We start from the raw sequence: 72089 nt of genomic DNA, 5'->3' as shown, positions 1-72089 counted from the left end.
AGGAAAGTCAAATAGGTGAGTCGTGCACATGAGTAAATAATGCCAAAATGTATCATTTATGCACTGTAAAAAATTATTTTTTGGTGAAGTAAATACTAGTGAAAAAACTCAATGTAATTTACTTGAAAAAGTTAGTTCAGGCAAGAATTTAAAAAAACTAAGTAAATTCCATATCAGTACTTAATTCAAGCGAGTATAAATGAAAGTGTAAATATCAACTCAATAAAATTAAGTAAAAATTACTCAACTTTTCTGATACTGGGGTTCCCATCATGCACTGGACCTTGAATAATTAATGAGGTTCATTTTTCACTGGTTTCCAGCTGTATTTACACTGTTTTATCATTGATTTTTGTTGTCAGTATTAGTAAATTGCCATTTTGTGACATTTCTAGTAAATTTTTTGCTCAAAACGACACATTCAAACACAAAAACGATCCATCAAATGTTACCGCCATTGTGTATTGTCTACCAAGTATTGAGGTGTTTGCGTTCACATAAGGCTTAATGTCTGACATGATGTATATATAAATTACTTAGATGTTCTAAGTAAAGCACATACTATAAATGACTAATAAAATTCAAGATTATTGTTTTAGTGAAATGTAATACAAAGGCAAAGGAAATCGGTATTAATCAACCTTTTACAAGCCGAGTTAAAATTGCTTATTTTTTGTAAAGTTTACTTAATTCCATATTCCAAGTAAATTTAACTTAAAGGTTTCTAATTAAAGCTACTGATAAATATGTTTAGGTTTTTACTTGGCAAATCTTTGTAAATTTACTAGCATTTTCTGAGTGAGATCGTTTAGCAAGGTTTTTTCAAGTAAATCCTACTCCAAATTTGTGTGGGTGAACTGTTCCTTTGAAACAGAAGTTGCGATAAGCCTTTCTTCTCTGTTGTGACATCCGATTGAAACAGCTTCTTGAACAAAAAAAATGTAGGTAGGAACTTGATTTTGGTTGTGGTTTGCTATTGGTTGATCTCATGTGAGTGATAGGTTGTCCCGCCCTCGCGCCATGTGAGCACGTCAAAAGAGAGGAGATTTTGGGGTGTTTGATTAAAGACAAAAATACAAAGGCAAAACATATATTATTATATATATATTTCTCTATAAAGGATCATAAAGACATGTCTAGTAAGCTCTAATACTTTGGGTTGGCGCCTGCTCCCCATTTCCCAGCATGCTTTGAATCGTGTAAGATCTTCTCAACCGCTTTTCAGCCCAGCGTTGATATTAGCTGTGCTTTGGCGACACAATGAGTGAGCGAGACGGTCATGGGAGAGATCAGCGTTTTTCCACCCAAATAAAAGCGACGGAAAACAAAGCATCATCGCTATATTTAACCAAATCTGCAGCTTACTGCGACAAGCACATGATAATGATATCCTCTTAACAAGCATCGGCACTGAATGACAGCCAATGGCACTGAGGCAGCCAGCACAAGATGGTGTAAGAAAAACAGCTTCAACCACAGCGATGCTACAGTAACAACATACAGGAATGGAGAAATTACAGACTATAACGCTTGCTGTGAAGAATTCTACTATTTGTATAGTTTACAGTTACATTTACAGACATTTTTTACTTTGAATGAAGGACAAATGTGAGTTTTACACTCTCAGAAAAATTAGCAAAATTAGCACAAATTGTACCAGTTAGCTATTCTGTATCTCAGTTAAAAATTACAGATATGTATACATTAACAGAAATAGATCTACAATTAATCTAAAATCAAATGGACTATTGTAGGCTAGCCAATGTTTGTTTGTGTTTGTGGTGCTTAGATCATCACATCATTAGCTTAGCATCATGCTAATGGAAAATCAATTGTAAATCAAATCTCTTGTGCAGTTTTTCTATGAATTGCTATTCGAGCAAATCAGCATGAATGATTTCTGAAGGATCGTGTGACACTGAAGACTGGAGTAATGATGCTGAAAATTCAGCTTTACCATCAGAGGAATAAATTGCATATCAAAATATATTCAAACAGTAAAGCCTATATTAAAAAGATTTAATTTCCAAAACATTTTTTAAAAAAATCTCACTTTTGAACTGTAATTTATGTACATGAATTCAGGCCTAGTCCTCATTTCTGCGGCTGTCGTAACAAACTTCCAACAAACTTTACTGAACATTACCTGAGACCCTTTTCTTCGTCTCTAAAAATAGACTCCTCTGTCATAAGTGTCTTTTTGTTGTTCTGCCAAATCTTAATTAGCGATTAGTCAGAATTATTCTCAAACTGCTCGATTCTTGTGCAGAGCTGTAGATAGTGTGGTGTTTTAATTAAGCAGAGGTCAGATGTCTTAAGTCAGCGGGAGACGGGCAGTGTGACGCCATGGTTGGCGGGAACGCGCTCCAGGAAGGGTGTGACTTCACCGTCCCACATCAGTGCCCACGATCTGTTATTCCAAATAGTGTTTGGGAAGGAAAGGATAAAAGAATATATATATATATATATATATATATATATTAACATATACCCAGATAGCAAACTGACATTGAATCAACGTGGAAACATGACATCGAAACAACGTTGCTCTGACATTGTTTTGCTCATCGAATTAACGTTGAACCAACGTCAGACGCGCCATTCTTTCAAACTAATGGAAAATCAACTTGAAATCAATGTTGTTTGACGTTATGAAAGCAAACCAATTTTTGATTTTCATTTAGCTTTGAAGAATGCCGCGTCTGACGTTGGTTCAACATTAATTCGATGAGCAAAATATTGCCAGATCAACGTTGTTTCGATGTCATGAGAGACGTCGTTTCCACGTTGATTCAATGTCAGTTTGCTGTCTGGGTATATATATATATATATATATATATTCAGTTTTTGTAATTTTAGTACTTTTTCAGTTACCTGCCATGGTGACATTTCTCATTTTTGTTTTAAGTTTTTCATCTAATACTTATGTTTTATTTCATCTTCAGATCAATTACTGAAAACTATTTTTTGTAGGTTTGGTTTTAGTTAACAATACAACCGCTGGAAAAGCATAGACATGCTGCTACCTGCTTAAAAAGACCAAGTTAGTCTGCTGGTTAATCTCATGTCATGGACCAGTCTCCAAAATATAATCTATAGTGACCAGAGTAGTTAGAAAGTAAATAAGCCACTACATTTCTTTCAGATAAAATCGACCAATTGGCCAAACTGTTCAGATCGGATCAACCTTAAGGGTTAGTTCATCCCAAAAAATGATGTAACTCACCGTCATGTCGTTCCAAACGCTTTCGTTCATCTTTGGGACACAAATGAAGATATTTTAAAGCTACACTGTGTGATTTTTACCCCCATCTAGTGGTGAAAAGGTATATGGCCATCCAGTGAATATTAGTTTCTGTTCCTCCCAATTCCGATTTCGTTTTAACTCTACGGTGGCCAATGTAGTCCAAGATTAACATGGCTTCCAGTTCGGCCTCGTCCATGAGTGTTAACTCAAACGTAAACGCGAAAGGCGAAGCTTGAATTAACGGGTATGTCCCTCTTTGGCTAATGTACTTTCAAGATGGAGGGGCAACATGGCGACCGACATTAGAACCCCTTACCCGTATGTATTTTCAATGGCATATATTATACACTCACGAGAATACTTTATTACTTGAACGAAGTAAATATACATTAATGAGCACATATATTTTTAAAAGAACTAAGTGTTTTTAGCTAAGAATAAACTAAAAGAGTTACACAGTGTAGCTTTAATGAAATCTGAAACATTTCTTTCCCTCTATTGAAAGTGTATTCTCCCAAAACTCTCTGTAGCCTACTCAAAAACACAAACACTTTATATGATGAACCAATTTAATTTAGGCGTTTATTCACATATAAACATTGATCTGCCAACATATACAGCTCTCAAATTGGGAAAACGGAAGCTCAAGCATAAAGCATGGTTTGAACCATCGGGTGAATAGACTTTCAATGGAGGGATCGAAATCTCACTTATGGGTTTGGAACGACATGGGGTTGAGCAACTGATGACAGAATTTTTTGGGTGAACTATCCATTCGATAATAAAACTGCTTGCTTGGATTCATATCATAGCAGGTCATCGTAACCAACAGGTCTCAAATGACATTTTACTCTGGATTGGATTTACACGCATGATTTGAGTCCATCAGCCAGGCTTCAATCTCTAACTTGGATGAAAAACCGTTTCTTTCTTCAAAGTGCAATAATAAGGTTCATACGTCTGTAGCACCTGCTCTCCTCGAACTGTCTCGAAAGAATGCGCTTCAAATTCACGTTCACTTGTATACCATCAATGTCACAGATTCCCTCTCTGCTTTACACGATCATAATCGTAAAATCGCAAACCAGTCCCCCCGGATGCTGAAAGACAAGAGCGGTCTGATATTAAAACGGCTCGTCTGGCAGGCCTCAACGCTGACTGACACCCTCCCAATGATAGCGAAATCTAGCAGGTGCGTTCACGCGCTCTCCTCTGATCTGTACACCGACCCACTTGTCTTCTTAGTGTACTCTGTAATAAGCTGCTTCAAAGATCACTATGTATGCTAGCGACCGATAAGATCTGCAGTATGGAGTTCTCCTGTCGTCTCTCTCTGTGCTCGTGCTCTCCTAGTCGATCTCTCACTCGCTCACTCTTTTGGTTTTCTTAAGAAAATGTCAGTCTAATCATATCCTAATGCTTTGATAACAGACTCTTTTTTTCAATGTGAGAAGAACAGATACTCCAGTGTCTTAAAGGCCGAGGGATGGGATTGGAAATGAAAGAAAACACCCTTGAAATTCAATTTTTCTCCAGCGTGGGTGTAGCCGCGGTGGCTTTTGACCTTATGCGCAATTACTTAATTGTTTCATTTAAAGACGTAGAAAGATCACACAAACTCGCTCTACACGTGATAAACTGAAGAAATGCGTGCTGTGAAGTGTAAATGTGACATTGTAGTGGACTTTTGAAGTCTGCAGACGTGTTAAGGAAAACAAACTAGCATGTCACAACCGCGCGATTCAATTAGTGTGATATTTCATTTATGGACGTTCAAAGGACGTTCGTTGTGATTGATGGCTGCTTATCGGCAACAGTGAATAGATACAGTGAGATATATTTTTTTTAGGGAGGAACTGTGTAAAACAGCGTTATAGGTACATAAAGACAATGTATAGAAATTGTTCTTCCCTTTATCTTTATAATCCCGAGACACTTCATATACTTTCCACAATCCCTATATAGGCTCTTTGTAGTTAAACTTGGTGCAGTGTTGCAAGTTTAAAGTGAACCAGAGAGTGCACTTTCCGTTCCTTTTATTTCTTTTCTTTTCGTTTAATTTATTTTACATTGCTACGAGGTTAGGCGAGGTTAAAGGCTTGTGTGACCCCAACTTTCTGATATCTGATAAGATATTCACTAATGATCGCGCGCGTGCGTGCGTGAGATCCACAATCGACTACTGTGGGCTTTGACCGAAAACAGGATGCAAATAGAGGTATGTGCGCTGGCTGAATTAACATCATTTTTATTAATATCTTTCATATCTACTGCAGTCAGACTCTTAATAACACCACTCACATGGCTGTGCACTCGTAATGACAAATCAAGGATGTTAAGAGGCTAAAAGCAGGTTTAGAACATGCCCCATTGAAGTCAACAGTAGAGCCAGGCCGATATATCGGCAGGCCGATATTATCGGCCGATATTACGCATTTTCCAAACTATCGGTATCGGCAGTTATAATGGCCGATAAATGAATATTTAAAAAATAAAATAAAAACGCACGAAACACGCTTGAACCAATAAAAGATCATCCCCATCAGTTCTCTTAACTCAAATAAGCATGACAAAATTTGTGACTATCATGTCCAGTTTTGCTGCTGTTAAATAAGCCGAGAGTGAAGCGGAATTAGCTAGTAATATTTACGTTACGTTGTTACAGTGTAGTTGACTGACTGACCTTTTATTTTTTGACAATGTGACTGAAGTATTTGTTTAATAGCACGTGACAGGTATAGCAATGAGACATATCATCTCTCCTTGGCGTGTTATATGAAAATGTACAATTTACAATTTGCAGTATGACATTATCCATTGCTAAATTATGGCTCATCATAAACTAGCTAACCATAAAGCTAGCTAATGCTACTATCATCAGTCTGTTCTGTTGTGACAATAAATGAAACACGTTTCTTTTTAAAATGCATTATCATATTATTTTAGTTAAAACTCATAAATGAATACAAATAACTCATGTTAGGGAAATCTGTTCATGTTTTGTTGCGAGTTTCTGAAAAATATATATATATATCGGCCGCTATATCGGAATATCAGATTTTAAAACCCAAAAATATTTGTATCGGTATTGGCCTTCAAAATCCTTTATCGGTCGGGCTTTAGTCAACAGGGTGCGAATTTTAAAAATACGATAGCACGGTGTTGGCAGCAGCGATTTTTGTAGTTTTTGTCTGTACTGACAGCACTCCAAATGTACAAAAAAAATGAGCTCAATGTTAAAATTGACCGGAGTTCTCCTTTAAGTTATGTTGTGTAGCTGAATATTTAGGGTTCAACTGCTTAAGATTAAGGAAACGCAGCAAAAATAGCAATACATTCTTTCTGCAAAGCTCATATCTGTGCTTTGTTTGGCCCAGTTTAAAGTGAACAAGTGCTTCTGTAGGTACAGGCCTCTGTCTAGAGATTGCAGGTGCACATGCAGCTGCCAGACCTTTGGGAGGAGTTTTATTTTTTTTGCCCTCTTCTCAGCTGTCACTCAAAATGATGGGCAGCTGCGGCTGGAGATGCACAGAGGCTGCTGTCATCCGCCATCACCATCACCCTCTTTAACGATGGAGGTGTGTGCGTCTGACACTCACCAGGGAAAGCATACAGCGAAGATTCAGTAAAATGCTATACAGAAACTTTGGGGCAGTAATGAGGAGATTTGACATATCTGTAATATTAACCAATGTGAAGCTCTGTTTCTGGTTTGGGACACGGTAAAGCAGTGAGAGAGGTGCAGGCCGGCAGCCTGCGGGGTTTTACTGTAACAACAAGAGCACAATCAGTATCCTGACACGAACTCAAGGCACCATGAAGCCATATGACAGGGACATGTCTGTCAAACCTAATGGAGCATATACTAGAAATATCAACCCCCCCTTTATTCATCAGGTAGGATTGCACCAGCCGTCCATAAATGGGGTTGTAAAGTTTACACTAATAACTGTTGTACTGTGATTTTTTTTTTTAATTCTTTTTTTAAGGATTCTTTGATAAATAGAAAACAGAAACTTTTTTCACGGATTTTTGAGGTTCTGCTGCTCAACCAAGACTCTACGGGTCACGTTGCTGTAAGGTTTAAAGAATTAGTTCACTTCAGAGTTTAAATTTCCTGATAATTTACCCACGCCATCAAAGATATTCATGTCAGTTGAAAAGAAATGAAGGTTTTTGAGGAAAACATTCCAGGATTTTTCTCCATATAGTGGACTTCAATGGTTAAATGGTTATCAACGGGTTGAAGGTCCAAATTACTATTTTTGTCACTGCTATGACCTACGTCTATTGACTAGCCAATAAAAATGCGTGTCAGGAACACAGGGTTAGGAGCAGTGTGAAAACTTGTACACAGTCAAAAGGGTGAACCCAAATGCAGAAAACCAGATTACAGTCTATAACTTTTATAACCGTGACATTTCGGCCGTTGACGCTGAATTTTTGAAAACCCCTTCCAGGGTGAGGATTTTCAGAAACGCCGGTTACAGTGTTGTCGCGTAGACAGTTTTTGCCTTGCGACTTCAGAGTGTGCGTCCGTGCTGCGCCGTTATCTGCTATGGTTATGGTTATCCACCTACCGGAACCTGTAATAACTTTTTGTTAGGCTTCTGATTGGTCAACTTGACATTACTGCTAATGCTCTTGACAGCGCTTCATAGCGTGTTTTTGCGTTTTCAAAAAAACTCTGGTTATAAAAATATCCGCGTCCATTTGGACAAGGCCTTAAAGGGATAGTTCACTTTGAAATTAATTTTTGATATGTTTTAGCTTACCTCAAGGGGATCCAAGATGTAGGTGTCTTTGTTTCCACAGCATTTTCAATTTTGACATTTTTTGGTCAAACCGTTGTTGTCTGTCAGTCATACACTGGAGGTGAAGGGGGTCCTCAATCGGTTCAGCATGCACAGAGAAGTCCAAATTAAACATGATTTAATGACTCGTACATGCAAGTACACATTGATGGCCTAAGACATGAAACGAGCGGTTTGTGTGAGAAAACGAACAGTATTTATATCGTTTTACCTCTTGTAATCATAGCCATGACAAAATGATCTGACGGCACGGGCGCTTCGGTCTGCGCATGCGCTTGAAGTGATTGCTTGCGCCCCTACGTCACTCTTTGTTTATACAGAGATTTCGGAAGTTTTACCTTTCACTAAACATATTTAGATATACGGGAAACCGCAATGGAAGACGATTTCGTTATAACTAAATATGTTTAGTAAAAGGTAAAACTTCCGAAATCTCCGCGTAAATATTGAGTGACGTCACACGCAAGCGATCACTTCCGGCGTAACATTGAACTGATTCACTTCGGTTCAGTTGGACATTGAACAACTGATTCAGATCACTTGGATTACACGAGGTAAAAACGATATAAATACTGTTCGTTTTCTCACAAAAACCGCTCGTTTCGTGTCTTAGGCCATCAATGTGTACTTCGAGTCATTAAATCATGTTTAATTTTGACTTCTCTGTGCATGCTTTTTGGTGGACCCCCTTTGCCTCCAGTGTATGACTGATAGACAACAACGGTTTGACTGAAAAATCTCAAAATTGAAAATACTGTGGAAACAAAGACACCTACATCTTGGATGCCCTTGAGGTATCTAAAACGTATCAAAAATTAATTTCAAAGTGAACTATCCCTTTAAATACACAAACAAAGAACAAGGCACAGGTGACAACAATAAGACATAATTACAGAGACTAAAAACCAACAAAAGGCCTCTAGTGGCCAAACATAAGCCTAAAACCATGACAATATGAAATGGCAAATTGAGCAATACGACATGGCGCTAAACCTTAAAACTACTTACCTCAACCTCACTTTGCTAAATTTGCATGCCTAGTTGGCCTCTTTTCCCTAGCCATGACCGTGTACGTGACCATGTCCATATTCTTCTCTTTCGATTCCTCATCTTTTTTTCATCGCACATAACTGTAAAAAAAACACAATTGCTAAAGTGCGATTTAATCTTGCTCATGCTGATGACATCTTCTATACTTTCTTGTGTCTTAGTTCACGATTCAATAGGTGTCATTATCGTACAGTCTACAACAAGTTTATTAGATCCATGTCGTAGTGTGATTTTTAATGGACTGCTAAAATCGCAGGCATTATGCATGTGAAAAGAAGAGTGCTCTGAGGACTCCAGCTTACAGCTCCTTCCAGTAGCTTGTTTTACACTCTTAATTTCACTTGCATAATGTCAAATTGCTTGGGAGGATGCTGTCGGCTTCATCTTTTAATGAGTTGGTTTGCATGGTCTGTGGAAAGCACAGTACGCAGCGGATTTTGGTCGTCTTTTGTGAGACACAGCTAGCCGTGGTATTGTTTAACTGTGTCTGCATCCACTTTGATGTGGGATAATGGAACCCCAGCAAGATATACAATTAGAGGGTTGAATGTGTTAGGATCTAATTCCGTCTCATCTGAAAGAGGCATGCACACACTGCGAGAGAAGTGGACATATCATCACTCCAAAGAAGCCTAATGAAACCGTTAGTAGTTGATCACAAACCCAGAGCATATTCTGAATCAATGGTTTTGTGGCTTATTGACCATCTTGACAAACTATTTGCAAAGCAAAACCTCGTACAAAAATTAATTCCTCTGTTTGATTGGGAAATTAGAAAATAGGACTGCTTTCTGCATTTCCTTTGTTCTGCAGTTTGTAAACAGCTTGGATTGAGTTGAGAGGAAAGCAATAAACTGCAACAATAGAAACAACAGATGCGTGCTGGCTCGTAAAGAATTTATCATGCCTATTACAGAATCAGGTCAGCTCAGTTTTAATTCATCTGTGCATTAATATATACAATTGTAATTAAAAACAAATTTGAGAGCGAGAGAGAGTGGTGCAACAATTTATTTTCATTGCGTGAATATGTATTCTGGCCTATATGGAAGTAACAGCTCTATCAATTACACATTCTGTGTGTTTGTTGCTAAAGTCACATACAGTATAATGAAGTCAAATGGTCTTGTGACCAATACAAATGGCCAATGGACAGTTTGCCTTCATTATATGGGTATTGAATGTTTACACAAAATTAATTTACTAGGCTAAATATACAAGACGAACTGCAAGGAATTGTGGGGGAGATCTCACACAGTGAAGAGTTATAATTCACTGAAAGGTTTTGAGTCCTCTCACACAAATGCATGTTTTGTCAAGCATTGGATGTGTTATAATGGTTTGCAAACCACTTAAATTCTAAGTTTTGTAAATTCTGTCTTCTAATCTACACTAAAATTACGATATCACATTTTTGTAATGCCTGTGATTCTCAGGACTGAGTTGTTGGGGAAAATTGTGACATGTATATTATGTCAATTAATTTGCAGTTTATTTATTACAACATTTTTGGCCCAAATGAATGAAACTGCATAAAAAGAATTAGTTTTTTTTAGTTAAGGAATGTAGAATTTGAATTTGAATTGAAATGACAGGATTATACTGCATTGCAATTCAAATTTGACTAACACATTTCACTAATACAGTATACTGTACAATATTTAGATTTAAGATATAATATTTATTAAGATCAGTACTGTTAAAATGATCATCATTTTATTTTTAAAATTAAATATCTACTACTAATGATTATATATGATACTGATTTTGGTGCTATTAAAGTTAAGAAAAAAGTGTTCCTCCACCAAGGTCCATAAGATGAAAGGGCATTTTAGACATACCCAATTTTAATATAAGATATTTAAAAATTGTATACCTTATTCCATCCATCCATCCAGTTTTAATTCTTCTTGAAGAATTCTACATCCAATTTTCTACTGTTTTCCAAATGATTAAATTCTGAATTCATTTCTGACTAGCAATCAACCCTGCTGTCAGTGCCATCATATGATGGCCGAGGGTCAAAGGAATGCCTGAAATATTTCTGAGATTGGACAGTGTGTTATTTTTAGAGTTGTGGAATGAGAGGGGAAAAAGTTGAGAGCTTTACAAGTAGGTCAGCTGCAACATTGCTTCATATCGCTTTCAGTATTATTACCGTCCTGCAGCCCAACTTTTTAATCCAGCTTGAGCTGCACCAATTGCACTTTCACGGACATCTTTTATTGTTGTCAAAACTGCTTACAGAACCAAAACTGAGCTTCGCCAAATACCTGAAAGACTTTCAGAAGGGAACGATGGCCAATGATGGTCAGATTTGTTGTGCAGATTTGGTCGTCGGTGTTGGGGGACATTCGTTTTTGAAGTAATGTGTTATTGTCAGTTGGTTCCCCTCTACAACTGTACAGTAGAACTATGTTTGGCTTGCAGATTTTTTTTACATGTATTGTGGTATTTGTTCCTCTGTAATCAAGTGTTTGCCCCCCCTTGCATGTGATAACTACTACACCTCCTTTATTTTTATTTTTTTGCCTTGTGCTGGTTGCTTAAAGCTCTATGCATAAATAACTATAATTGGGAAAAGTTTACAGTCTAACTGTAAATAAAATACTGCACATATATATATATATATATATATATATATATATATATATCACAATTTACTAAAATGGGGGCACTAATTAAGTCATGGGAACGAATTAGTAAATCGTGGCTACGTTTTATATATATATATATATATACAGTATATCAACCAATCACATAACATGGCTGTTGCTTCAATGCATTTAGGGGTGTGGTCCTGGTCAAGACAATCTCCTGAACTCCAAACTGAACGTCAGAATGGGAAAGAAAAGTGATTTAAGCAATTTTGAGCGTGGCATGGTTGTTGGTGCCAGACAGGCCGGTCTGAGTATTTCACAATCTGCTCAGTTACTGGGATTTTCACGCACAACCATTTCTAGGGTTTACAAAGAATATTGTGAAAAAGGGGTGTCAGTCCCGAGGGCGAAAATGACTTGTTGATGCTAGAGGTCAGAGGAGAATGGGCCGACTGATTCAAGCTGATAGAAGAGCAACTTTGACTGAAATAACCACTCGTTACAACCGAGGTATTCAGCAAAGCATTTGTGAAGCCACAACACACACAACCTTAAGGCGGATGGGCTACAACAGCAGAAGACCCCACCGGGTACCACTCATCTCCACTACAAATAGGAAAAAGAGGCTACAATTTGTAAGAGCTCACCAAAATTGGACCGTTGAAGACTGGAAAAATGTTGCCTGGTCTGATGAGTCTCAATTTCTGTTGAGACATTCAGATGGTAGAGTCAGAATTTGGCGTAAACAGAATGAGAACATGGATCCATCATGCCTTGTTACCACTGTGCAGGCTGGTGGTGGTGGTGTAATGGTGTGGGGGATGTTTTCGTGGCACACTTTAGTCCCCGTAATACCAATTGGGCATCGTTTAAATGCCACGGCCTACCTGAGCATTGTTTCTGACCATGTTCATCCCTTTATGGCCACCATGTACCCATCCTCTGATGGCTACTTCCAGCAGGATAATGCACCATGTCACAAATCTCGAATCATTTCAAATTGGTTTCTTGAACCTGACAATGAGTTCAACGTGCTAAAATGGCCCCCACAGTCACCAGATCTCAACCCAATAGAGCATCTTTGGGATGTGGTAGAACTCCAAGATGATATCCTATTACTATGGGCCAACATTTCTAAAGAATGCTTTCAGCACCTTGTTGAATCAATGCCACGTATAATTAAGGCAGTTCTGAAGGCTAAAGGGGGTCAAACACCGCATTATTATGGTGTTCCTAATAATCCTTTAGATGAATGTATGTCTTCTCACATCATGTGCGGGTCTCCATATAAAATAAAACTGTAACATTTTACTTTCTGTAGCCTATTTACTCCCAGAAAAAGTCACATGTGTTGTTAAGGACCAAAACAGCTAAATCATTCACAATACGCCTCGAGAACGATAATGTTTGGAGTTGATGTTTTCGGCTCTAAAAAAGTCTTGCGTTTATTTCTTTTGTTTCAGTTAACGGGGTGAAACTGTCTGGTGCGTTCATTTTGAATCTGATCTTCAGGATGCGTTTGAGCTGCGGTGTGCAGAAACACACCAGGTGTCCCAGCAATTAGCTGCTGTGAGATTGATGAGATCTGGCTGGGCTGATGGAATCACTCTTATTACATTACATCTGGACCGATGTCCATTTATTTACGAAGCACTGGAGGAGCAGGTGACTGCGTCGTGATGGAAATGATGAGGTTTATAGTAGCGTGGCCCTCGTTTGAACTGTGACAGGTAAACAAACTAATTGATTTTAGAGGCCCCAAGGAAACAGGAGCTGCCACATTTCCCACTTTTCTGTTTACCGAACAGACGAAGCTGTCATCCGCAGCGGTGAGAACACGTCAAACGCGGAGCCGGTAATTTGTGCTGATGAATGACAAGCCGAGACTCTTGTTAGGTAGACGGCTCGCTCATTAGAAAACACATTTTCAGATGTCAGTGTGCTCCCGTCTTCCGTTTTCCTTCGTTCTCGGGATGGAGGAAAGCGCAGTGTGAATATTGCAATGTCATAGAATCAAGCAGAAGGAACTCAAACCTCAATTGACATGTCTGGTGTATCCGAGCGTGTTTTGAACACTGACAGCCATCTGCGAGGGGTTCCTTTCACTCCTGCTAATGAGCGGCGTGTCACCGCGGCCCGATCTCCTCTGGACCGTCCCGGGAGATGCGCTACAGCTGTCGGGACTCGCGGCTCCATCCTGCGGCTTGCAGCGAAGAGCCTCAAACGACACCGACTTCCGCCGTGAGAAGAAACACAAAGGCTCCGCTGACTCGCTTTCATGTGCGCATGAAGGGTTTGTCAGAATGAGTTGTAACGTAAACTAGCGCGTTGAATGCTGCTCCTGAACCTGCCGTTGTGTTTAAGTTCTGTGAGGACTAATGCAGTTTAGAAGTCCTCTGGAAGACTGCTTGAATTATTAATTCACCTTCTGTGTGTTTGTTGCTAAAGTCGCATATAATGAAGTCAAATCGTCTAGTGACCAATACCAATGGTCACTGGATAATTTGCCTTCATTATATGTGAAGTTGGGTGCTAAATAAGAAGAACTGCAAGGAATTTTGGGGAAGAACAGGGCCACTTGTCACACAGAGAAGAGTTACATTTCACTAAAACGTTTTGAGGCCTCTCACACGGATGTTTCGTCTAGGATTGGGTGTGTTGTAATGGTTTGCAAAAAGTTGTTACTAAAATTATGATATCATATTTTTGTAATGCCCGTGATTTTCAGAACTGTTTTCTCAGGACTGAAATGTTAGGACAAATTGTGACCATATATGAAGAGTTCAGATGCAAAAGCCTCTAAATGCCATTTGAAATTTTCTTCTTTAATGATGATTTTTTATCAAACTTGTATATTTATGTTCAGTAATTTCACTTAAATAACAATTAATAGGTAATTATCATTGCCATTTAAGTGAAATTACTGAACTTAAATATACAAGTTCGATAAAAATCATCATTAAAGAAGAAAATTTCAAATGGCATTTAGAGGCTTTTGCATCTGAACTCTTCATATATACATATATATATATGTGTGTGTTTGTGTGTGTGTGTCTGTGTGTAAATTTGCAGTTTATTTATTATAACATTTTTGGCCTAAATGATAGATTGATGTTTATATGTATTTGGCGTTGTATGCAATCTATTGCATGTTTTTGCTGTTTAATGAAATGCTTTGCTTCATAATTAGTTTCCTAAATTACATGAACTATAATAATCCATCCATCCATCCATCCATCCATCCATCCATCCATCCATCCATCCATCCATCCATCCATCCATCCATCCATCCATCCATCCATCCATCCATCCATCCATCCATCCATCCATCCATCCATCCATCCATCCATCCATCCATCCATCCATCCATCCAGACGTTTATATGTATTTTGCAGTGTATGCAATCTATTGCACGTTTTTGCTGTTTAATGAAATATTTTGCTTCATAATTAGTTTCCTAAAACAATTACATTATCTATAATAGGACATCCATCCACCCATCCATCCAGCCGTCCGTCCGTCTGTCCAGCCCATCCATTCATCCATCGTTATTTCTTAAAAAAAAAATTATTGACCATATACAGTATATAAATGCATCCATCCATCCATATATATATCAATGTCAATTATATATATATATGCAGAGGGTAAATGCAAATGCTTATTGCACTACTTAAGATGAATGTTAGTTTTAAAAGAACTGAATAGCAAGAACAAACAAAAAATGAATTTCAACCTTTAATTCTGGAACAGGAGTATAGGAAGATAAATAAAAGTAAAATTATCTATGGAAGTACAAAAAAAAAAAAGGCCAATTGGAAAAAAAAAGTCAAATGTTCTCTGGTTTCACTCCGGAAATCCCAAGACAACAAATTTCATCCATGAGACGGCAAAGTAAACTAAACGAGCTGGATGATAATTCCCCGTAGCTGGGGATCATTTCACTGAAATACAAATTTTCAGATGATACCAGAAAAGAAGAAAAACACACATTTGACTCTCTTTAATTATAGTGCATATCGACTGGTTTGCGAGGCTTTTTTATATTAAAAGGAAAAGATCTTTGTTTCTCCTTCCAATTGAACGCTACTGTCAAGGATTTACTGCGTTTGAATCTAATCACAAAATCAAAATATTCACAAAGCACTGCGATATCTCCCAGAAGCAGCCAGCCGTTCATTTTGAAATTTGTGCAATTTACTATCACATAGCAGGCTGGAAAAACCCTTTCCTGTGTGAGAGAAAGAGGCCGAATCAGTGAGAAGCGCAGAGAATAATTTATCATGGGATGAGTGTCATTTGAACCTGCGATTCAATTAAACTGTATGTTTAATTTTGCCTCAAGATCAAGAGTTAAAAAGCCTATTAAAGTGGCTCTCTTGATGCCGAATCTATCCGTTATCAGCATGTCGAGGAAATTCGAGAGGCTCTCTGGTGAGCATCTCTATCTATGACACACTGTCAGTATTGTTGAGGGGGTTGTGTCGTCGATGACATTATTCACTGCATCATAGGACAGGTGGGTACGAACAGGGAATATTATAACAATAATAATCATGTTCATAACAATAATAATAAGCATAATGTTTTTTTGGTTTTTTTTTAAAGAAGCCTCATGACTCTTTGTAAGCAGCATTATCGTTACACAAGACGTCAACGGTGCTTACCAACCTTCACCTTTGTAAGTATTCAATTGTTAAATGATGATTTAATTATGATCTCATGGGTTTAGACTAACAATGTCCTCAGCCGCTTGTTTTTGCGATGTGTTAAATCTCCTGCAATATCTGTATGGTTTTGCATTGAAGTCACAAACAAACAAAATATGAATGGCACTGCATTTGGTGACAAAATTTAGAAGAAAATACAGAAATAGCATAAAGTCAAGCAAACTGATGTATATCAATTCCAATGATAATAGGAAATTATGTTTGTGCTGTTTTCTAACCAGATATTATGTCTTTTATTGAGGATCATGTCTTTTAAGGACCTTTGCAATAGACTATCACTCTTAAAAGATAGTTTTAGAAAGAACCTTAAAGAGTTATATCAGGCGTTTCATATTGAACCTAAAGTATTGTGACTCTATGTGGATGTCAGACGCTAGTGGAACATGTTCTTAGTTAATGTGATGAACTATACTTGAAATAACGTGAAATAACGTCACACAGCCCTTTAACCCTTATGCTGCATTAGGGACATTTTTGGTCTTTTGCAGTTTAATTTCTTTGACCATTTTGGCTGTTTTAATGCAAATGGTATGAAATTTGGCAAAATTGTGACTTTTTGGATACATGTAAAAAATGTGATCCCATTTTGCAAAATATGTATAACACACACTGTGTAGATCAAATAGTAACACTCAGCACCATAAAGACCAAAAATGGCCCATTGAAACCCATTAAAACGTTGTTTAAATCTGAGGCTGTCAGTAATACATGAAACATGATTTTTGCACAAACATCCTTTCATTTTGAATTTTATATAGTGTATTCCACCAGATGACGTCACTACATATTTATTCCCTATGGGTGGAAATGCACCTTATTTTAGGCAATAGGCAACGTTTAATAGGTGGCCATTTTTGGTCTCTAACGCGCTAAGTGGGATTTTTTGCAAAGTGGGACTGTGATAATCCAAATCTAAAGTTTTCTCTTTGCATTTAGTTTATTGAAAATAATTGAATTTTTGTGTTTTTTTCTCTTATACAAATCGATGGTTTCGCAAACAAAACTGGTCATTAAAGGGTTAAAATCCTGAAATTGAATACATTTTTGGTAGTTATGATGAGGACTGATGCTGGTTAAAAGATTTAACTTGGTAAAAGTGGAAAATAATAATAATATATAATATTTTAGGCAATGTTTAATATGTGGCCATTTTTGGTCCTTAATGCACTCAACGGTGTTAAAAATCTAATGCAGCACAAGGGTTAAAAATCACTTTAAGAATAGTCAAGATCACACATTTGAAAAAAATAAATCGTTTGGCCTTTGATTTGAAATTTTGCAATGACATTCAAACACTAAATGATGATAATAAGGACTGCTTGTAAGTTAAATGAATAGTACTTCACTTGCAGTGATCTGTGCGGCTGTCTTTGTCAGTGATTCTGAACTTGAGTTGGGTGGACCGTGGCGCTCTGATCGTGGCCTGATAACCAAAACGGATCAATATGTGTGTTGTAAAGGTTAAATGACGCTCTGTAGTGTGTTGTCATGGTGCAGCGTGCGAGTCAGGATGAATGATAAGAGCAGCTCGAAACTACAAGCCACTAACATGTCCAGAAATCAGAGTTTCAGAAGAAAGATGAGTTAATCAGAAGAAAGATGCAGGCTTTAAAATGTCTGCTTGTTGAAATGAGAAATGTGTGTTGAAATTTCCCCTGTGCACTATGGGTTTTTGCAGCATTCCCAGGCTGCGTGTTGCTGACGGCGCTCCTGATGCCGCTGTGTTTTTCTCCAGGAGGATTAGACACTTCCTGAATTACGTAAGTGAGCTAATGAGCTGCACACACTCCCACACAAACACACACATACACGCTCATGCACACTCCAGTCCCTGTAGGGACCTCAGACAGACAGTCTATCCTCTCTCCCCCGGGCTTCTCACTGCATGTTACACCTGAGAGAGAGAGAGTGAGAGAGGAATACATGAACTGTATTGTGTATTCAAGGACACAGAAACAGTGTAAAAATGTTTGTGACGATCACTGTCTATCTTTAATTATTCTGATTTGAAAAGTTTACTACCATACTATCTGTACTCTTCCTGCCAAGTGTATATATAAGAGAGTGTGTGTTTGTGTGTATATATATATATATATATATATATATATTATTGAACGAAATCTACAAAATTTGTTCATGTATATTACCTGTTTTTTTGAAAATATGACTTAATACAGACATACACACTTAGATCAAACACTTAAATCACTCTTGTCACTGCTGGAATTATGGATTTACAAGATTGCTCACTACTGCATGTTGGTTTGTTTGTATGTATGTCTGATTGTTAAATAAAAAAATAAATAAAATGACTAAGTTCTATATACGTAGATGTATATACAGGTTTGTTGAAAATATGACTTAAGTTCTAAATGTGTATATATATATATATATATATATATATAAGTTTGTTGAAAATATGACTTGTTCTATATATGAAGAGTTCAGATGCAAAAGCCTCTAAATGCCATTTGAAATTTTCTTCTTTAATGATGATTTTTATCAAACTTGTATATTTAAGTTCAGTAATTTCACTTAAATAACAATTAATAGGTAATTATCATTGCCATTTAAGTGAAATCGCTGAACTTAAATATACAAGCTTGATAAAAATGATCATTCTAGAAGAAAATTTCAAATGGCACTTAGAGGCTTTTGCATCTAAACTCTTCATATGTCTATATATATATATATATATATGTTTGTTGTTGTATATATGTATATATATATATATATATATATAGGTTTATATAGGTTTGTTGAAAATATGACTTAAATACTATATACGTATATATATATATATATATATATATATATATATATATATAATATATATAACTTAAGCCATATTTTATACGTATATATATATATATATACGTATAAAATATGGCTTAAGTTATATATATATATATATATAGAACTTAAGTCATATTTTCAACAAACCGGGTAATATACATGAACAAATTTTGTAGATTTCATTCTATTTTTCTTTCTATCTTGTTTTTCTATCTAGCTCATGGGATTTGTCTTTTTTATTGCTTTAAAAAAGGAACTGTGGGCTATACATAAAAATGCATGTTTAAAAAAAATCTGATTCATATTTTTTGATTCATATTAATATCTGATAACTTGCAGAAGGTCACCAGTGACCAACCATTTTAGTTTACTATGTTTTCTATGTCATTTACAGAATAGATAATAGCAATGTTTACTTATTTAATCTTGACAATATACAAATAAATAAAAAGATCTAAAACATATGACCAAAAATCAAAAGCTAGTTATTTTAGTCGATAAAGTTTTAGATATGGTTATTTTTCCTACACGGATGCATCGATTCACTTCGCTTCAGAAGGCCTTTATTAACCCTCCAGAGGCGTGTGAAGCACTTTAATCAGGGATGGATGCACTTTGATGGACTTCCAAAGACATGCACCCATTCACTCCCACTATAAAGCTGGGAAGTATAACACTGACTGTGCTCGCCTAAGAGACGAGTGTGATATAAACCCAAGATGACTTCAGGGTGAGTAAATCATGGGCTAATGTTCATTTTTGGGTGAACTAACCCTTTAAGTGAAGCGGAGTAAAATTGTCTACATTCAAAAGTTTAATAATGACTAATACTTTTAATTATGACCAATACTGTATCAATTTACTTTTAACATATATTTATATATAAAAAATATATAAAATATAATATATTATATAAAATATAAAAAAATATATAAAATTATAAAAAATATATATTATATGTAAAAAAATATATATATACTGTATATATATACTGTATATATATATATATATATATATATATATATATATATATATTAATTTATTTATTTTTTATACACACGCCCAAATCTGTTATTAACGCATTGTAGTGACGTTCATGTCTGCTCATCTTGTAAAAATGATCATTCTGACTTGACTTGAAGACAGTAAATGACAGCATTGTGTGTATGTGGTGTCTTTTTTCAAGGTCAGCGCTGTTGTTAATTAATTTGTCTGATTCATTCCACAGATGTTGTCAGTCTTGAGGAGGATTGTTTGCATCTGAATACTCTCATGTTCAGGTCGAACAGTAAGATGGTGAGTATTATTTCCTTTATTCAGATAATGGCACAAAAGGACAAAACAGTCGTCCTTGGATCTGCCCTTTCACAAAAAAACAAAAAAAAAATCAACTATTGTGAGCGTTTCAATTGCAGAAACATGATGTATTGTTTTCATGGCAGCAATGAGCTTAGTAATTGTAATGAGTACGTATTAATTCCCCATTGAATGTCAAATATTTAGATTTACCCATTAATTAAAATGTGTACTTGAATGCTTATCTTCTTTGTTATATTACCTCCACTGTGAACAATTAGGATTTTTTTTTAAAAGACACTCGCTTCCATAAGCTAATTGTTTTGTCTTTTTTTTTCTCAGGGAGACTTTATCAGAACTGGCCACTAATTAACAGAAATCGCAGTAACTATTGCATAGGTAGCTTGTTAATTAATGGTCTAAGATGCAATTAAATTACAGATGCACGTCCTAATTTACTAACCAACTTCTCTTAATCCTGTGTAATTTCAGAGGGATCTTGTTAAATCGGAAAGCGGAGTGATCAGGGTGGCAAAGTGCTAATTAAGCTCTAAATGGGGGGGCTGCATCAACAGAGCACGGGGATGATCCTTTGCTGTCTGTTTACATCGCAGCAGTGCATTCTGGGAGGTCACCCCACAACCTGGGGCAGGCGTACTGTTCTACTGCTCTGGGGGAAAAAAAGCGTGTTAGACAGATAAAAAGCAGCACATCTAAATCCCTTCAGCTCTGTGTTTACAGACACAGATGACTTTATCTACTCTAATGTCATCAACATTTAGAGCAGGAAACTTTATTTCCAAGAACTGAAGCATTTCCACACAATACGTGACCGGTGAGTAATTTGTTACTGCAACAGAAGCACAAATTTTCTATTAAATGGTGGGAAGGTGCACTTTATTTTACAGTATGTGCACTTACATGTACTTACAGTGTACTTGCCTAAAATAACTACATGGGTTAAGGTTTATTCATGGGGTGGTTCAGGGTTAGTACCTACAGTAGTTATTATAATAAGTACTATGTACATGGGGAACAGCACTGTAAAATAAAGTGCAACCTGCTCTCTCATTGGTGAGTCATCGCTTCTCATTTGTTTCTTAAAGGCAGAAATGATTAATTAAAGAGAATGCAGGCTCTAATTTTTTGGACGAGATAAAAAGATTTTCAAAAGATATCTCAATCATGTCTCAATCGGTGCTCAGATTTGACTATTTGTCAAAGTCTGCTTCCATAGGTGAAACATCTCACTATGAACTCAACATTTGTCATCTGTCATCTTTCTCAGAAATTATTTGTGAGGGGAAATCTTTAGTTTCAGAAAGGATTTTAAAAATGTCTCTAATTTTTCTGAATACCCAAGTCTCAATTAGAAATAAAAGATCTCTGAGTAAAAGAAATTCTTGAAATGTTTCATTCAATCAAGTTGTTGAGTTACAAAAGAGATCTCAATTATGTCTCGGATACCACGGTCAGCTTCCAAAGGTGAGAAAACAAAGGATTTCTTCATAAATATTGAGTTTATAATGAGATTTCTCACCTTTGGGATCAGACCTTGTCCATAAGCACATATGAGACATTATTGAGATCTCTACTGAAAATCGAGAGGAACGACATCCAAGATGAGTCCTTTTGTTTTTCCTGTTGAGATCAAGAAATTCTTGAAATGTTTGAGTTTATTCAGAGATATTTCTAATTGCAGACTTTGTTAGTCAGGAAAATTAGAGACATTTTTGAAGTCCTTTCTGAAACTGGAGATGACACAAGAGATTACTGAGCTTTTTTTCCTCACAAGAAATTTCTGAGAAAGAAGCTTAACTAACGATTTGTTAATAAATGATGAGTTCATAGTGAGATTTCTCCCCATTTGGAAGCAGACTTTGGTATCTAGTCAAATTTGAGCACAGTTTGAGACAGAAATCTCATCATCTCTTGGGTTTCAGAAGATATCTAAAAGAAAAATTCTCAAACTTTTCAACATACCAAAGTTTGCAAATCAGATATCTCTGAATTAACCAAAAAAAAAAAATTTGCTCAACAGATTCTTCAGTTGTTGCTTTTCTTCAGTTTTCTCCTGAGAAAAGACCAGACATCTTGTGGTTCCTCCAGAGTTTTTGAAGAGATCACAACGTCTCAAATGTGCTTAGAATTGACAAGATATCGAGGTCTACTCTCAAAGGTGAGAAATCTCATTGTGAACTAAACATTTCTCAAATGCTTAGTAAAATCTCTCCTTTTTTCTTTTGGCTTGTGGAAGAAAAAAAAGACTTAAGTAATTGTTTTTTTCATATCTAGAGTTTCAGAAGAGATCTAAAAAAAAATATCCAAGAAATATCAGTGATCTATGAATAAACTCAAAACTTCTCTCAACCGATTGTTAATTTGTTGTTCATTTTCTAGATCAGAGAAAAAGACTCCATGTCATTACTTTAGGGTTTTGAATAGATGACAACATCATCAAAAAAAAATAAGTTTTGGTTTGACAAGATACCGAAGCATAAAGTCTTATCTCTCGTCATCTCTACTTTGTCCCAAATTTTTAGTCACAAAACTTTAAGTCACAAATTTCGATATGAACTCAAACATTTCTCATCAAATAATAACTTACAGTATGTCAACAATTTGTGTCCATTTTTATGTCTCTCATAAAAAACTTCTGAGAGAAAGTTGACACTTAAATACAACATAATGGGATGAAGCATTAATCAAATTCAGTCGAGACTACAGGCGTTTCTTACCACTGGGTATTAAATGACAAAGTTAAAATCAGCTGAAAAATAAGGTATTGCGGTAAAACAACTTTGCAACTTAGATATTTTACATTTGTCTCATGCTTGTTGACCACAATTTCCATCATTTTTAAGTGTCTCCTGTGAGGAAAACGTATCCCCCGTCATATACGGTTAAGATGCCTTCCTCTGGGCTTTAGGGAATCAGACAGACAACATGGCTGCCTCTGATTAAGAGTGTAAGAAATCCTGTTACACACTTGCAGCTGAACGCCTGAGAATATCACCACTCTCATTATTGGGCTGGGATTTAGAGAAGGGCTTGTAGCGTTCCTCGTTGGGAAAATGTCTACAAACATCTTTTCATCCTTTTTCCTCTATATTTTACTCCCTCAGTCAATTTAGTTTCATCAGTCTTGTAAAACAATAAGTAGTCATGTTTCTTTTCTGCATGCTGTCTTGTGGTCAAGGTGACTCTTTGCTAATGCGTGTAATAACAGAATCGTGTAGCGGGAAATGCTTACAGCTCTCTGTAGCGCTCTGCTTCCGCTGCAAAATCTTTTAGTTTTCCTACGTGTTGCATCATAAAGACCAGATGAAAGGAAAACTGCATGGTCAGTAAAAGATTTCAATGGACTATACACAAAGTTAGTCCATATAGTGTACACTCTAAAAAATGCTGGGTTGTTTTAACCCAATTTTGGGTCAAATATGGACAAACCCGAAATGTTGGGTTAAAAATGTAATGTAAAAATTTAACCCAACGGCTGGGTTAGTCCATATTTGACCCAAAGTTGGGTTAAAACAACCCAGCATTTTTTAGAGTGTAAGAGTTTGTTATATATGATTTCTGTATCTTTGTTCTGCAGCCTTATAGATCAGAGGATACAAATTGAATGTAACAAATTAGGTAATGCTGTTAATATTGTGCAGTACAGAGATATGAGTTGATTTCTGGTTTATGCTCCCGGCTTATAAACAATTCCACGAGTGATTCTTTTAACGTCATTTAATCACATTTTTTATTTAAAAAAGAATCAATAAATTAAAAACTTAAATATTTTTCAAAACATGTTATTGCTTAATATAGCTTAATTAAACTTATTGTGTATAGTATTTTTTATTAAAACTAAAAAATACTTTTTTTAAAAAAAACTAAATTATTAGTTTTTTTAGTTTTATTAACTAAAACTAAAACTTTTTTAGTTTTAGTTAATAAAACTTTTTTAGTTTTGTTAACTAAAACTAAAAAAGCGTTTTTGCATGATGTCAAATGATCATTTGAACAAACAATCAGAAATATTTAGATTTTTGATTTAAATTTCATATTAAAGTCTTAATACACAAATCAATAAATCATCAATAAATATTGATGCTTGCTCTGTTCTGTGACGCACGTTTGTGACTTTCCTGTTTGAACTCGTTCATCAAAATTAACGAATCTTTTTCCGAGTCATTTGGTTCATTCAACGAACGAAACAAACGAATTGACTCGGAAGAAGATTAGTTCATTTTGAAGAACAAGTTGAGAGTCACAAACGTGCGTCACAGAACAGAGCAAGGCGACCATTTGAGCTTATAAAACTTAAACTTTGATATATTTTTTTTAAATGAGCAATCGTTTCGCTTGATAAGACCCTTATTCATCGTCTGGAATCGTTTAAAGCCCTTTGAACAGTTTGCAGTTTGTACCGAAAGTGTCTTTTGGACCTTGAAGTTTGAACCGTTTGGTTCCCAGTAAAGGGCATTATATGGACAAAAATCCTGGAATGTTTTCATCAAAAACCTTAATTTTTTTTCGACTGAAGAAAGAAAGACATGGACATCTTGGATGACATGGGGGTGAGTAAATTATCAGCAAAAGTTTTTTGAAAAGTGAACTACTCCTTTAACCGAACGTCAGGTAAATTCAAAACCATTGGTGCATTTATTATGAATTTGACTCTCTATAGCTTGTGTGGGTTCAAACTTAAAATTTTTACAATTTCATGAAATGCTCTTTAAAGGATTCGAGAACGAGTCTGCAACATAGAGACTTTGCTCTGTAATTACAGTCGCGCCTGAACCAGCAATTTGTTCTTTGACACAAAAGCATAAAAGTCTTTTCCTAAACGGCGAGCATACTGTACACACGCAACTTTTGGAGACTATTTTGATCCCGCTAGAATTCCTATCAATAACACGTCCCCGATCAGCCAGTGAACTGCAAAACACAGTCAAGGCGGCAATTAGCGCAAATTAACAGACATTTTCAAAACAGAAAATGGCCGCTTTGTAGTTCAAAAACACCCCAGTCTGGCCCTCGTGTGGGAGTTCTTCCAGCAATTGCTTAAATCCTAAAATAAGTACTGCAATCTCCAGGCACAGACACACTGTAATGCTTTAAAAACAATTTAGAAACTGTCATCGTTGTAATTACAGTAACTAATTACCGTCCTCGGCAAACAAATAGCTTAACATAATACGGCGGCCCAATCAATTTTGAAGAAATGCAAATTCCGAGGCGCGAAAGGGGGGCATTTTGGCAAACCTGAAAAGGAATTCCGGAAATAATGCACTTTGTTTTATCCACACATAATTCCCAGGGAATATCATATCATAAATATTTGCATTCAGTTCTTATCAGGACATTTGCATTTGCCTCTTATCAGCCGGCAAACCAGGCACCGGCAGATAGCGAGAGCGGCTTCCACGCCATACACACATTTCTAATGAGACACGTCCCAGGCTGATATCATATTTTGGCTAGAACTTTATCGCCAAAACGAGGAGGTCATTTTCTCCTAGAGTTGGCTCATCTTCGAGCTGTCTTTGAGTTGTTGCTTTTTTCTCTCATTTGATGCGATTCAACTCCGATTCATTTTTTTAAAAGCCCACAAAAAAAGGATTATTTCTTTTCTTCTCGCAGCCGCAACTGCCTGCTATCAGTGGCACGTATGCTAGCAGTGATTATCACCACGTCACAAAATATTTCAGTTTTATCAGTGTATTATTTTATTTGCCGCTGCATCATTCCTTGAAAGATGGTGGGAGGAAGAGAGGGAGGACGAGAGACGCGGGCGAAGCTCATCTGCATGAGCCGTCGTCCCCGAAGCACAAACAGACAGCACAGCCGTGCCCATCTTCTTCAATTACTACACGTGTGCAACAGTGACTGGGGAAAAAATGGAAATTATTGTTTGATAACGTTTTCAAAAAGGCATCCCACAATAACAATTTCATGGCGCATTGCAGAGTGTAATTATAAATCGGGCGTTTTTCTCGGACAGCCAGAAAAACACTGGAGGTCAAGTGAAGTGTCCTAGTCAAATGCTGGTCTCATTAGCACAATCTACTATTATCTGCTAATTATTTCTCTGTTGCTCCAAACCGCTGTGTTGGGCGCTGGGCATCCGTCTGCCCACGCACCTCTACAATCAGACACCTCTCCAGAGCGGGTGCTTGTGCAAATGCGTTCCTTTGCATAAATTACAAAAACGATTCAACGTAATGTTAGCATTTTCTTTTGATGTAACCATAATCAGGAAAAAATAACACACAAATATATGTTGACTCTCACTGTTTTCCTACTTATGTTCTTGATGTCTGTTCTTATCGCTTTTCTTCAATTCTACAATTAAACGCAATTGCTACGCTGAAATAATAAACAGGAGTAAACAAGAAATGCTGAATTATAAAATCCATATGTTCCAACCCAGTAATATGGAAATACATTTAACTTAGAGTACACGATCTTTCAAAAGTTTGGGCTCAGTACGTTTTTTTTTTTTTTAAAGAAGAATGCATTTATTTGATCAAAAGTGACAGTAAAAACATTCATAATGTTTCAAAATAATTTTATTTCAAATGAATTTTTCTTTAAATAAACTGTTCTTTTGAGCTTTCGTCTTGCAATTTCATCAAAGAATTCTGATTAAAAAAAAAGTATCAGTTTCTACAGAAATATTAAAGGAGAACTCCGGCGCAAAATGAACCTTTGGTCTAATAAAACATTGGTACATAGTCGACCGTTCTCTGAGATTTGTTTTCATGATAATCGAATGTAAAGAGTTTTATCTCTAAAAACTGTTTAGCGTATAATGCTAGCAATGGGGGCATTGACTAAGTAAAAAGAAATCGCTAGTTTATACCACTAACAAGGCTCAAAAATAGCCCCACACTAACACAGTAACATAATGAGGGTCCATACATGCAAAACGAAGCATTGAGAACTTTGTAAGTGTACAGACCGTTTAATAAGAAGATACTCTATAAAGACAGTTCACTTCGTGTATACAGACAGGAGCCATCTTGGAAAACAGAAGTCAAACCACGAACGTCGTGCTGAGTGAGCTGAACTGTATGAAGTTCAGCGAACTTCTAAACTGTATGAACGGTGTTCGGGTTCTGATTTAAGATGGCTCCTGTCTGTATACGCGAAGTGAACTGTCTTTATAGAGTATCTTCTTATTAAATGGTCTGTACACTTACAAAGTTCTCAATGCTTCGTTTTGCATGTAGGGACCCTCATTATGTTACTGTGTTAGTGTGGGGCTATTTTGAGCCTTATAAGAGCCTAGCGATTTCTTTTTACTTAGTAAATGCCCCCAGTACTAGCATTATACGCGAAACAGTTTTTAGAGATAAAACTCTTTACATTCGATTACCATGAAAACAAATCTCGGAGAACGGTTGACTGGGCACTAATGTGTTATTAGACCAAAGGTTCATTTAGCGCCGGAGTTCTCCTTTAAGCAGCACAACTGTTTTCAACATTGATAATATTAAGAAATGTTTCTTGAGCATCAAATCAGCATATTCGAATGATTTGTAAAGGATCATGTGACACTGAAGACTGGAGTAATGATGGTGAAAATTTAGCTTAGTCATCACAGGAATACATTTTTCACAATATTGCTGTTTTACTGTATTTTGTTTATCAAATAGATGCAGCCTGAGAGAGCAAAGAGACTTCTTTCAAAAATATTAAAAAGAATGACTGACCTAAACTAAACAGTAGGACATTTCTATTATTTAGTAATTCCTGGTGGAGATTTTGATTCTTGGTGATTTGAATACTTTTAATTGATTTTATTCACTAAAAACGTTTGTTCACTTATTTATTGTTACATTTTTGCGCCAGTAAATCTGCATATTTATTGAATAATGCATGAAACTGATTTGTTCACCAAATAGTCATCCATGATTTAAACTTACTTATAGATGTCCCAGCATATTTAACCGGGATGGGAGGACATTGTAACGTGACACACAAATCAGCTTGAAATCTATGGGAATGTGTAACGTGCAGAAGCAAACATTTAGGTCAATGCTACAACATCAATGCTAAAGCAATCTCTGTTTACTGCTATCTGTGCTCTGGGCTCTTTCTGATTCTGAAAGAACACAGATACAGAGGAATGAACTGATATGTGTATCTCGAGCAGACCAATCTCTCATTTTTGGAGCATATTAAACGTTTTGCTCAGCCTGTCTGCTAACGCTAGTAGTGGCTAAGTTATCTCACCTTTGTTATTGTCTTGAAATCTTATCAACATCTTTGTTTAAACAGAGAGGCCAACACATTCCTGCTCTGTTTCTGCTGTTTTCTCTTCATTCAGAGCTCCTCCAAAATGTTAGTTTGGTACTAGAAAAGCTTGACTGATCATTGTGATGACAAGTGGTTTAATGAATCAAATAAGTGAGTCATTATGTGGTAGAATTGTACTAAATTCAACAAAAAATATATATTTTTTTGCGTTTCTCAGAGTAAAGGAAGTCATATGAGTCTGGAACAACATGATGGTGAGTAAATGATTTCAACATTATAACCATTTTACTGTATTTTTATTTATTCATTCATTCATTCACTTATATCTATAAGCATTCGATACTGAACCAACCCAAATTCGATACTGGGTTTTAGTAACTCAGCACTCATATGGTTCACTTCTTACCTAACAGATAGGATTCAAGTCTGTGATGTTGAGGGGACCCTCTCTAATCCACAGAGTATAACATGCGGGATGCCCCAAGGTTCGATCCTGGGGCCCCTGTTATTCTTAGTATATATATAAATGACATATCAGCTGCTGTACGGTGCAAGGTGCTATTATATGCTGATGATTCTGCTTTACTTGTCCCAGGGTGTAATGTAAAAGACATTGAACATACTCTTGGCATAGAGCTTGAGTCTGTCAACCAGTGGCTAGTAGACAATAAGCTCTCGATGCATCTGGGCAAGACTGAATCAATGCTGTTTGGTTCAAAAAGGAAGTTATCAAAATTAAATACCTTAAAGGTGATGGGTAATGGGTCTAAAATTATATCCAAATTAAATGTCACTTATTTGGATGAAACATTGGATCAATCACTTATAGGTGAATCAATTGCAGCCAAGGTTTTAGCTAAATGTGCCCGTAAGTTGAAGTTTTTATACCGCAAGACAAAGGTTTTTGATTTCTCTGTTAAAGGGACAGTTCACTTTGAAATTAACTTTTGATATGTTTTAGCTTACCTCAAGGGCATCCAAGATGTAGGTGTCTTTGTTTCCGCAGTATTTTCAATTTTGACATTTTTCAGTCAAAACTGTTGTTGTCTATCAGTCATACACTGGAGGCTACCAAAAAGCATGCACAGAGAAGTCCGAATTAAACATGATTTAATGACTCATAAATGTAAGTACACATTGATGGCCCAAGACACGAAACGAGCGGTTTTTGTGAGAAAACGAACAGTATTTATATCGTTTTACAACGGTTTGACTGAAAAATCTCAAAATTGAAAATACTGTGGAAACAAAGACACCTACATCTTGGATGCCCTTGAGGTAAGCTAAAACATATCAAAAATTATTTTCAAAGTGAACTATCCCTTTAAGAAATTATTGGTATTAACTCTGATTCAATGTCAATTAGATTTTGCATGCTCTGCATGGTTTTCTGGGTTGTCGGTGAAACTTAAAAACAAATTCCAAGTACTGCAAAACAATGTTATTCAGTACTTAGTAAAAGTTTTTTTCACCTTGATCCAGAAATCAATCAATCAATCAATCAATCAATCAATCAATCAATCAATCAATCAATCAATCAATCTAATATATCATTATTATTAGTATTATTGTCATCATTATTGTTATTGTAGATATTTCACAAGTCACAAGTAAAAAATACACACGCTGATAAAATCAGTGTACTAAAGGCCCGTACACACCGGGACAAATATCAGCGCGCGTTATTCGTCAGCGTTTTTCAACACGTTTTTTGTGTTCACACCCAAGCGTTTTTCGCTGACGATGAGCCGAGTGAACATGCAAATTCATTCCCTGATCATTAGATGCCGCTTAATGTAAAACAGAAATACTAGGGTCATCATATTCATGTCTCAATGTTTTATTATGACAGATAAAAAAACGAATGAAACGAATGAGATGCTCCGAGACCAGCAGCTCTTCATCTTGCCCATAGGTATCTTATCTCTTCTTCGCCGTATGTGTGCTCGGCAAGACCGCTTTGTGTTTGAGCGCCCCCAAGTTGTGTTTTACTGTAACTTCAGAAGTACCAGACACGTGAGCAAACCCGCCAATCTCGTTGGACGGATTGGTTTTGACGCTTTTACGCGTGGCGTTTTTCGCGTCGGTGTGAACACTGACATTGGCACTCATTGTTTAGTCACGAGGCGTTAAACGTCGACGAATATCGCGCGCGAAATTCGTCCCGGTGTGAACAGGCCTTAACACTGAAATTTTGTAAAGCCAGCTAATCAGATAGTAGCTTGTGATTTCAGCCAGCTCTTGACATTTTTTTGTAATATGCATCAGATGGTTTGTTGGCAGTCTTTAAGCGCTCCGTCTGAGAATAGAATAGAGATCTGTGAGATAACCCTTCTAACCGAACATCTTCTTTAATGGATTCAGCTGACAATGACTCTATCAAAGCAGCTGATGACATTTAAGTTGTAGTGGATTTTAGGGATAAACGTTCTCTTCTCTCACGTCTCACAGGTTGAGGAGCAAAGGCTCAGACAGACAGGAGGAACGTCTTGGTTACGTATTCCCAACGCATTCTCATCCTTTAACGTCATATAGAACGCTATATGACAAAACGGCGCTATACTACGCACATGGCACCCGTTATCGTTAATATAACACGTGCTGTGAGGGCTAAGTTTAGGTGTGGGGTAGGGTGTGCGTGTCATATTCACGCTAAAGGATTTATAACGTCTTGGGTTCGCGTGTTATATTACCGATAAAGGGTGCCATGTGCGTAGTATAGCGCCGTTTTGTCATATAGCGTTCTATATGACGTTAAAGGACGAGAACGGGCTGGTATTCCCTCCTGAAGGCATCGACTGAATTAGTTGTGATGCCTAAATTTACTTGTAGTACTGAACTTGGTTGACTTTAGTGTTTTTAGTTTTATTTTATATAGACAAAGTAGAATTTATTTATTTAATCAAAAGTTTGTAATATTGGTGCACCACCGTAAATGACATGATACAATATAGATAATAATGTGGATCATTATTTGTCATCACAAAAGGCTCACTTTAATTTTGTTCTTTACTTTGACCTGAGGAAAAAAAAAAATCTCTCAGTCTCTCTCTCTCACACAAACACACTAAAAATGGCCTGTTTGAGGTTTGGAAATAGCGTACGAGGGAGGACAGGACAGGGTTGGGTGGAGTCGTGCCGGTTAAGTGATTGGAAGCATTTGGTCGCTGAAGTGCTTTTCTTCAATCCTCCAGATAACATCGTCCCTGCGCTCTTTATCTCTCTTCTTGAACTTCTTTTAAACATCCCTCCCTCACTCTCTCTTCATTACATACTGTCCGCTTCTTCTGGCGTCCACTTTCATTACCGAGACTTATCTCATTCACCCTTCCGCTGTCACTCCTGTTATTGTGTGGCAGAGATTTTTTAGATTAGTCGTTCCCACAGACTCTTCACACCAAGGAGCTAAATATTTATTTATAAGTGAGGTAAATTAATTAGATTGCCATTGAGAGATAAAGGGCTCATGTGGTTGGTCAATGGTGCTCTGATTGGTAGAGAAAAGTGCATTTTAAGTCAAGTGATGCTTTATGGCCTTATTAGACCTGACAGCCCCCTGATTCATGGGATTTAAAGTGAAAATCAACTGCAATGGCAGTCAGAAATCAGAAGCTGTCCAATCAGTCCTATCTCTCGCTAAATCAAATTCTTTAGGTGAGACAGAGAGAAACCCTCATCAGACAGGTCTGTAATTTATAATAAGAGTCATTGTGGTGGTGATTATTAATAATATTCATGCCATCAGTTCATTTATGTGATTTTCAATTCTAAAAACATAGGCATTCCTATGTGCTTATTAAAGGAATAGTTCACTTAAAAATTAATATTCTGTCATCATATATTCACGCTTTTAAACCTGTATGAGTTTATTTCTTCGGTTGAACACAAAACAAGATATTTTGAAGAATGCCTGTAACCAAATAGTTGCTGGTCCCCATTGACTTCCATTGTTGTTGTTTTTTCTATTATGGAAGTCAATGGGGTCCATCAACTGTCTGGTTACAGACTTTCTTCAAAATATCTTCCTTTGTGCACAAGATTTGAACAAATGCGTCAGAATAATTTAAATCCTATTGCCGATCCCAGATGTATTGTTTCTAAAACTGATCTAAACAAAAACTTCCATTGGTTAGACAAATATAAACTGTTGTCCCACCCCAAACTCAAACCTTTGGTTGATCCAGTGTTGCTACGGTACATTGGGCTGGTCAGGATGTTTAGTCGGTATCTGTAGAATCTCTTTCAATCAGATAGAAATTTAATTTGGATCTGTTTCGAGTGATGTATAACACTTGTATGACCTTGCGTCTGTAAGACCAAAATAGATCTTTTTTGTCCTTTTTTTTCGTACTGATAAGAAAGGGGGAAAAAAGCGACACTGTGATAAAAAAAAGGGTGACGCTGCAATGTATATCATATCATTAGTTTTTTTTTGTTGTTGTTTTACCTCGGATACATGTAAACGAGATCTCCGAAGCAAAAATTAGCAACCTTTAAAATAGCGTAACTGGAGATCTTTGAATTACACATTATATTTACATATTTATTACATATGTTTATGCATTTTCAGTGCTTATTAACTATATTTTACTTATTGTCCTATAGCTATAAATGCATTTAGTGTGCAGCTGGATCTTAATAATATACTGATTTGTACTGTAATTTAAGTTTGTACTTAATTTTCTCTCAGTTTCTATACAGTACAACACTGTGAAATTTTAAATGGAAAGAAATAGTATTTTCTTGTAAAATACATTTTATTTACAACTTTGAAAAATATTTTTTTTACAATGTAGGGTCCATTAATTAGTGACAGAGATGTATAGTAGTAACGAAGTAGAACTACTATACTGTACTTAAGTACTAAAATGCTGTATCTGTACTTACTAGAGTATTGTATTTTTCTCTTACTTCCACTTTCACTTCAGTAGATATTTTCGATGAATTTAATACTTTTACTTCAATATTTTTTTAATGTTCTGCTAGTTACTCTTTACAATTATAAAAATTTTATGAATCATTCGTTGCAAGTTGGCTTTCATGCTGCCTAAATCACACGCCAGTTTTATAGGGTAATGGTATTGATTGACACACATTGACAACTAATGCAGGGGCGGCCGCCAAAGCAAATTTGTATCCCGCCAAAGCGCCTTATTTGATTGCTAGTTCAAACTTTTGACTGCTTTCTTTAATAATTACATGACACAATACTTTTACTTTTACTTTTATTACTTAAGTAGTGAATTTTAAAATAAACTACTTGCAATACTTAAGTACAAAAAATGTTGAATACTTTAGTTCTTCTACTTAAGTTTGCACTTCAACTTCTACTCAAGTCACTTTTTTGATAGAGCACTTGTACTTTTACTCAAGTCTGGGTTTCTAGTACTTTATACATCTCTGATTAGTGAACAAATCTATGTGTGCCTGGTTTTACAGAGAAGGCTTAAGTCTAGTCCCAGAAAACACATTCTCATCCTTGGGCGTCATCTAACTGACCAAGTCTAAACCCGACACGCATGGCAACCTTTAGCGTCAGTTAAATGACGTGGGTAGGTTTAGGTCTGGGGTAGGGTTAGGGTCAGACCACTAGGAGGCGCATCTCATATTGACGCTAAAGGGTGCGTCGGATGTTGACGCATGGTCAAAAGCGTCAGTTAGATGACTCCTTGGGATGAGAACGGGCTCAAACTAAAATGCATATTTGAGCTGTCTTAACTGAAAGTAACTTGCTCCTTCATTTCTTAAAGCTACACTGTGTGATTTTTACCCCCATCTAGGTGGTGAAAAGGTATATGACCATCCAGTGAATATTAGTTTCTGTTGCTCTCAATTTCGATTTTGTTTTAACTCCTACGGTGGCCAATGTAGTCCAAGATTAACATGGCTTCCAGTTCGACCTCGTCCATGAGTGTTAACTCAAACGTAAACGTGAAAGGCGAAGCTTGATTTAACGGGTATGTCCCTCTTTGGCTAATGTACTTTCAAGATGGAGGGACAACATGGCGACCGACATTAGAACCCCTTACCCGTATGTATTTTCAATGGCATATTATACACTCACGAGAATACTTTATTACTTGAATGAAGTAAATGTACATTAATGAGCACATATATTTTTAAAAGAATTACACAGTGTAGCTTTAAAATGTCAGAGCCATTGTTTTGTCTCAAGATGCAAACCAGTATTGTTTTTTTTTCTTTCTTCTAAGGCACGTTTAAAAAAAAAAAAGGTACTTACTTGTCCTCATTTAACTAAGGTTTAATCCTGGCTTAATCTAAGCCCTGTCTGTGAAACCTTGCCATAGACTTTTTGGTGAACGGGTTCAAAAGATTCGAATCACTGGGTTAAATCAAGTTCCTCAAATTAACTCTCATTCACACACGCCAAAGAATAAAGTGTTTTTGATCTGATAAAGTCTTTCCCGTAGTCTCTGTGCATGATGTAATTTCATCATTCAGCACACAGGTTAAGAGAGGTAAGAACATTAACACGTTCTTTTTTTTTTTCTCGTTTTTTCTTTAATGTGCACATATCCACACAAAGCACATTTCCCTGCTGTTTTAATAACTCATCTAAGACCTGCGATCTAATCGGCATGTACAGCAAGTAATTAAAGTTGAAATTAATTATGGTCTGTGCTGATATTCTAATCAAACAGCTTTGGAGTATTTCGTAGCAGAAAGTTGATATTTTGTCATCCGTGTTTTATCTCCAGCGGCGGCGCGCGATCGTCTGTACTTGCAGATTATTCCTCGCCAGAAAAAGCTCAGGAAACGACAGATAAAGAGGGAGAGAACTTGCACGTTTCTCTTTTTTTCTAGTTCCCGCTCTGACCTCTTGACAGTTCTCATCCCTCGTTCCGCTCCTCCGTCTCTCCCTCTTTCTCTTAACATTCCTTTATCATGACAGTGTTTGGAGAGAGATATGGCCAAGGCTGTGTGGCTCTGTTTGATGGAAATTAGACAATCGTTCATTAGTGAGTTAGATAAAGTCTCTCCCTTCCTCCCACCCGGCTGACAGTCGTCTCCTCGGGGAGCTCGTTTCACACCGAGAGCTTGCGATGGTGGAAGTGACTCCGACTCGCTCGGGTCCCATCTGAGTTTGTCTCCGCAGACAGTGCCACTGGAAATGTCAGCAGGAGCAGAGAGGAGCCGTGTTGAGGCGCTCACTCTAACAAGCTGAAGGGTTCTTCCCACGGGTCCCGTGTATGCAGAAGCGCTCGTCTCCAGTCAGAGAGCTCGCGTCTCACACTGAGCTTGCTCTTATAGAGGAGACTCTGCACCGCTAGCGTCAGTTGCAAAACATATGACTGTTTCCGAACAGGTTTTCCACAGATAGTGCCAATCAAACACACACTATACATCGGTCAAATATTTTGGGGTTGGTAAGATTTTTTGAAAGAAGTCTCTAATGCTCACAGAGGCTACATTTATGTGATCAAAAAATACAGTAAAAACTGAAATATTATATCAATTTTAAATAACTGTTTTCTATTTAAAGATATATTGTAATGTAATTTATTTCTGTGATGCAAAGCTGAATTTTCAGCATCATTACTTCAGAAATCATTTGAATATGCTGATTTGCTGCTCAAGAAACATTTCTTATTATTATCAATGTTGAAAACATTGAAAACTTTTTTTTTTTTGGAAAAATACATATTTTTTCAAAAAATATATTTTAAATATATTTTTTTGTTTATTGTTTTTATAATTTTTTTTTTCAAAAAATATTTTTTAAATATATTTTTTAAAAATATTTTTTCAGGATTATTTAATAGCAATTCACTGAAAGATAAATATTTTTTAGGCATTTGCTGTAACATTTTAAATGTCTTTACTTTAACTTTAGCTACTTCATCCATGTGGGAAAAAACATTAATTTGTTTCTTTCAACAACAACAACAACAAAAAAGACCCTGGTGAACTGTGATATAATTGTTAGATTATAATGTAATTTAATTGTAATTCCTGTAATATATGATTGTAAACTGTAATATATAATTGTTAGATATAGATTAGGAAGGGATTTGAAAAAGTATTTACAATGCTGTTGCAATTAACATTACTTATATTATTCTTGCATATAATATTAATATCTCTTCCTCATCGCTCATGTGCTGAAATGTTTTTATAGGTTTTTATGTTTTATTAAATATTATATATATATTTAGTGCCATAGTCAAAGTTTTAGGGCATTATTCTGCCACTATTTCACTGTTTTAAGGTTACCATGCATGGCCTCATCCCAAGGCGTCATATATTGACGCATTTGACAATGCATATGCATCCAACGCACATGGCACCCTTTAGCGTCAATATGAGACGCAGATATATATGGGCCAGAAGGCGCCTCCTAGTGGTCTAACCCTACCCCAGACCTAAACTCACCCATAACCGAAGCGTGTGCCATGCGCGTTGGATGTATACTCATTGGCAAAAGCGTCTCTATATGATGCCCTAGGATGAGAATGCTTTGAATTCAGTACATCAACATCCACCACTCAGGTCTCTAAACAACGGCTGTTGCTAAACTCAGATTGGCTGTAAAAAGAATGTGGATGGCACAGTCAGATCAGATAATTTGGTCCTTTTTTAAGTTAGTTGAAATCATGGTACCATCCTGGAAAACAGACATTGTTGAGATTTGTCTCTAAAAGGAGACACATGTGACATTAGAAGTCTTTTTCTCCTAAGAACAATCAGGAGCTGTTCATTTAATCTCATTGTTGTCTTTGAGAAACAACTGAGATATAAAAGAGATCTTATTTGATTAGTTACACAATTTTGCTGTGCGTCGTTTAAGTGGGATTAAGATCGGCTCTGGGCATTATGTAAATCAGTTTACATGAAATGAAATGAGCTTGATTTCAATCAGGTTTATTGACATACTGCAGAAGGAACTGCAAATACATGTACGAGTGGGCTTTGTGTCATTACAAAGGAAAATGCTTATGCATGCATGCCATGTGTTCATTTTAAAATTTCCTAATGATTAAGAGCAGCGACTTTTGAAATGATCAGCAAAAACTCAAGTCGGATGTAAACAGTGTTTGAGTCGAAAACAAAGGAGAAGTCGGAATCTCACTCATCAAACTTCCAAGCAAAAGTTTTAGACACAGAGTTTCTTTTATTGTTTTCAAGGCGATTCTGATGTGCAGAAGATCAACCGTTTGAGGCAGCATGTGGAATGTGGTCCACACCAGGGTCAGATGAACACATAATCACAAGCAACTTCACGCAAGGCAGGCCCCACCTCTCTCTCACACCCTCGCTTTTCTCTCTCTGTTAGGCCGTCAGATATGGAGAACTGTCCCTGCGTCTCAGCTCACAGATCAGAGGCTTCTGTTCTGGCCTGCAACACATTTACCTGCATTAAAACAGGTCTGATAGAACTTTCCCAAAGCTTTCCGATGGCTTTCCGAGCTGGTTGCTCACTTTGTGACCCACTGGATGAGGTAAATCAATACAGACTTACCAGAGGAATATTATAATTTAAAATAAGAATAAAACATGTTTTACATTTGTAACATGACATTTCTGAATCAAACAAGATATTCAACGAGGAATATTTAGGGGGAAACCAAATTTTGTCTTAAGTCGGTGAAAATGTGGGTGTAAGACTAAGAGGGATTGATGACGTCATCCAGAAAGGAAAGTCTTTTCAGAGGAAGAGCAACTTAGAAGATATCGACAAGATGTATTTCCGCCAAGACGAAACATATAAACATTGTCAAATCCATTACTTTGCCGAACACTCATAGACCCTTATTCAGAGCAGCGCCATGACAGGTATGAAAGTGAGGCTGTGAGGGATAGACTTACCGTGTTTCCAATGGCATCCGCTGTAAAAAGCTGAATAAAGCGGCTAGATTACTTAAATTTTTTTTGTTTTTTGAGTTTTTTGTCAACTGACATTTCTTGCAAAGATATTTTTCCAGTGTTTCATGAGCAGAACAATCCGAAAACACATTAAATAACAATACAGCCCATTGAAGAGATGCAAGTCTATCCCTCACAGCCTCGCTTTCATTTTCATTAAAAATCAAAGATGGCGCTGCCGTGAATAAGGCGTATGACAGAAACAAAATGTAAAAAAAAAAAATCAATTGTAATTTGTAATAATATTTCACAATAATTCTGTTTTTAGTGGTATTTTTGAATAAATAAATGCAGCCTTGCATGGTGAGCATTAGAGACTTCTTTCAAAAATCTTACTGCCCCCAAACTTTTGAAAGGTACACCTCAGTAACAAAACTTTCTGAACGTATTTGTGGGTTTTCTTCAGACATCTCATAATGTCTTGATTTTGCTCTTGATGGTTCTAGGTGGGTCCAGTCGCCCTCATCCTTCCCTCCAGGCAGGGACCGTTGCCCCCTTGTAGTGCCTGAACCTCAGCTGAGTCGGGTGGCAGCCTCCCATTTGTTAAATGCTACGAGGTGACGGGAGCTTCTCTGCCCGTTGCTGAGAGGACAGATGGAGAGGCCACGGAACGTTCTGGAGAGCCGATGGTAATTACGAGCCAGCAGCAGAGCCGGTGGCTTCCGCAGGGAACCGTCCTGAGCGGAGCCGCTCGAGTGGCGTGGGGGTTGTTTGCCCTTTGGCTGATCAGCATGCTGTTGCTCTACGTGTTGCGACCGCCGTTGCTGCACTTTTCTCCGTCTTCACATCAATGAGTGTGTGAGAACATGGTGACAATTGCGTTGAGCTTTTGTCATTCACAGGGAAAGTTGAACTCTTGAGGTGTGTTTCCACTCCAGTTCTATTCATTTTTCAATAGAAACTGGTGGAAGTTGCAGACACAACTTATATGTCTATATAATTCTTAATCTGGTCTCATGCCATTCCAAACCTGTGTGTCTTTTTCCTCTTAGAACACAAAAGGAGAATTTTGAAGACCACATCTGAAAACGTGATAATTACTGTAAGTGTTCTTCATACAATATGTCTCATATTTCATATTCTCTTCAATGACACTTGTCTCCTTGGTAACCAAGTACACTGCTGGAAAAAAATGACAAAATTGTTGTTCGTGAACACCATACATAAGGAACATTTGTGTAGTATTTTATAAATCATAAATATTGAAATGGATTATTTTTATTTCCCACTGTTTAGATCATCATAGCTTAAAACATTTATTTTATATAGTATAAAGTATATGTGTTTTATAATGGATTTTTTTTTAAATTCTGGGGCAAAAAAAAAAAAAAATCAAATAGAATATAATTGTTCCATTAATATTTTTTTCTAATTATTATCTCAAAATTATTAGAAGGAAAAGTAAATGGTTTGCTTGCATAGTATTATTTTTATGTATTTTATTTTTACCCTTGTCCCTTACTTTCACGCTTAAACTGTAAATTATCCATTTTAAAAATATGAATTAATAAATGTCTAAAAATACGACGATCTGAATGAAATGTCAATTTTTGATTTCTATAATTATTGTGTAAACAAAAATGTATATGACACAGTTGTTATTTAGTAGTTACTGTTCTTGGTTACCATAGAGACAAACCTATTTTAATGTGACCTTCATGTAACAAAAAGGGTAAAAAAAAAAAAAAATTGTTAGTTTCAATAAAAATCAAACCTTGAAACAAAAGGTGCATGAAACACCCTTGTCTCTTTTCAGATCTGACCAGTCATCTGCACATGCCGTCCGCAGATGATTAATTATTTTGTCACCCATCAGTCTCACAGAAAATGAGGAGAGAGGAGGAAAAGGGAGGAGTATATCCGAGAATTCGAGCGAGCTCAGCTTTGCAGGATGCTGAAATGTAGCTCTGCAATCCCCATAGGGCTCATATTAATGAGGGTGCAGGGAAAGTTAACAACTCGCATTAAGCACTAATGCATTCTTTAATTAATTAAGTGCTCATTTATAAATATCCAACACATCCTGTACACGTTCAATCTGACTTCACAATAACATATTAATGATTCCTGTTCCAGGCATAACATATTTAAATGTCACCGATACTCCAACGGCTAGATAAACATACTCCGAAACTCTATTAACAGCATTAGGTGATGTCTGGAGCAGCACGTATTCCCCTGCAATTCAGTCATAATTACAAATTAATTTCACGTTTAATGTATGAACACAGCCGTGGTGAAATTTAGTTAATTAGTTGATTATAGTGCAGTTCAAAGTAAAAACTGAGCAATTTTGGTCCATTTAGTGTAATCATTTTGTAGTTATTATTGGACAGTTTTAACTCTCTTTCTTTTCATTATTTTTACAGCATGTTCTTAAACCAGGATGATGCATTTAAGGACTGCAAATGCCTCAAAAAACCCTTACTGATGGATAAGGTGGAAATCAAGCACTTAAATGGCGATGACACATCCAGAGTTACCGGCATACCGGAGCTGCCGGTGTAAATGTAAGCAGCCACACACACACACACACACACACAAAAAGCTGGTGTCACAGTGCTTTGAGAAGTGCTTTAATCTCTGATGTGCGTTAGGAAAGTACAGAGAGAACTCACATAAAAATATCCTGGGGTTTTAGGGGGAAATTATTTGTGAAAACATCCTAGTAAAATATAGAAAAGCAAAAACTTGATATGATGTCATTACATTTTTAGCCCAATGCGATGGGCTCCATAAGGAGGATAACATGTTTGAACATATAAACTCATTCATCTGGGTTAAATTCAAAACAATCGCTTTATGCTCGTCTGACACATCTGAAATTCTGTTTTAAGAGAAGCAGGAATACATCTTTTACACAGGCTCTCTTGTAGCTTAATACTGGGACAAAGAAGCATATACAAGTAGCTGAAAAGAAATTGGCAGAAGGTTGAAAATAAAAAATAAAAACAACCCTCAGGATGTCAACAATTCCGACACTGGAAAATAAAAGCAGCCGTGATAATAAAACGCTTCGTTTCCAGACAAACTGCTTAACGGGCGTCTCTCAGAGTCGGTTTCTACATGTTTGAAATCAATCAGAATATTTACGCCCGTGGAAGCAGGCAATCTGTGGAGCGCCACACACCTCCTCGCTGGAGAGGAACTTCACTTTTGGCACGGTGTGTTTCAGTATTTCATGGAGCTGCACCTCCTTTTTCCCCGCAGGCGTCGTCTCAGTGTTCCAGCCGAAGGTGTGTGCGCTGAACAAAAGCATAAGTTGTTTACGTCAGGGTAATTGGTCATGGACGGGTCATTACCTGCAGCAAGAAAACTGAAGAAAAAAAAAGTGTAAAACAAAAATACGTCATTCTGATTGACTGATCAGGTAACATATGAACAAACAGATATTAATTAGGGCTGTCAAACGATTAATCACGATTAATCGAATCCAAAATAAAAGTTTGTGTTTACATAATATATCTGGGTGCACTGTGTATAATTATATACAGTATATGTGTGTCTGTGTATATGTATATGTAAATACACACACATGCTTGTATATATTTAAGAAATATTTTCATGTACTGTATGTAGATTTATTTATAATTTTTATTATTTATAAATATAAATGTTTTATATTTAAACAATATGTTTTTCTTAAAAATACATGCATGTGTGTGTATTTATATATATATACAAAATAATTATACACAGTGGACCCACATATATTATGTAAAAACAAACTTTTATTTTGGATGCGATTAATCACTATTAATCGTTTGACAGCCCTAAAATATATATAATTTGTTTGTTCATAATATTTGTTTCATATATCTGTTTGTTCATTTGATTAACTGAAAAAAAAAAAAAAAAATATATATATATATATATATATATATATATAAAACATACATGTGGGAAGTGATATCCGGCCTAGGAAAAATTACATTTTCACCCACAAATTATTAATCTTTTTGTAAGCATATTGTGTAGTTGTGCTTGGAGTCAATTTGTAATATTTGTGGAAACGCAATGAAACATGCCAAATTGTGCGGACATCATATTTGGCCAGGCTTTCGTACAAATAAATTACGAACACAAGAGAACCACAGGAATATTTATAATTGATAATGTTATAGTCTTTTTCCTGTGAGTTTTTATTTAATGCGTAGGAAAATAAAACCTGCAGCTGTAGTTAGCCTCCTTTTTTTGCCAAAAGATTTTTCCGGATAAATCCCTTTTTAATGTTTTGTTGTTCTCACATAATCAAAATATTTTCCTCATATTTTGCTGGTTTAGTTGTAGGGGTCATTAAAAATAAATCCCCAAACCGATCACTTAAAAGAAGGACACAAAAAGTAGTTTATCATTTGGATTCAGAAGACTTTGAATATATGGAGGAACAAACCTAAATTTTAGCCACTGATAATCTTCACCTCTCAAATCAAATCTTGTTTGACTTCAGGTCATGTGGTTACAAGGTGAAAGTGCTTAATGGGGTTATCATTTATTAATTACACATTTTTAGAGAAGTCTAAAAATCATCATCCCTATTTGATACTGCGTTTGGATGAGGAAGATGTGGCCTCGTTTGCTGAGAGCACTTCCTCAGATGCAGCACCCTTCGCTGCCTCCTCTTCCTCCACGTGGCTGTCGGGCAGGAGAGGGCGATTGCGTTCCCCTCCCGCGCCGTGCCGCCTGTCCGCCTGTGGGACCTGCTCCGTGGGCTTTTCATCAGCTGCCATTTTCACCAGCATGCAGTAATTTCATGGCTCATTGCAAGCGCTGAAAACCTTTGAAACTGCAAATGTTAACTTTTGCCTGGCCCGGAGCCATTTAGAAAGCGATTAATTCGGCAAACAGACGTGAGCCACTTTCTCCTCCCAAGTTCTCGCATAATTTTCCAACCCTTTCTATCTGGGATTTGCATTGCAGGGAACTCGCAGGACAAGGATAATAACTATTCCTGTTAATTGCGGTTTGGTGAAAACACAAGGCCCGTCCGCTCTACGGTCTGATCTCGGCCATCTGTCCCGATCCAGTCCAGAACCGGAAGAACGGACTGAGAATCACACCAAGAATCAGAGAAAATCAAGGTGAATGTGCGCTCTTTTAGATATTAAATCAACAAAACATTTGCAGTCCATTTTACTTCCGTAATGTGACGTATTTTTGAGAAAAGGTGGGACCATAGGACTTTATCCATCGGGAATTGATGTGAATTGTGAAAAATTTGTGTTTACAACAGCTTTGAATGTTGCTCATTCACAACTATCCATTTCATAATATAGTTTTGAGTCTTTTAAGTCAAGTGTTTCACAAGTATTTCAAAAGTCAGAATAATCGAAGGACTTTTAATTTGTAAAAAATATTTAATCCATATTATGCACTTTTACAAAGTCTCGGTTTTGTTTTTGGGGTCTACTAGAATAGGTTTTTATCGTTAAATATAAAAAAACACATCTTTATTTTTTTACTTTCTGGCATATGCCATTGGCGGGAATTTTTAAAATGAAGGAATATTGTGACATGTTCGTTCCCAGGAGAAAACTCTCAAAACTCTACAATCAAGGTGTTTCTGGTAGTTCAGAAACTGCGCCCTGAGAATAACTTTGTTCATAAGAATAACACAAACTTTGTGACTTTGTTCATTGTAACTTTGCAGACACTTTTCAACAACAAAAGCATAATAGGACATGGTTTATTTTCTAAATACAGGATAAATAAATGTTGTATATTGTGATTTATATGAAGAGTTCAGATGCAAAAGCCTCTAAATGCCATTTGAAATTTTCTTCTTTAATGATGATTTTTGTCAAACTTGTATATTTAAGTTCAGTAATTTCACTTAAATAACAATTAATAGGTAATTATCATTGCCATTTAAGTGAAATCACTGAACTTAATTATACAAGCTTGATAAAAATGATCATTCTAGAAGAAAATTTCAAATGGCACTTAGAGGCTTTTGCATCTGAACTCTTCATATATATATATATATATATATATATATATATATATATATATATATATATATACCATGATATCAGACTCATATCATGATGTAATGTTTTGGTCATGCTGCCCACCCCTAATTCAAAAGCATTAAGATTACACTGAAATACTGAAATACAATTATCAAGGCTTCCAAACATCTGGAGGTAAAGATTCACATTTTAATCTGTCAACACAATCAATCAGAGCGCTGCGTCTGAATGTTAAAGCTGCAGGTACAGCGTATGTTCTGCGTGTGGTAGGAGAGAGAGTCCTGTGCAGTAAAGCGTGAGAGATGCAGACGTCCCCCACAGCTGTCCACCTGCGCTCTGGCACCCACAGACGCTTACCAAACACAAGAACTAATTCTGCCGCCTGAACTCCATTAATTTCCCTTTGCTGGGACACACAACGCTTGACAATGGCTTGTGTCGGAGAAAAGCTGGACTTGGTCAAAATAGTACACCAACCCGAAGATGACTGTTTTTAACGCAAGGAAGCTCGTTTCTGCCACTGAATTAAAAAATAAAAAGGTAACTGCCACCTTTTTATTTCACAATTCTGAGTTTTTTTTCTCGCAATTGCGAGTTTGCATCTCACAATACTGATGTTTTCTTCTCAGAATTGCGTGGTATAAAGTCAGAATTGTGAGTTATAAATGATTGCGAGATAAATTTGCTATTGCGTGTTATAAAGTCAGAATTGCGAGATATAAACTCAGGAAAAAAAGACTGACTTGCTAGTTTATATCACACAATTCTGACTTTAAAACTCGAAATTGTGAGTTTATATATTGCGATTCTGACTTTATAACTCACAATTGTGAGTTTATATCTTGCAAATCTGACTTTATAACGCCTCGGTTACGACTGTAACCTCGGTTCCCTGAAGAGGGAACGAGACGCTGCGTCAGTTGACGCTAAGGGAACGCTTTGGGTGATGATGTCATGAAGCACATGTAAAATCAGTCCAATTGTGTGACGGAACGTCAGAGGTGGGTGACGTAATGAACCAGGAAACTATAAAAAGCCTGCCCAAACAAAGCAGCGTTTGCATCTTGCATAAGGTCTGAACAAGTCGCTTACAGGCACGTAGGAGATATGGCAGGTGACGCAGCGGTGAGGACCACCCTGCCACATCACAGACGTCCTGTAAATTCCTGCAATTCTGACTTTATAACTCGAAATTGCGAGTTTATATCTTGCAATTCTGACTTCATATTTACAAATTCCGAGTTTAGTTTTACAATTCTGACTTTACAACTCGAAGTTGTGAGTGCATATCTTGCAATTCTGACTTTATAACTCGCAATTGCGAGTTTATATTTCGGAATTCTGACTTTATAACTCGGAATTGTGAATTTATATTACGTAAGTCTAAGAAAAAAGTCTGAAATGCGAGAGAAAAAGTCTGAATTGTGAGATAAATGTCACAATTTCCTTTTTTATTTTTTATTCTGTGGCAGAAATAAGCTTACATATTTAATTGATATGATATAAAACTAAAATGTTGTTTGGCTGAATCACATCTTAATATTCATAGGTAAAATAAGTAAAATCAAAACTGTATGGTTTGATTCACTGAAAAGAACCAGTTTAAAAGAATAATTTGTTCAAAAATCTAATTTCATTTATTGCGCTGTATGGTTTGATTCACTATAAAAAGAAAGAGTCATTAGGTCGGCAAACAGACTTCAGGTCATTTCAACTAAATGAGTTTAATTTTCTTCTCAAAACTGCCGTCCGTCCATTGACAATAATGCAGATGAAAATTCGTTTACACTACTAATCAGAGCTGCATGTGACGACACGTGGACCGCCATAAAGGTATAAGTTATCTTTATAGTTATTGTTCTTGTTGTGTAAACTGAACGATATTATCCACTGGTAACACTAATATCGTTATAGTTATCGGTAGCACTTTTTTTTACAGTCCTGTTCCTCATTTACTTAGTAATTACAATAACTGGGTAATATTAATGAACCACCCCTAAACCTAACCTTAACCCATGTAGTTACCTCATATTATCCAGTACATTTTTAGGTAAGTACACTTTAAGTAGACATACTGTAAAATCATCTTTATAGTTTTCGTTCTTGGTGTCAACGGGCTGAAAGAATGAAAAAGTGAGAAAATGAAAACGATTAATGATTAAATGATTTTTAGATTGTGATTAATGCACCTCTGAAAAGTTATCTGGGAAAGTGATACTGTTATACACGGCAAGTTTCATAATGCTATAAAACTTACAATAATGCTGCCGTCTTTACAGGCAATTTGTCAGTCACAGTCACTTTCCTTTTCCACTAAAAATGCATCAGCAAAATCATGCAGTTTCTTGTTAACCGCCAGCAATGGATGGGCTTGGTTCATGAAGCTGTGTGAAGTTTGTAGGAGACCTCCTTTACCCAAGTGTACAGATTTTAATGGGAGACAAATTTGCATCTCAACACCGTAACTGCACAGGAGTCTGACAAATAAAAGAGGCCGCCTGGGATTTGTGGAAGCTGCCCGAGTCGTTCTAATGAGAATGAATTCAGCTGTTGGGATGCAGTCCTGACAAACACAGCCTAGTTTCTGCATGGATGTTTACTTCTAAATATTCCTCTACTTGTCAATAAATGCCCCTCTGCTCCCTTTATCAGCTGATGTTAAAAGAAGATCTGACAGCATTACTGTGGCATTTTCCCAGATAACAAATCTGACAAATCTTCTACAAAATTTTCCATCAAGAACAATTAAAAAGAAGGAAATAATAAAAGGCACGAAATTGAATAAATGTTTCATTGTGTTTTTGTGGGTTTTTTTTTGTTTTGTTTTGTTTTTTTTGGTCATGTGGAATACCATGGCATTTGTTGAAGTACCTCTGATAAAGATTATGGTATATAAATAATGAGTAGATAGATAGATAGACAGACAGACAGATAGATAGGTAGAATTAACAATAGATAGATAGATAGCTACAATGAATGAATGATAGATAGATAGATAGATAGATAGATAGATAGATAGATAGATAGATAGATAGATAGATAGATAGATAGATAGATAGATAGATAGATAGATAGATACAAATTGATTGATTGAACGACAGATAGACAAATAGATAGGTTGAATAAACGATAGATAGATAGATAGATAGATAGATAGATAGATAGATAGATAGATAGATAGATAGATAGATAGATAGATAGATAGATAGATAGATAGATTGAGTGAACGACAGATAAATAGATAGGTTGAATAAATGATTGATTGATTGAATGAATGACAAATAGACAATTAGATGGGTTGAATGATAGATAGATAGATAGATAGATAGATAGAGTAGATAGATAGACAGACAGACAGATAGATAGATAGATAGATAGATAGATAGATAGATAGACAGACAGACAGACAGATAGATAGATAGATAGATAGATAGATAGATAGATAGATAGATAGATAGATAGATAGATAGATAGATAGATAGATAGATAGATAGATCTCCCCCTGAAAAAACAATATAAAAAATTTATAGACGAAAAAAGATATATTGTGTGTTTTTTTGTTTTTTTTGTTTTTTTTAAATGTACCATGGCAATAGGGTTGGGTATCGTTTGAATTTGAACGATTCTGATTCCGATTCCGATTCCTTGTTTCGATTCCGGTTCCTAACGATTCTCGATTGCGATTCTTTTAAGAGGCAGGGTCAAAAAAGTTTAGCTAACCTTGCTAACCAACGGCCTTTCTGAAGGAAATAATCCTTTCTGAAGGAAATACTCCTTCTGTAAAAATACTCCTTTTGTCACAAATTTAGCATTTTGCCGAGATTTCGTTATTTTTAGAAAAGTGAAGCCACACTTTGGATCGCCGACGTAAGGTACTCATGTTCGACTCGCGTGGTTATGCCAACACTTCCGGTAGACGCTTCTTCGTTGGTGTTGTTCAGCGGTTTCTTCTTCCGCTCGGCGGACTGTGAATATCGAAACTAGGAATCGAAATTTTAACTTTTGAACGATTCCGGGAAAAACGAAAAGTTAGTCCCGGTTCCAATCGATACTCGATTCTCGATACCCAACCCTACATGGCAACATGTTTTATTTCATTTTTTTGTACTGGTATTGGTAAAATACCATTATACATGAATATAAGGATTCAATACCATATTTTTTACACGACATCATGTCTGTATTTTAGGCAATGGATGAAATGCTGTTGAGAGATGGACACGGAGAAACATGTAAGTGTAGTGTGTGTCAATGCCCTGAGGTGTGTGCTCATACACGGAAACGGCTGCTTCCTCACCTGGCTCGCCGACAGTCACATCTGCGTCCTGCATTAACGGGACCGTCCAGCAATCTCCACGCCAATGCGCCGTTAATTGAGCTGGAAGCCACTGAAGTCACCGTCGCAGATAGTGGCCAGTTTTATTTCACTGCTTATCATAAAGGTCCCACATGTCCCAGTTCCAACACTAAAATAAAAACAGATAATATTGTCTTAATTGCGTCCCTTCAACAATGATGTTCGACAGCCAAACACATCAAATTAAATTTTGTTTTTGTCCGGCGAAAGGCTAGTCAAGGTCTTATATTTCCATTGCAGGTACATTGTCTGATAAACAGGGGAACGAAAAGAGTAATTACAGGGAGGAAATTACATCAGAAATGAAGGGAAAGGATTGGTGCTTAAATGGGATTGAGCGGAGCGTTAAAAAGGCCATTAGCGTGACACCACACAGGTGTTCCTCACTCCTACCAAAACCAACAGAACACAAGAGAAAAATACTCCATAAAACAGACTTTTAAGTCGAAATTTATCACATCGTTCGAAATAAGTTCTCATTTCACACTTGTTCCACTTTGCCAAAGAAATAAAAACATTCTCATTAAAGGCCAAATGCAGATATTTAGCAGATATTCAAAAAGTTTTTTCTCCGCCGAGTGGTTCGAACTGTGTTATTTCTCCATCTGCTAATGGCCAACGCCCGTCAGTGTCCATTGTCTGTCATAAATTTGTCTTAACTATGTGTTTTCTTTCACAGTCTCTCGTTCTCAGACCATGATCCTTTTTTTTTTCAGCGTGTCAAAACCAAACGTTTAGGTTTCGCTAAGCACTTTCACTTCAGTCCATTTGTTTCTCCAGAGGTGTCCTGAGAGCGTTTGCGGTGTTTTAGTTCTACGGCAGAAACACATAATTGTTCAGTGTTCAGCGTTTCCACAGGTGTCCAGCCGTGATAAGATAAACGCACAGCTCTCTGTGTTACTCCACTACGGGCCTGCAGGGCTGATCATCTTATACAGAGAAACACTGGGGGGAAATGCTTCAATTACTTATTACAACAAAACTTTGAGAATTAAACATGGGAAAACATTACTTAACATCTTTTGTTTTTTTACATTAAAGGGATACTTCAGCTTTGTATTATTTTCGAATTACCATGCTTTCCACCCTCATATCCCCCTGAGATGGGAGATTTATGTATTTTTTTGTTTGGAAAAAATCCTTCGATGACTCAAAAATCGTCATTTCGCGTCATCGGAGGATTTTTTGGCCTGAGGCTAAAGACTACAGTCAGTAGTAGGGTCTGTCCCGCATGTTTTCGACCCGCCAATTGATGGGTCACAGAATGTACACATAGCGTCAGCCATCTTGTTTTGGAAGCTAAGCTAGCAGGCTATTGTTCTGTGGAGAAAGCTGAGTAGTAGGGGTTACCATCTTTTTCCCGGACATGTCCGGCCGTCGATGTCCAGGATTCAGCTTTTGCTTTCTGCGGTCGCCATTCATTGTTTACATGCACAGCTTTTGTTTCAATCTAACTGAATTCATTATGATTGGTGAATCTTAATGTAGTGTTTAAATGAACGCTAAACAAGTGATCGGTTGATGTGCGTTTTAACATTGCTAAGAAAATTCCCGATTCTCCGTGAGAGATACGAGACCGTTGCGTCTCACAGGTGTCACTCATCGGTAATCACGCCACCTGCCTCGCGCCGTTCTCCCGCGGCCCTCGCTCGTCCCGCTCGCCACAGTAAACATGATGAATGGCGACTGTAGAACGCAAAAGCCGAATCCTGGACATTTTGGGCGATCTCGAAACACATTTTTGGGCAGACTCATCACGGAGACTCACTAGTAGCCTAGACTTGTTGTTTAACTACTGCGCTCTGTTACCGGTGGGCGTGGCTTCCTAGGGCAGTGATGCAAGTGCATTCTGGGAGTTGTTGTCTTTCATCCACATAAGCCAAAAATACATTTTCTGGCTTTTCTAAATGACCCATTTTAAATACCCTTTCCCGAGGTGAAGTATCCCTTTAATGATATAGTGATCTATATCTATAGTGGTCTGTGTAGTGATGCTCACCAAAAGAGCATTTGTTAGGGTAATGTTTAGTTTCTTTGTGTTTAGTTTGGTTTTGGTTTTGGAGTTCCATGTAGCTGTTAATTAGCCACCCCTGACAGCATTTATGAGATCTAAAATACTGGAAAAATAATCATATTTTTTTACAAACAGAAAGAATATTATAATTTTATAACTGTTTTCTATTGTAATATGTGTTAAAATGTATTTTTTAAAATGTATTTGTATGTCTTCAGTGTCACACGATCCTTCAGAAATCATTCTAATGTGATTCTCATATAATTTCTTTCACACACACACACACACACGCACACACACACAACTACAGACCTTAAACTTTTGAATTGTTTATTTTATTTTTATTTGCATTTTATATTTTGTCCATATTTAAATTACCAAATTTTGTCCAAAATACTTTTACCATATGTGTCCAAAAATACCTAATTTTCGTTAGATTATTATTACAGTAGTGACTTTTTTTATTCTAAATACTCTAAAATAATGACTCTAATACAATCATTTAAAAAAAATTAAATCAGCACTGGATCAGTAAAACAATATCTGCTGTTTTATGACAAATATTTTTTTTATTATTTGTACAAGTTTAAATAATATATCAGAATTGATTGTTCAGTTATTCACAGTAATGGGAATTTGGGAGGAAAATGTGCTTGAAATTTCCTTTTGATTTTGGAAATGAAATATGTTTTCACCTATTCATAGCTTTTATTTTTATTTATTTTGAATCAAAACAGTCTTTTTTTTTCACAAAAAAATGTGATGCGCAATACACACACATATGTATATATACACACACATATATGTGTGTGTGCGCTTGTGTGTATATTATGTCTATACTCTTTCGGACCAGAATAATAAGCACATTTTCTTTAAGAGTATTTTAGTCCTGCTGCACCCTACTATAAAATAAGATTAGAATTATACCCTGTTCACAAATGACACCCCTGCACCTCCTCCCTTTCTCTCTTTCTCTCTAGTTCTGGATGGCGTGAAGGTTGACATGGCTGCGGTCCAAGATCATCATGCCTGTGACCACACAGATGGGGATGAGATAAAACTTCTGTGAGTCTCTCTCTCTCTTTCACACACACACACACACACACACACAATGCATTTCTCACTGAGGACGGCGGAACTGGCTGTAAGAGTGTGATTGGTTATTTGTCGGTTGGGGGGGGTTTAGGAAGCCACCTGCGGCAGTGACATCAGCATGGCGGAGATCAGGGCCCCGTGGTCTCCGGCCCCCACCGTGTGCTTTTATCTGTGATCATGTATCACCTGCAGCTACACATCCAACCAGAGGAGACAGATTTCATCTGTCATCTGCGAGTGGATCTCAATACCCAGAACTAAGTCAGTCCAGGAGTCCATGTCCAGCGGCCGGCCTGCCAGAGCTAATCTCACAGATGAAGCGTCTCCTCTTTTGCTCAGTCATGTCCCTGTGCGGGAGGGGGAGAGAGACGACGAGGCCCTGCCATCAGATTCAGCTCTTAACGTCCATCTGGGGTTATAGGGATAGTTCACACAAAAATGGAAATTCTGCCGTTATTTACTCACCCTCATGTCATTTCAAACCCGTATAAAGTACCTTTCTTTCTTAGGCAGAGAAATTACAGCGAATGGTCAGTGAATAAAAGCACCATAAAACTATCACAAAAGTGCTCTATTTGTCTTGGCCAATAGCTTATCGTATTAAACATACTGAAGTTTCACTGTGAGCTGTTCATGGAGTCACTGAATCGAATCAGTCGGATTTGTGAACAAATAATTCTGACCAGTGTGGTGAACTGATTCATTAAAATAAATTATTCAAAAGAATAATCCATTTATCATTCCAGTAAGGTAAATATCACTCAAACTCTCTTAAACATGCCAAGGAAAGCAAAAAAGTCATGATTTATATATAATATAACGTATAATATTTAATATTTAACAATATTATTGATCTGTGTTGTACTACTTTCATGTTATCACTGTGAAGCTGCTTTGATACAATCTGTATTGTGAAAAGCGCTATATAAATAAATGTGACTTGACTTAACTTGATAATACACACGCACACCTAAACCTACCCTAACCAACCAATGCGTATCATATGCACGCAAAAACTAAATTTATTTAATTTTTCATTGATTTATTTGCATTTTATAATTTGACAATATTTAAATTTCCATTAACTGTCCAAAAAATCGTTATTTTCTTTTAAATTCCTACTTTTCTAATCTCCATTTTATGATATATATTTTATATATCGATTATATAAAATATATATTATATATTTATGATATATATAATGTTATAAATATGAAAAATATTGCTTGTAAAAATGAATATTGCTTGTAAAAATGGGTTAGTTAAGAATTACTAAATTCTTTTTTAATCTCCAAACACTTTTGGAGAGACTTTTGCTTAACCTGTTCAATATGAACTCTTCTCAATATGAACATTTCTCATCAAATTCATTTAAGAATAACCAAACAGATATCTGCATTAAAGCTACACGGTGTGATTTTTACCCCCATCTAGTGGTGAAAAGGTATATGGCCATCTAGTGAATATTAGTTTCTGTTCCTCTCAATTCCGATTTCGTTTTAACTCCTACGGTGGCCAATGTAGTCCAAGATTAACATGGCTTCCAGTTCGACCTCATCCATGAGTGTTAACTCAAACGTAAACGCAAAAGGCGAAGCTTGAATTAACGGGTATGTCCCTCTTTGGCTAATGTACTTTCAAGATGGAGGGGCAACATGGCGACCGACATTAGAACCCCTTACCCGTATGTATTTTCAATGGCGTATTATACACTCACGAGAATACTTTATTACTTGAACTATACATTAATGAGCACATTAAAGTGTTTTTAGCTAAGAATAAACTAAAAGAGTTACACAGTGTAGCTTTAATTTTGAAATTTCTGTTCTCTTTGTGTCTTTTTTGTCTATTATTATTCAATAAAAGGATTTTAAAAGGAAAGTCTTGGTCAAAGATACTTGACCGTTACTTTTCCGGTCAAACTGTGGATAGAGTTTGAGCACTGACACAAACTCCAAGTCATCTTAATACAGTGCTGCAGTTCAAGATCTTTTATACAAACACACACCCACACGACCGCATGCAAGCCTTGAGTTCATGTATCTGTGGTGTCAAGGGAGCATGCTTTAATTAGAGAGACTAATCAGCGTTAACGTCTTCATATTCCAGACAGGAGAATGACACGTCTAAGACTCAGACTCGCTCTAAACTCATCTACATTCATTGTGTTAACGTGCTTCGATGCAGTGGAAGATGCCCACCCACATATCTGCTAATTGCAGGTCTTTGCCCCTGAGCATCCTCACAGAGACAACAGGAAAATTTGGTAGTTTTAGCTCTGCTGTTAGAATGAGAAATGGATGACACTTTTGCCTCCTCCACTTTCTGGTAGCATTGCAGTCTTTTCTCCTCTCTGTATTTGGATTTTTGTGATTTGTTCAAATAAATAGTCGTTTCTCCAAACACACTCCAAAATTTCATTTTAACAACTAGTTTTTATTTTTATAAAATGCAAAAGTAGCAGTGTTGGGTGTAACTAATTACTAAGTAATTAGTTACTGTAATTTAATGACTTTTCCCTTGAAAATGTAAAGTAAGGGATTACTCTTCATTTATCTGTAATTTAATTACAGTTACTTCGGATGTAATTGAGGTAAATACTGTGTATAGATCAATCCGATCTCACAGGGATTCGTATGCATTTTATGAGGTGTCTAAATGTTACGACCGCACTCGTATTGTAAAATATGTATGAAAAAAGTGTGAAATGTCATGAGATCAGACATAAAACAACAAAATATTACAAAATATGGGTTTAACATCAAAAATATATTGTCTGATGTTAAAAAGTATGTTTTTATAATGTAACCTTCTCCACCTTGGTCAGTTTAAGGATAATTCATGCAATTTTATAGTATTTATTTGAAAGAATTAAAACAGATTCATGTCTATCCTTGTATTATTCAACTGATTTGAGATTGATATGGGATTTTGAAAGTAATTAGTAATTAAAAGTAATTAGATACTTTTTAGAGACAGTAATCTAATTACACTGTTGAAGAGGTAATTAGTAACTAGTAATGAATTACTTTTTTAGAGTAACTTACCCAACACTGAAAAGTAGCTGCCATAATGCTAGTGTTGTTGGTGGCATTAGAGTTTGGCATTAGCATATTGCTAAGCTAATGCACAATATAAGCAAATGTGTCTGACAACTGGATATGCTGAAGATTATTTTTGGAGGAGCGAGGGGGATTTTTCTTGAAACCCTCCCAAACAATAGGTGGCGATGTAGGGGTTGTTTGATATAGGCTTTCGGACCCCCAAGACTCGAGTAATCTCTGGAATTCTCCATCTGTGATTTTTGGAGAGTCTTTGGCCACTCAAACTGTCCTCCTCGCCGTCCATTAAGACAATATAGACACACATCCTCTTCTTGGTAAATTCGTAACATCTTTAATTGATTGGAACTTCTTGCCCTGGTGGTCAAAATGGGAATTTTCTCGCAAAACCTTTGTATTCTTTTCGAGCCAAAGCTGTCACTTATCTCTCTGCATTGTTTCAGACATCATTCATGTCTATAACACAAAAGACACATTTTATTTCAAAGCTTTAACTACCGATTATTAATCTTTGTGACACTGATAGAAGTAGTTTCACACCCTCTCAAGTGAGCCATCAAACTTGCAGTGAAGGGGAAAGCTTCATCACTTCATTATCCTCTCATTTCATCAGACTCTGATGAATATTTTTTTTAAATTGCACTAAGCCGTGTTCAGCGTGAAGCCTAATGCCATGGGGTTGAAACAATCTCTTGTTTTTCCCCTTCTGACTTTCCTGAGGAAGTGGAAAGAGGTCTTCAGATAGTAGACAAGCAGAAAGCCATGAGCTGATGAGTGGAAATCCCTCTGCTTTCTAATTAATGGAGGTACACAGGGCCAGAGGATGAGGCGGATCAGGGAAATGACATCAGGAGGGAGATAGCATCACTCATTTCTCCGGTCCATTGTCGCCCCACGGGATCGGCTGAAATGAACCGCTCAAGCATTCGCCGATACATTTGAATGGTGGAGAAAAATTCATTGTCCAGTGGAGAGTTTTCGATAAGGATCTCATCCACTCTCTCTTTTCTATTCTGCTTCCACTTCTCCTCTTTGTCAGAGAGCGTCCCGATCAAAAAACGGAATCGAGGCATCGGCAACAGGTGCGGTACATCCCTCAAAGCTGCAAGAATCTTGCAAATGAACTGAGGAGATTTGGTCTCGCCTAACCCCGGTTTCTTTCATCCGTCGGTCTGTGTCAAAAGGGCCAGACGTGAGGTGTTTCAGAAAGGTGCAAGATCGTTTAGGAGCATCTTGGCAGGAAAGAAAATTCAATGCAGTCAAAAAACGGAGATTTGCTGCTGGTGACTTAAGTGTGTGTAGCCATACACCTCTAAGAGCGAACAGCGCTTGGATGAAGGCACATGAAAATTAGTTCAAATGTAGTTTGAATGGCCATGGCTCCGTTTTCCAAAAGCATTGTAAGCATTGCCTCCGTTGGTCTCTACGATCAACTTAGCCCAGTACGGTAGAAAATGGTCAAAAAATATAGTGAAAGGGCTTGGTTTGCATGACAGTGTGCTATTCCTAGTGTTCTGAGGTCATGCTACAGTTTTGAGTGAGGAACAACCCAAAAATATAATACATTTTTCGTTTATTTAACCCTAAAACCGTATTCTGGACAAATGTTGGCAAAATCGTTTTTTATTTATTTTTAAAAAATACTTCCCTTGATCTGAGCGGTACAAGACTTGGCTAAGTTTGCCTCCTGAACACACAGATTTTTTCTACAATGTTTTCTACAATGTTAAGTGGGTGAAAAAAACCTCCTTAATCTTGTATTTGGGTCAAAAATGGGCACCCATTGAAATGAATGGGAAAAACTGTAATTTAGAGCATTCTAAAATGAGCCAAAATAAGACAGCAAAGTCACTTCATCTTTAGGTTTTAGCTCTATAAACTTATTGGAATGATATTTTAATGTAGTTAAAAAAATTAATAAAATAAAACATAAAAATAAGCATAATTTACATAGAAAATATGGTACTTTTTGAAGTAAATAAATTCAAAAATACCCCCAAAATAAAAAAAACGCAGCATAAATGGATAGACAAAACTTTATAGAAGACAGTGATATAACATTTATAATAAATACAAATTAGGATCACACCTGAGTCCTCTGTGCCCACGTTTGCCCACAATTACAGGATTAAGGGCTATAAAGTGAAAACGGTTTGAGGGCTACATGATAACATTTGATACTGGCACAAAAAAATGGTTTTAGTGTGTGACTGATGGTGAACATGATTTCTTTTGTGTCCCACAGAAAAATAACACCGTGAAAGGGTGAGTAAAAAACGAAAAATTTGTCATTTTCTGGCAAACTATTCCTTTAAATGCATTTTCAGTTCGCTTACAGTATGTCTCCTTTGTTCATTCTCTCATAGAGTTGCACTCACCGTTTTCGGCGAAGAAAGATGAAGAGAAACCACGAAAAAATAATTTCTCGCATGTATCGTAAAATGCCAGGTTTGACCACTGGGTCAAAGTAAGTCACTAAGCATTGTGGGAACGTTTTTTTCCCCACAATTTCATTTGGTTGATTGGCTAAAACGTAAAAGTTTGGAAGAGTGCCGAATAAGACTGTTGAAATATATTTGCAAGAAGGGAGTCCCTTTTAAAAGTTGAAGAACAATGTTGAAACTTCCATGATCCCAGCATTTGTTGTTGTAATAGTCATTCCAGCTCAAATAAAAACAACAAAACTGGAAATACGGTATCTTTATAAATACGGTCTGTTTTGGATTAAGCTTTGCCACCTCATTCCTGTTCCTCGCAACACCAAACGGTTTTAGGAACAAAGAGCTTTGCAAACGTTACTGCAAAATCCCAGTTTTCTAAACGCAAAAGTGGAAATGACCCATCATTCGGTATTATTCGCCATATCGCTGTAGCGAAAACACCGCCAAAGGTCCACGAGCCAGAATCACACACATGCTCTGTTGGGATTTGCGCAGCCCTATCCATTGACGTTCCCTTCAAAGTTCCCGGCGATAAGTGAGAACTGAACTCAGCAGTGCATACATTCCCTCCCCGCTTGCCTGCCGTAAATAAGCGGGCGTCTCTGAGCTCCGCTAGCTTTGTCTTTCCTGGCTTTTAAATGATAATTGAAGTTTTCCTGGCTAAGTAGTACCGTCCGTCCCTGGAGACCTCCATCCCTGTGTAAGACGTTTATTTATTTCTTTTATTTTTACCCCCACCTCAACCCTTATACCCCATTCTGATATTTAACACATAACCACTCATAGTCTGCCTATGAGATATGAATATAATTGTGTGTTAGTTTTTAATTACAGGAAGAATCTAACTTGTAAGACGATGAGCTGGAAGGTGCCACCGCATTGTTATATTTTTTCATCCTGGTTTTTCTGATTATGTGAGCTCGGCTCCTTTGCTAAGCGTTGATAAGCAGAATTTCCATGTTCCCTGCATAATTAATCCATCTCTGCCTGCCTTCCATGCCAACTCCTCCGTTATCGCCCGCACATGCCTGAATTGCAAAAGAATTCTCTCTTCAATTGGAACTTATTGATATTCCAAAAAACTGGAAATCCTTAAATTTAAAGCCACAGATTGTTAAATGGATTAATTTCGCGGCAATCTCGGGCATCTAACGCGGGAAGACAGGCAAAGCGAATCCAAAGTGTCTCCCGTTTGTGGACTTTTTAGTCCCAAATGATAGGGTTTATTGGCATCTTTTCCCCCCACCCCCACCCCCGCTTCTCCTCCATAGTCAAAAATTACCATTCATTTGCATCGTATAAAACACTTTTTTATATGGTCTGAAATTCAGAGGAATGTCTTTCAATGCCTGTCGTTTGGCCGCCCGATAACAACTCCGGCCTGGCACATCTGGAGCCTTTTGATACTGTGTGAAAGGGGCGCCTGAATATTTAATATTTTTATCTGTTTTTCATCGAAGGTTTCACCATTAAGGATGGCGGCGCTATTTGCATGGAGGCTGGCAGATGTAGATTCACTTTTCTGAGCCGTCTACACCCAACCTCTCTGTGAAAATATACCGATGAGTGTTGTTTCTTTTTTTTTTCTGCTTCTCTTTCCTGTGGTGTTGCACGAGCAAAAGCGTCACGCCACAAAAAAGAGACAAGAAAAATAAGATCCAAATGCAGATGTTTTAAATGAAACAATTATATTAGGCGCATTAGAATAAGGGCCTCTGATTAACTGGCAGCTCTGCGCAGAAATGTGATATTATACTGTTATTGTTACATCTGTCATGGGCGCAAGTGCTCCCTGCAAGCATGTAATTAACCGCAACTGTTGTGGACCGTGCCCGGCCATTTGTAATCTAATAATTATAGATGAATCAACTCGATATTCTGTGTATTTTCCTCCCTTGGCAGCCTTTAATGAAGGTATTGCAGAAATTGCGTGCAGCTGTATTTCAATGCAATTATTCTGTCAGAGCGTTCATGCCGTTTGTGACTGATACCCACTGAATGTTATCCTTGCAAACCTAAACGGAAGGGAAGACTGCAAATAAATCCCTTTGGGAGGATATTTTGCTCAATGCTGGACGTAATAGGATTTGGATAAAAATAAAGAGGTTGATCATTTGTTTCCTGGTTGTAATGTATACTAGATGCACAATAACACTGATTTGGGTTGGATTATAGTATACAAATGCTGGGAAAAATAAAGGATGAATCTCTCTTTTGGTCAGGATGCAAAGTAATATTTTGGGGGTTGACTTCTTTAAGCAAAGGCAACTTCCTCGACTCTTTCTTGAAGATGTAGTCATGCAGTATAAGTGCTGATTGATTCTGATTAAAAACGTGCAGAGCAATTGTTGTTGTCCTCAAAAACGGTCATTTACGTAACTGTAGAAAATCTGCTCGTCTCTTAATGCGTCTGGTGGCTTTGCATGTTGTTTCACAAGCTGGTAAATGATTAAGTGTTGCTGTGTTTCAAAGCTCTTGCTGTCATTTCTTTCAGACTGCACTGGAAAAATGTTTTGTCAGGTAACCTAAAATAATCTGCTTTAAGTCGTAACATCTAAATAACCAGAAAGTCATTTTTATGGGTTAGAGGTGGTATAAGCTCATTAAGGAAACAATAATGTCTTTTTAATTTTTATTGTGTGTGTGTGTGTGTGTGTTAGAAGAGGTTGTTGGATTGAAACGAATCCGCTTTTCATGTTTACTGCTTAGAAGAAAATAAATAATAAGAAAGATGGTCTACAGATCAGCATTGTCTGTCTATATATATAAGGAATATTGTTAAAATTGCTTAATTTCTATTTTATTTTAATAGTATTCATTTTACAGTTATGACAGTAACTACACTGTAAAAAAAAATGTTGGTTTAACCTAAAAAAAACAAGTAACCTGTGTCCTTAAAATTTCCTTAAAAGTTCATTGAAATGAAAAAAATTGAGTTAATACAATGAAGGAGATTGATTTAATCACCAGAAACTCAAAATATTATGTTATCTGAACTACATAAATTATCTAAGTTGATTTGACAAAAGAAAAATATGTTGTGATTACAATTCATGAAAATATATTTTTTTTACAGTGTATGTGAATATGTTTGATTGTGATATGTGAATTTCTAGTGGTTCATGAAATTAGGGGTAAATATTAACTAAAGTGGAATTGTTTTTATTATGATTCAAATGTAATTCATATCTTTTTATGATTTTATTATAATAATAACTATTATTTTTTTAAATGTATATTAACCATTAATAGATTATCTTAATAACTTTGATAATCTCCAAATGCATTTGTTAAATGCAAATGCAACAGATATTCACAGATGCATACATTATTTAAAAGACTGTAAAAAAAATTGTAAAAACATTCTTGAAGAATCAGTAAAACATGAATCAATTTCAGGGTAAATCTGACAGTGGGGTATAATTTGTGTTTTACTGATAATATGAATACCAATTGGAATAATATTATAGAGTAAAAATACCAATAGTATTTTAATAGTTTTTTAACCAATATTTTTTGTGGAAAGAGGTAAAATAAAAAGAGGGGAAAACACTGTTTACATCTTGGATTTGCATATTTGACACAAACAAACAAATCCCTTCTCCCAGACTAAGTGTTTCATTACAAAGGCATTTTTTTCAAACAAATTTATTATAATTATTCTAACAATTTCCTCAAATAATTTCCATCTCTGTGTTGTACTTGTGTTCAGCTCCAGAACACAAACCGAAGAAGAGCTTCAAAATGGAGGGATGGAAATCAGCAGTGAAAGAGAGGAAAGGACGAGTGCAGAGAAAACAAAGAAACGGAGGAACAACACCGAGAAGAAGGGAAGAAAAAAAAAAGCAGCCGGGGAGAAGAAGGTGTGTAGCAGCAGCAGAAGTGTGTGAGTGTGTTGCTGGGCAGAGGGTTGGCAGGAGGGGTGGAGAAGCGGGCACGCTCACAGACATCTGTTGGCACGCTGCGGATGCTGGAGGGGGGCACGGTGCCATGACCAGCGGGAACATGGCACTCTGATAATGCTGTAGCTATACTGAGATACACACTGCATCTCTATAGAACGCCACACACACAAGCACTAATGGTCAAATAATCTCACACTATCGACTGGGGCGACGTGGGACACACATGTTGAGGATCAAAATATTCGAATTGGCAGCTTTCGGGTTTTAGTTTAGGCAAAATACTTTTTATAGGAATCAAAGAGAAATGATCCTGCTCAGTAAAAAGTGAATTTACATACGCTCTTAAAAAGAAAGGTTCTCTATTCTTTACTTTCTCAAAAATAAAGGGTTTTTTCACAGCGATGCCATAGAAGAAACATTGTTGGTTCTCAAACGAACCTTTGAACAAACAGTTGTTAAAGGAACAATATTTATCTTAATATGAATATTTTAAGAACCTTTTTTTCACTATAAAGAACCTTTTATGCATTGGAAGGTTTTCTCTGGAACCACAGATGGCAAAAAAGTTACAATGAATTTTTTTTTTTAATATTCCTCTGTGAAAACCCCCTTTGTGGAACCTTTTTTTAAAGAGTGTAATTTGATCCTTATAAATAACTTTCAGTGGTGCAATAATATAGTTGCTGGTTTAGTTACATTATATTATTATTAATATATTTTACTTCAAATAGATTAATTGCATATATAATTTTAAGTGTTTATATATAATATTCATATTTTAATATATATAGAGAGATTTTAATATATATATATGAAGAGTTCAGATGCAAAAGCCTCTAAATGCCATTTGAAATTTTCCTCTTTAATGATGATTTTTATCAAACTTGTATATTTAAGTTCAGTAATTTCACTTAAATAACAATTAATAGGTAATTATCATTGCCATTTAAGTGAAATCACTGAACTTAAATATACAAGCTTGATAAAAATGATCATTCTAGAAGAAAATTTCAAATGGCACTTAGAGGCTTTTGCATCTGAACTCTTCATATATATATATATATATATATATATATCACTAAAAAATATTGTTGGTTTAACTTAAAAAATGAAGTAACCTGGTTGCCTTAAAACTTTAAGTTCTTTGAAATTGAAAAATTGAGTTAATACAATGAAGGAGATTGATTGAATAATCAGAAACTCAAAATATTATGTTATCTAAACCACATAAATTATCTAAGTTGATTTGACAAAAGAAAAAATGTTATGATAACAAATCATGATTTTTTTATTTATTTTTTACAGTGTGTATATATATATAGAGAGAGAGAGAGAGAGAGAGAGAGAGAGAGAGAGAGAGAGAGAGAGAGAGAGAGAGAGAGAGAGAGAGAGAGAGAGAGAGAGAGAGAGCTTTGTATAAAAGCATCTGCTAAATACATGAACGTAAATATAAATAAAACCAGTCAATTTCAATGTTACCTCACCGAGCACTTTTTTTTTTAGGTTACCTGACAACACACATTTTACACCGAGTCATTTCTCAGCAATATTATTCTCTGTGTATCTTCTGGTCTTTATTAATTTTATCATTATCAACACTAGACCTTCCATCTCTTTTCAAGCAGATGGACATGAATGCATGGCCTTGATGCTCGTCCACTCCTCCAGCTGTCTAACAGCGCCTACACACACACACACACACACACACACTCGTCACCTCCTCTGGATAGCAGCCAGTCCCATAATGCCAGTTGGTGTGGCATCATAGAGCAGACAGTCAGCCTTGCGTCTTCAAGAGCCACCGCGGATGCTGATGCTGAAGTTCAGACGGCAGTAAATCATATTTAAATGTTCTGAAGGCCGACGCGGATATAGCTGTGCACACACACACACCTCGTTTACAATGATTTCGCAATGTGGAAAGTGAAAATCTGTTTCTGTTTGCCCTGATCCATTATTTTATTAGTGTAACCTGTGTTGTCAGATTGATAAAGTAATACTTTTGACTTGATTTAGATGTTAGCAGATTTTATAGTAAGCTCCCATGCAGGCAAGTGGACAAATAACAGCTTGATCGTAACCCTTAAAATACGTGTTTTGCTGCAAGTCAATGACTGTGCATTTCTTATCATTACAGCACAATCCCATATGCCTTCTAAATCCCTTCATTTAATGTTACCATTAAACTCCTCACTGTATGTGTGTTAAAGTAGCAGCGGCATGATCTCCATGCCACTGATTTCCCCTGCGATGAGAACAGCATCATGTTAATTATTTCAACCATCTGCTGCAGCCCGTGATGGAGGCGCCCTCCACCTCACACAGATTTGTACCTGTCAGTCAAATTGCACGACCAACACAAGGCGCAGCGGCGGCGAGAATAAGATCCAACGCGTGCAAAGGTCCCGAGGGATCGAGCTGTGGTGTGAAATTAATCTGGAGTTCACAATTTTAGCTGGACTCTCTGAATTTACACTCAATGAAGCCCCAACATCTGCCTATTTTTGGAGTGTTTTGGCATGAGAAATGTCAAATGCTGAACTTTAGGGATTTCTGCTGCTCCTTTTGATTAAAAAAAGAGAAGTCTGATCAACAGATATGGGGTTTTAATGGTCCATCTTGAGCATTTCTGTTACTTAACATCACAGAATTCTTTAAATTCATTGTTACCAATGTTTATGCTGTTGCCCCACTCCCCTTCCCACTACAAATGATATCACTTCCTGGAGAATGATGTCATTAAGCAACTTACTTTTTTAACTCAGGATGGAAAAGATACAGGAAAAAACTACTAATTCATTATCAATTCAAACAATATTCACAAGAAAAAAAATATTTTGAAACATTTTGATTAGAGGTTTTTAATTATAACGCACAATTTTGTTAATTCACTTTTATTCATTTTAAGCATTTATTTGAGTTATAAATAAGTGGGCTATTTAAAAGCTATTTAAATGTTAAATTATATTTTTTAAAACATACGCGGAGAGTGTGACGTGATATTGTGTGCGCACGTCTATGGTGCGCGTAGAAAGAATTCGCAACAAAACCAGATTTTGTCCTACTCCTCCTAACCGCAAGTCCACCGTCATTGTTGTTTAAGGTTGGTATAGGCACTAGGCAGGTTTTTTGTGTTCATTTATATTGCATTACGATTGAAAGCAGTATCAATAATGTCAAAAATATGATGTGCGGTCAAGTTTGAGTGTGTGTTTGCTGTTTAAAGGGGTGGTTGTTTGCGAATTTCACTTTTTTCATTTTAAATAGTGTGTAATGTTGCTGTTGGTTTCATGAACAGTATCTGCAAAGTTGCAGAAATGAAAGTTCAATGTAAGCAGAGATATCGTTTTTTAAAAATCAGGAAGTTTAATGCCTACAAAAACGACTGGAATGGGACTACAGCCGGGTTTTAGATGCACCAACCCATACATTTACATCAACCCTCCCTCCGGAATATGCAAAACAAGGGCATGGCCATATTTCTGGGGCTCGTTGCCAATCACAATACACCGGCCCAAACGAACCAATCTGAGCCCACTGCCTGTTTCTGAGGGAGTGGTTTCATAGAATCAGGATGCAAACCGGTCGTACGCGAGAACGCGGCTCACAATAAAGGTGAAATTTATGAAAAATAAAACTTTTAAAAAAAGAAAAATCACGAATACATGTTATATTGCACCGCACCCCATAAATACAATCATGCAAAGAAAAAAAGCAGTAAACCACCCCTTTAATTGAGAGTTATTCACCGATACGCTTCACGCTTGTTGTGATTCGCAGATTTTTGACTAGTTGTATAGACTTGATAATATTTCTTATTCAAAAGTGGTGCGACATGTAAACTATGTATCGTTTCTTTTGCAATGACTCTATGATATTCCCAGTCACTAGAATCCGCATTCACATGCTCAGAAATGTGTTTCGCGCCGACATAAATCCGGGAACGTTAGCCTACACCGCTTCCCACGCTTTTCACTGTGTAGTACGACGTCCGTTGGGGGCGTATTCTGTATTACGGAGCTGATTTCAACCGTAGATATCCACAATAAAGTCTAGATGTCTTGCGGCGGAGTTTCTATCGTCATCTATCGTTGTGTACCAGATGTCATTTGTGCCAACTGCCATTCGATTTCTAAATGCTGAGAAGCCATAAATACGAGTAGGAGTGGATATATGTAAGCTTAAGTATAGCTGCATGGTAATGTTACTGTTTTTAATTTATGTATGTATTTTTTCCTTATGTTTTTTGGTGTTGGTGTCCTTGTGTGTGATGTATAGTGAAGCCAAAGACAAATTTCCACTTGTGGACAATAAAGGAACTAAACTAAACTAAACTAATCATTGGCGGCCATCTTGTCACAGGCAAGCTGATGTAAGATGAGTGATCAGCACGAACACAAATACTCTTATCTCGTTGAAACCTTGACGGATTTACAAACGGTTTGGTTTCTCACAAACGTTATTAATGTGGCTATAATTCTGGATGATTATTTATTTATACACTTATTATTCATAAATATGCAGTGTCATAACTTAGAAAATTGGTAGAAAACTCAGTAGAAAATTGAGCAAGTTATGGTTATTTAAAAAGTGCATGCACCATTAAAACACAATGTTATGAGTGAGCGAGCTGCCTGTGACAAGATGGCCGCCAGGTGCAGACATTACGGGAATGTGAAATTGTTTTCTAAATTTAAATGAGCATATATTCTCTCAAAAATAGATTGAGCGGCCACTGTAAATCAGCCAATCGAGTAGAGTTATAATCTCAAAATAAACAAACATCGTCTCATTAAACAGCCTGGAAGGTTTATTGGTTTGAGTAATGCAGTAATCCAACTATATTTCATTACATGTATACGCACTATGCAGCAGTGGATGTCTCTTTGTGCTTTGAATTTGGGATGTACAACACCTTAGCCATCATTATTATACAGTATACTATTATACAATGTTTTACAGCCATATTTATTATCTGACCTGGTGTGTCTGGATTAATTTAATCTTACCCTGAAACAAAATACGAGGCTAAATTAAGAAAGAGCAGTGTTTTCTGATCACGGTGACTGATATAGTGTCGCATTTACACTGCAGTTATATCTCCTACAGCGAAACACTTTGATTTAATTATTGATTGGTTGAAAGCGCCCTTTACTTCTTTGCATATGTGTGTGCATTTCTTTTTGTAGAAATGAAACCTGTTTCCAGACGTAATCTAACCTTGAACGGTATGAGAAGACAGAAAGGACTGGGTGGCCCTGCACTTGCCTAGGGTCACTTAATTAATTTGGAGGTGCTGGTTAATACAAAGCACACGCGCTGCCCCTGACCTGCCACAGGAGCTCAAACAGGGGCAGAGAAGTCATATTCAACCTGATTCATGAGTTACACCAAACAACAGACTGGAACAGCTGTGGCCTTGAAAATAAAATGTTAGTGAACACCACACAAACACACAATAGAAATGAACATATATGCAACATATCACTCTGTACTACAGGGATGCAGAGTTCAGGCAGCTGAATGAATTAAAAATATAATGTGGGTTTTTATCAAGGAAATGAATAGCTTTTTACAGATAGGGTAGGTAGGTCCAGACTGTAAACTTTAAGTTTCATAAAGTATAACCCCCTTCTCTATGCACAAACTGTCCGTCGTCTAGTAATTTAGAATTCCACGAGTTTAGAAAAAATAAGATGAGAATATCGATCGATCAAGATTCAGAAATGTTGTTTGCATTTAAAACCAGCTTAAAATTCTCTTCACCTAAAAAAAAAAAAAAACATAAAATGAAGGGAGAAATACATTGTGTGTGTGCTAAATGACTCATTTTCAAAACATGAATCTGCACGTTTTTTTGCATGAATCTGTATTCTATGGACGCTTGTTTCCGCCACAGAATGAAAAATAAAAAGGGTAATTGCGACTTTTTATCTCACAATTCTGACTTTTTTTTCTCACAATTGCGAGTTTACATATCGCAATTCTGACTATATTTTTCAGAATTGCGAGATGTGAAGTCAGAATTGCGTGATGTAAAGTCAGAGTTGCATGATAGAAAGTCAGAATTGCGAGATATAAAGTTGCAATTTTGTGTTAAAAAGTCAGAAATGCATGATATAAAGCCAGAATTGTGAGATATAAACTATTTTCCCCTTAGAATTGGCCAGATAACTCGCAATTGCGAGTTTATATCTCACAATTCTGAGAAAAGATGTCAGAATTTTGACATATAAACTCGCAATTTTGTGTTATAAAGTCAGAATTGCGAGATGTAAACTCACAATTGTGAGAAAAAAAGTCGCAATTCTGTCTTTTTTTCTCAGAATTGCAACTTTATATCACGCAATTCTGACTTTATATCTCGCAATTCTGACTTCATAACACACACTTGCGACTTTATATCACACAATTCTGACTTAATATCTCGCAATTGTGAGATAAAAAGTCGCCATTATTTATTTATTTATTTTTGATTCAGTCACACAGAGCCGAAGCACAACCAAAACCATGTTGTTCGTTCCAAAATGCAAGCAGTTTTTTTTTAACTGCAAGAGGGACAAAAGTATCATATTGTACCTTTAATTTCATGTTTTACTGTTGGCAGGAGCCTCAGTGTGTCACTAATGGCACCACACACACACAAAAAAGAATGATTGTCTGCTATTGGTTCAGCCGAATGTTTAGTCTCACCCCAAACTCAGACCATTGGTTGAGTGGGAAGTTGACACACCAAACCAGAGCAATGTTTGAATGCGTCACAAAAATGACTGCTTTTGATTTGCAGAGTAGACTAACTCTAAAACACTAATGAACATGAGCTTTAAAACATCACACATAATGAAACGATACCAATTTGATGTTTATTTTTCACCACAATTTTATTAACATCTAGATCTGAACTAGAACTATAGAACTCAGCTCAGAACGCAGCTAACGTTATTCCCCTTCATGGCTCTAGCTCACGGCCCGCCAGCGCTGGAGCAGAGGATGCTGGGAAGAGCACACTTCTTGCCAGAGTGTAATGGCTGGTGAAAGCAGAAGCAAACTGCACAGAGGCAGATAAAGGTTTCCTCAAGGTGCAGCTCTGTTGACTAGTTAACCCCTTGAAATTATGCCGTAGTTTCAGACTCCGTTCCAAAGTCCCGGAATTGGGTTACAAGATAATTTCACAGGCGACTTGCTTGTCTTACTTGGCAGTTCAACTGGCTAATTGAAGGTGGTGGTTTCCGGGCCCTGAAACTGTTTAGGAAATGATACTTTAAATTTGAGTAAAGAGATTTTCTGTGACGTGGACATTGCAGGATTTTTGAATATATTTGAATGTAATTTTCTTGACCAAATGCATGATGAAAGTAGCAAACTGAGTCTTGAGTTAGTTGAAGATCAGTATTGAGGTAAAACGCACTTTTCTCATTCAGCGTTTGTTTTAATTTCAGGTTGGCCTCATTGATTTAAAAAATATGTGTATATATATATATATATATATATATATATTTTTTTTTTTCCTTGACCTGGAAAAGACATGAAAATTTTTGTAATAGTGCAATTTCTATTAAATGATTACTAAAAAATCTTATCAGTGATCACAAACGACTGGAAAAAGCATGGAAATTAATTTGACCTGTTTAACATTTATATGTTATATATTTTTATTTTGTTTCTATAACTGGTTCTGACACTCTTTTTGAAGAAGACAATCATTCCACTGTAGAGTGTTTTGTATTGTGTTTTAGAAATAAAACTGAACTGCACTGAATCAATAACAATTTTAAATTTATTCACACAATATTCCTCTTAAAACCAAAAAATGTTCCATCAAAATCAATTTAGAAGATCCCCCACTAGATGGGATATGGCATGTGTAGGTCAGAGAGTATTTTATGATGCACAGAAACCCATATGAATCTGAAACAATGTCAAGTTAGTGGCTATGCTTTCCTGGGATGATTTCTACAATTATTATGCTGACTTCAAAAACCATTCAAACTCATCCAATGAGAGGGAGAGAAAGAGAACATTTGTAAAGACATTCGTAAAAAAGAATTATTTCATTTTAAATATTCAAGTGAAATTTATTTTAAGTTTATGAAAAACAAATTCTGTCAAGTGTGTCAACCTTCTAAGGTAGATAGATATAATAATTCAGGATGACGTGAACCCGCAGAAAAGCACGAGACAGTCAAAGCGCAACACACGAGGCACGACCAACGGAATGTGTTCGGTAAAACGCTCAGACTTTTTTGTCATTCGAGCCATACATTAATTAGTATTTAGGCTACTTTAAGAAGGCTTAGTTTGGTTTAAAGTAATGCTACTAGTGTTTTATGGTGCTTGGTGCAATTTAGAAAGCAAGAAGTGATTTAAGCGACTATCTATTTTTTTTTCTTTAGGTAACGTTAGGTGTGGTTCTAACTTCAACCACGCCTGTTCCAAAACCCCGCCTTGCAAATAAGGGCAGCCAACCAGATTTTAGCAAACCCGGATACAGATGATTGACAGGTAGGCTAACGAACGTTTCTGTCTAAAAACAACAACAAAACCCCTCCTCACTAGGGTTGTCACAACGACAATGAAGCACATATCTGTTTAGGTAGTAGGAACACTTTATACTCGGTAAATAAATTCATTAATACTTAAGTTTCTTTTATTCAAGATTTCTATCTATCAGCCAAGTTAATTATTTAAATAACTTTTTTGAAAATCCCAAAAAAAGAATGAACACGTTTGGCGTCAGTTTAGTGCTTTTGTGAACATCAATCCGTATGAACAGTGAAGTTTAAACAGCCAAAGATTGTGTGTGTACGGCGCCCGAGGTGGATCAAACTTCATGTTCAAACAAAAGCGCGAAACGCCTTCCTCTCTGCCGTCAGTCCGAGCGGACCGCAGCTCCGCGCGCACACACACACACATATAGGCTACACGCACGCACTGAGCGAGGGGGACGCGCGTGTGAGAGCAAGAGCCTGTGAATAATCCTCATTCTTTCTGCGACCCATTCGGTTCTTGGATGATCCATAATAACCTCTAACAACAACAACCTATAATAATATTTAATAATCAATAATCATCATCCGGATCAACATGTCCCGCAGAAAGCAGAGCAACCCCCGGCAAATCAAACGTAAGTTACTCGGTTTGTGATTATTACTGTTATTTGTTTCTAAGCCAGGCGGAGTAAAGTTGGATGAAAGGGAGACAGACATCGATCAGTTTATTATCACATCTGATAGTAGCAGCAGGTAGCTACACATGTCTTTCTTTGAATTATCTTTGTTGTTTCGGTGTTTTCGTATCTAATAAGACTTATTTTTCGCGTGATACAGTCAATGTAAGATTTTTAAGACTTGTTTGTTATGCTTCCGTTTTGCACATTCTTCGTTAATATTCTTTTTTTTCTTATTGAGATGTTGAATGTGCTTATTTCATGCTGAAAGTTTCACATGACAATCACAGGAACTGACTAAAGTGGTTGTTTTAGATTGGAAGATGATTCTTAAAACAGTCAGTCTATCTTTCAGCGTGTTTTTATTTGATTTGTTGAGGTCTGTGGAGATGTTTTTCATAATGATGCAGTTAGTGACATCAAAGTCTTGCTAATTATGTTTTCATTTTGCATCGATATTCCAATTTTATAGAACCTTAAATTTGTTTTTTTTTGTGTTTTTAGAATAATGCATGTGTTTGTTTAGTGCTGAAAGTTTCATAGAATCTCATGCACTGATTTTTATATGTCATTTTATATGTTCAGCTGATTCTTTAAAAGGTGTAAAGAGTGCTTTGAGTTCAGTCTTTTTGTATTTTGGGCATTTAAAGATGTTTTCCACGATTAACAGGTAATGATTTTTTACAATTATAGTTTTATGGTGGCTTCAACGCATGATGAATGCTAATAGTTGAGTTCACTGTAATGTCCAGCTTTTCTTGTAAAGGTATCATGATATCATGAAATAAATCCCTCATAACTAAGTTTTCTATAATGTAAGCAAATTAAATAATTGTATTTTTACTCAATATAGTCCAGTTGTTGTATTCTTCGAATGCATCCTTCTGTAGTCAAAAATAATTTTCATATTTAATGAATATGACACATCTCAGCCTAGAATAATCTGCAGAGCTCTACAGAGTTAAATAAATAATGCGTTTCATAAAATATACACCATCAGTAGCTCGAGCATTTCCATTTTTCAGGCCTATTTTTGGACACTGTTATACTTGAATATTTTCAGCACTAAAGATCAGACAATAAAATTGCAGTTCTGTCTTTTATACAGTAGTTAAAAGAGCTGGATATTGTGGCATTTATCATCTGTGAATGAAACAGTCAAAGTGCGATCGCTGGTCTGGGCCCTTAGCAGCCTGTGTGTGAGTGTGTGTGTGGACGCAGAGAGGAAGGATGAAGGATCTTCTTTCTCTGTTGTGAAATGTTTTTTTTTTTTTTAAGAAACAGGTTAAACTGAGCCAAGGGGATGAGCACAAGTTGCAAAACTCTGAAAACCATATCATTTTTTGGTCGCTGCTCGATATTTGTGTGTGTGTCATCATGCAGAGTGTGTACTAGTGAAA

The 72089-nt window shown here is 36.5% G+C and overlaps 2 protein-coding genes and 1 long non-coding RNA gene across 6 annotated transcripts in view; all 3 read left to right on the top strand.

The window, feature by feature from the left end:
* Positions 1–16310: 16310 nt before the first annotated feature.
* On the top strand, positions 16311–20932 carry LOC148977046 (uncharacterized). Its single transcript, XR_016145887.1, has 4 exons — positions 16311–16392; positions 18120–18201; positions 20466–20533; positions 20876–20932. It is a non-coding gene; the product is annotated as an uncharacterized LOC148977046 (long non-coding RNA).
* Positions 20933–29007: 8075 nt separating this feature from the next.
* On the top strand, positions 29008–61650 carry LOC148977045 (uncharacterized). Of its 3 annotated transcripts, XR_016145871.1 has the most exons (8): positions 29008–29046; positions 38088–38253; positions 39124–39538; positions 39670–39719; positions 40434–41187; positions 43598–43758; positions 52001–52085; positions 52207–53120. XR_016145871.1 is itself a non-coding variant. In XM_089118182.1 (3 exons), the coding sequence occupies exons 1-3, from the start codon at positions 48842–48844 to the stop codon at positions 61506–61508; spliced, it is 303 nt and encodes a 100-aa protein (XP_088974308.1). In that variant the 5' UTR covers positions 48840–48841; the 3' UTR covers positions 61509–61650. The 3 variants fall into 3 exon arrangements, 1 of the variants encoding a protein (XP_088974308.1); XR_016145872.1 differs by lacking the exons at positions 29008–29046; positions 38088–38253; positions 39124–39538; ... (1 more) ...; positions 40434–41187; positions 43598–43758 and adding an exon at positions 48834–48881; XM_089118182.1 differs by lacking the exons at positions 29008–29046; positions 38088–38253; positions 39124–39538; ... (2 more) ...; positions 43598–43758; positions 52207–53120 and adding exons at positions 48840–48881; positions 61331–61650.
* Positions 61651–70386: 8736 nt separating this feature from the next.
* zfpm2a (zinc finger protein, FOG family member 2a) overlaps positions 70387–72089 on the top strand; it is a 176582-nt gene continuing 174879 nt past the window's right edge. The window contains exon 1 of one of the 2 annotated variants that reach the window (XM_039650840.2): positions 70387–70647. In XM_039650840.2, coding sequence (XP_039506774.1) covers positions 70608–70647 — 40 coding nt within the window. In that variant the 5' untranslated portion in view covers positions 70387–70607. Of the gene's footprint in view, positions 70648–70689; positions 70766–72089 lie in introns of those variants that run through there. The other variant, XM_089117939.1, reaches the window with a different exon arrangement.

Source organism: Pimephales promelas, chromosome 12, assembly GCF_988280905.1.
Source record: "Pimephales promelas chromosome 12, fPimPro1.hap1.1, whole genome shotgun sequence".
In the NCBI taxonomy this organism is placed as follows: Eukaryota; Metazoa; Chordata; class Actinopteri; order Cypriniformes; family Leuciscidae; genus Pimephales; species Pimephales promelas.
Note: the sequence above shows the minus strand (reverse complement) of the source record. Positions and strands in the feature narration are given on the sequence as shown.

What these genes read in the sequence shown, in the direction of transcription:
- LOC148977045 (XM_089118182.1), top strand. Translation starts at nt 48,842, where the DNA reads ATGGATGAAATGCTGTTGAGAGATGGACACGGAGAAACAT. An exon ending in AGATGGACACGGAGAAACAT is followed by an intron (nt 48,882 to 52,000) that starts GTAAGTGTAGTG and finishes CTTTCTCTCTAG; the next exon opens with TTCTGGATGGCGTGAAGGTT. An exon ending in GGGGATGAGATAAAACTTCT is followed by an intron (nt 52,086 to 61,330) that starts GTGAGTCTCTCT and finishes ACTTGTGTTCAG; the next exon opens with CTCCAGAACACAAACCGAAG.